This window comes from Eleutherodactylus coqui, chromosome 13 (assembly GCF_035609145.1).
Source record: "Eleutherodactylus coqui strain aEleCoq1 chromosome 13, aEleCoq1.hap1, whole genome shotgun sequence".
Lineage (NCBI taxonomy): Eukaryota > Metazoa > Chordata > Amphibia > Anura > Eleutherodactylidae > Eleutherodactylus > Eleutherodactylus coqui.
The window spans coordinates 71,098,344-71,170,432 of NC_089849.1; the positions used below are offsets into that span (position 1 = coordinate 71,098,344).

The 72,089-nt window shown below is 44.7% G+C and overlaps 2 protein-coding genes across 3 annotated transcripts in view; both read right to left on the reverse strand.

The window, feature by feature from the left end:
* Nucleotides 1–2,017, reverse strand: part of FADS6 (fatty acid desaturase 6) — a 16,600-nt gene extending 14,583 nt beyond the window's left edge. Inside the window, exon 1 of the mRNA XM_066586674.1 lies at nucleotides 1,930–2,017. The gene's annotated coding sequence lies outside the window, so the exon portion shown is untranslated. The remainder of the gene's footprint in view (nucleotides 1–1,929) is intronic.
* Nucleotides 2,018–15,013: 12,996 nt separating this feature from the next.
* On the reverse strand, nucleotides 15,014–58,254 carry USH1G (USH1 protein network component sans). 2 transcript variants are annotated; one of them, XM_066586543.1, is made up of 4 exons: nucleotides 58,047–58,254; nucleotides 35,985–36,368; nucleotides 19,446–20,285; nucleotides 15,014–16,186 (listed from the first exon to the last, which is right to left on the reverse strand). In XM_066586543.1, exons 1-4 carry the CDS (start codon nucleotides 58,208–58,210, stop codon nucleotides 16,183–16,185), a joined length of 1,392 nt encoding a protein of 463 aa, XP_066442640.1. In that variant the 5' UTR covers nucleotides 58,211–58,254; the 3' UTR covers nucleotides 15,014–16,182. The 2 variants fall into 2 exon arrangements, with proteins under 2 accessions (XP_066442640.1, XP_066442642.1); XM_066586545.1 differs by lacking the exon at nucleotides 15,014–16,186 and having other exon boundaries at nucleotides 19,442–20,285.
* Nucleotides 58,255–72,089: the final 13,835 nt, after the last annotated feature.

Sequence of the window (72,089 nt, forward strand, 5' to 3'; positions counted from 1 at the left end):
CGGCCAGAGAAGACGGTGGAGAGATAAGCTGGGGTCACCGACTGGGTGGGAATCCCACATGTGGGGTTAGACTTGCCCTTGTGCAGACGGCCTAAGGGCTCCCACACACTTGCACCAAAAACGCAAGTTGCGTTGCGTTTTTAACATTAGAAAGTCCCATTGACAATCCCGTTAACAAAAAACGCAATCGCAAGTGTGTGCGAGCCCTAAGGAGAAGAATCACACATGCTGTAGACTTTGAATTGTTCACTTTGTGGGGGTTGTTATAAAACAGAAGAGCTTCGAAACAGCACTGGAGCGTTTCTCATTTTCTTCTCCGATACATTGAATACATAGGCATACCTGATTGGTAAGATTATGGTACCCTTTGAGTATCACCGAATTTAAGTGATTACTTTAGCATTGCCCTCAAGACTTTCAGGCACAACTCACATCAGAGGCGTAACTTGAAGCTCCTGGGCCCCAATGCAAAACCTGGAATGCGGCCCCCAACTATAATGCTTTATTCATAGTACTGGGCTTCCTATATGGAGAAGTGAGGCCTTATGGGCCCCATAAGGCTCCTGGGCCCGGGTGCAACCGCATCCCCTACACCCTCTATAGTTACGCCCCTGACTCACATACAGCTGCCTAAATGATGCCATTAAGCCAGCGACACGTGTATTATGGCGCCATTCATGCAGCTGTAATATGGACAGATATCCTGACTACAGGTATCCTAATCTGAACACCGAGTATCAGAGGAATCTATAATGCTCAGAGTTCAGGTCAGGATACCCGCAGTCAGGCCAGGGCTCTCGCCTGTCTTGTGGATGCACACATGCAACCGTGATACACTTGTGTCTCATTAGCCTTAGAACAGCATACCCCAAATTCTCAGACCCTAAGCCCATGGCCAGACCTAGACTAGTATAATTAAAAAAAATGATCAGACCCTAGACGGGCCTACTGCACTGGTGGAGTCAGCCTGCATGTATCTGCTGATGATGAAGACCTGGCTAGTGGCAGACTGTGCACCTTTTCCCCATATTGGGGTAGACTGGCACCACTGAGCAAGGGTGGGACTACCCTTGAATCTCCTCCTTGGACTTCGCTGAGGCTCTGAAGTCATTCCCGTCCACCCTGCGTTTGCTTGCTGTCTCTGACATTGGACAGGTGGGAGCATGGGGCACAGGCTGGGCTGGAGGAGCCTCTTAAAGAACCTTGGCAACTATGGACTGCGTATTGGCAGGCTGTGTACAATGTACGTAATGCACAGCACCCTTCTCCATTCCATTCGCTGCTCTCTGCCGGGTTCCTGCTGATGGCTGAGTTTTCTGCTTGCACTTCACGATCACACAGGATGGGCAGCGCCATAGTTGAATAGCAGTAGCAGTGAAGAGATGGCGCCCCTTTTGGTCTGGGGGTCCTGGTCTTTTACTCAACTCCCCAACCCAACGCTGGCCTTGGCTGACAGCTATATACATGCTAACTTCACAGGGCATAGGCAGTTAGGGAGTATATAGCTGTCACAAAGGCTTTAAAGAGGTCAAGGATGCTGAGTTAGATGAAAGCAAGGGGTCCATATACCATTCTTGCACTGGGACCCCCTATTGTCTGTGTCATCACCTGCGTCATGTCTAAGTATATCCAATTAGATATATAAAAAAAGATTACACCAGACAAATGTTGAAATTTCACAGCAAACAGAGTAACTGAATTGGTTGTCAGTCCTCGAAGCTCAATATAAGAGCAATAAGGGTCAATATAGTTGGGAATGTAGATAATTCTTAAAAATTAGCTATATTTTCTAGGATAAGGAGCAACATTTTTTAGAGTTTTGTCTAGAAGTAACTGTCATTGGGGGATGAGTACACAACATACTTCATAATTACAAATCAGGCACATAGAAGTAAAAGAAATGGTCTCAAAAGAAAAGAATATTCTCACCTCCATGGGCTGTCTGGACTCCCAATCCTTCTCGGGCTGATTGTCAGCAGTGTGCAGGTTTCTGTATGTCTCTCACCTGACAAGTAGAACGAGACCGTATAGCAGGGAGGAAGCATTATACTCTAATTACAATTATAAAGACAGTGAGTCACCGTCGGTGATAATTAGGAAATACTTTATTCCAAATTATATTTCAGATGAGGTCAAATAAACAAATGTGACACAGAAGGCTAAGATACATATATAGGACATATTACCGGGTCTGTATATTGATTTATGTAATATGGAGGATATGCCTAAAAACCAGACCAGAGCATGGAAGTGACAACTTTGACCTGCTTCCTTCTGTAGGTGTAACGTATGATCTATAGATGACTGCCGATTCAGGAATGCATTATAATGGGAAGGTGATTACTTAATGGTATCTAGTCTGTTACGCAATACATTATAATGCACAACTGTAGAATAAAGTGCCCAAGTGACAGATACGGTATATACTAGCATACTACCATATACTGAGATGTACATAAAAGACCACTGTATTAATAAAAATAGCACCGTACATACAAATAATGACATTAGACATGTCTATATGGCCAGGCAGATAATGTGGTGATCATGGGAATGGTCTGGATGCTACACCTTTCACTACATTACAAGAGTGAATCGATATAGTATCTATCACTATGTGTTTACTGTATATAGTGCCTATATATTCAGCAGCCGCATGCAGGGACTATACATACCCACAACTGTATCCTCAGTGGGGCTCCCAATCTAACTTTCTATGTCAAATACATTGACGCGCCAATTTCCTAGATATGAAATAATCATTTATAATAGGAGTTCTAGTTTCCAACACAAGCCCGAGGCTTTAATTGCCAAATACCTGCTGTCCCTTTTTGATGGATAAATCCCATTTTCAATTCTCTTTTTTAAAACTATTTTTATAACAGTTTTTTCAATTTAAACATCATTTCGGAAACCTCTTTTTCTTAACCTTGAGTTCACATTAAAGGGGTTGTCCGACGAAATTAAGTTATTCTGTATCCACAAGATGGGGGGTAACTATCTGATTGGTGAGAGTCTAACCACTTGAACCCCCAATGTTTTGAGAATGGGGGTCCCTAAATCTATGCATCTGCAGGCAAGCATGCACACCAGTGCTTCATTCATTTCAATAGGACTACAGAAGATAGCTGAGTGCAAGTCCCATTGACATGAATGGAGCTTCGGTATGCATGTGTGATCATTGCTCCATTTTGCTACCTTTGGGATCCAGTGATCGTGGGGGTCCCAGCAGTCAGACCCCACCGATAAGTTATCTCCTATACTGTGGGATAACTCCTTTAACATTCATAGTAAGCAAGTAAATTGTCTTTGTACTAGGTCCCATCACTTGGACTGTAAAACGAAAAAAACTTCTGGCTTAAATAGAAGAGAAAACAATTAAGATTCCTGCAAATTCTGCTTGACACCACAAATTCCAAGTGTCTGGAGGTCGCCATGCTGTCTGCGAGACTCATTGCAGCACAAATGAAGACCAGAACTCTGGCCAGGTTCTAATCGCCCAATAAATGGAGACAGAGGCGTAACTTGAAGCTCCCTGGCCCCAATGCAAAACCTGTAACAGGGCCCCCAACTAGAATGCTTTATTCATAGTACTGGGCTCCCTATATGGAGAGAAGATGCCTTATGGGCCCCTAAGGCTCCTGGGCCTGGGTGCAACCGCATCCCCTACATCCTATAGTTACGCCCCTGAATGGAGATAACACTGACCTGGAAAGCACCCCTCTCTCCAGGGGTTCCACAGCAGCTGCAGGTTTTAACCCTTTTTTCGAAATCTTCACATGCCTTGTACGGTAAATGCTGTAGAATTTCCCCTGTAATTCCGATATCAGACATTCTGCAGCATTTCCACCATGTGTGAAGACATCCTCAAAGGGGTTTTGTCATTAGAAAAAAAAAAATCAATACTTACCTATTCCTCCCCCGTTAGTCTTCTTACTACATCTTCCCCTCCCCAATCTTCTCCTGACTCCTCCAGTGCCCCGGGTCACATCACCTCCAGCTGTCCGGATCCTCTCCTTCCTGTTTTGGAGCGTCCATTAGCTGCAGTTCACTTCCTGCAGGTCAGTATATGCTACAAGTGATATAGCATTCACTGCCTAGCAAGGAATGCTGAACAATTGTCAGCCTGCTTTATCACGCATGCGCGATATCTCGCCACCAGTGTTTCATTTAGTATATGAAAAACAAGCGGCGAGATATCACGCATGCTTAGTCGCGCTAAAGTAGGCTGCCGAGGATTTGGCATTCCCTGTTAGACAGTGAACGCTACGTCACTAGTGACCGGGTACATTGACCTGCAGAAAGCAGAATACTGGCAATGCATGCTTCGTCACAGGAAGACCAGGGTCCAGCCAGCTGGAGGTGACGTGATCGGGGGGACTGGAGGATCCAGGGGAAGATTGGGAAGGAAAGGATGCGATAAAAATGCTGCCTGGTGAGGAATACGGAAACATAGAATTTTTTTTTTATGACAGAACCCCTTTAAGGTGCTGCGAATTGGCCCTTTTCCTAAGTGATGATTTGTGGTTAAATTGGTGTTTGGATGGGAGTAATATATCTCCATCCCTCGTCACTGCTGTTTTCAAAAGTGAAAGTCCAATTTTGATTTTATTATTGACCTCTGTTACCCATGTATTATAACTTTTTAATACAACTTACAAAAAAAACAACAATCTGGCTTTTCCCATATCTTTACATAAGCACCGTACCACATGAGCATTATGGCCTTACTAGAGGGATATGACATAGCAGGAAGTTTCTAATGTAAACAAAAAAGAGGCTCACGTTATTCGACGTGACCTGGAAATGCCCCACTACGTGATAACTGAACATCCGGTGGATCGCGTCATCACGTATTGACGTGAACCGATGCAACTCGGAGGAGTTTTACTAAGTCCGGACCGTACAACTTCACTATGTCCCATAGACTCACTTGGAATCTCGCTTTAGATCTCGTGTATCACACGATCGCTAGCATGGTCTGATGGGATATGCACGATCCGGAACAGTTCTATACTGGGGAACATTTTCTTATTTCTCTCATACTATGTCTCCCTTCGATAAATCCCGCCTCCCATCGTCACGTCATCACCACAAGCCATGTCATCACTACAGGCCAGTAGCTCACCTGGCGGTTAGCGATTAGCAAGTGACAGGTAATTACTTTTCCAATTACTTTTCTTATAGTATATATATATATATATATATATATATATATATATATATATATATATATATTGTTGTCTGTCAATGTGTCTGTACTTGAAAAAGGCCTACCTGTGTAAAGGCCGAAACGCGTTGTACTGCACTTATTAAACTGTGAAATATTCCTGTTGCCTACAACTATCTACACGCCAACTGCGACTGGGGGTGCCTTATCAGAGGCACCTCCGTGAAGTAAGTGATATGCTTCAATACTACCTTCTTTGAAATAATAATACCGTCTGAGCGCTGAAATGCTCTCTTTTTTGCTTACATGCTTTCTCTCCGCCATACATTGTGACTGGAGCTTTTTCAAGCTGCTCTCCCACACCACGTGGGATTTCTAACTGATAGGCGGACTATTTCTTCCTCAACACTGAATAATATATGTGGAAACCCCCTCATGGATTCATCTGGACACAACTGAGTATTTACAACAATTTGTACCAGATTATTTGACTCTTTAGTCTTCCCCTTGGAGCGCTGCCTCACTGTACATAAGGGAGTTTCTAATAAAATGATAATGAGGAATTCATTAAGAATAGCTCTGTGCAACAAAAATTCCTAAACAGGGACATAGATTACAGAAATTGAAGTGAATCTAACTTTTTACATAACTTTTCAGAATAAGCTGTCATGCATGTGTACAAGAGAAAAACCACTATTTATGACCATTATACAGTACGACTTGCATCCTGCACTTTTTCCCCTCTGCAGGCTGTATCTGTGATTTTCAGTACTTTCACGACTGGTGAGAAGTCTTAGCTGTTGTGCTGTGTTCTGTACACTAGCACAGAGCAAACTGCAGATTCTGGTCCCTAACTTTCTGTAACACACAAAGAGACGTAATCTCATCATCTAGGAGTGTACTGAAGGACTGAGCAGTGGAGATGTGAATATACAGCAGCAGATAACTCACCATTAGCTTCAGAAAGATGACTTTGTGCGAATGTCTCTTCCTCCTCATACTCCCTCCCCTCTCCCTGACTTCAGTAAGCAGGAAGGCATATCCCCATACTCCACCTCCCGTTGTGCCTAGTAATGCACTTGACAGAAGGCAGGGATTAGGGTGGTCTTCTTCAGAGGTGGTCTTTTGGAGAGGTTTCAGTGCATAACTTTATATTGCCAGAGTCTTTGTTTTTCGAATGCAGAGCTCGAAATCCTCTTAATAGGCATTTAATTAAAGGAGAATGGCTGGCATTAGTGAGAGCTTACTGCATACTGATATACATTAAACTCAGGCATAGGCACAGTATGCAGTACCTCCCAATATTCCTCTATTAACTAAATTATCTTCTAACCCCCTTCCAACACTTGTTATGTATGAACAGTAGATATCGGCAAGGTAGAGGGCGTATAGAGCAGGATCAGGTGCTGAATATTACAGATAACTCTATGCTACGACTGCCGAGATTGATGAGAATTCCCTTTACAGCCATTTAACACCTTAGATGTTGCAGGACTGACACACTTATAGATGCTCTCTAGAGATGAGCGAGCGTTAGAGATGAGCGAGTATACTCGCTAAAGGCAATTGCTCGAGCGAGCATTGCCCTTAGCGAGTACCTGCCCGCTCGAGACGGAAGGTTCGGGTGCCGGCAGCGGGCAGGGAGCTGCAGGGGAGAGCGGGGCGGAACGGAGGGGAGATCTCTATCTCCCTCTCTCCCCCCCCCCCCCCCCGCTCCCTCCTGCTGACTGCCGCTACTCACCGCTCCCCCGCCGCAATTGCCTTTAGCGAGTATACTCGCTCATCTCTAGCGAGCGTACTCGCTAAGGCAAACTACTCAAGCGAGTGCCTTATGCGAGTACCTGCCCGCTTGTCTGTAAAGATTCGGGTGCCGGCAGGGGAGAGTGGTGAGTTGCGGCGGTGAGCAGGGAGGAGCGGGGGGAGAGAGTGAGAGATCTCCCCCCCGTTCCTCCCCGCTCTCCCCCGCCGCTCCCCGCCCCCACCGGCACCCGAATCTTTAGAGGTACTCGCATAAGGCACTACTCGCTCGAGTAGATTGTCTTAGTAAGTACGCTCGCTCATCTCTAATGCTCTCACAATACAAGTGGGTTGTCAATGGGTTTTCATGGCAAATGGCTATTAAAGGCCCCTTGGCCAGCTATTTAAGTACTTTGAATAGGCTCTGCAAAGACTTAATAGGATAATACTGACAGGTACGATACACTGCAATACAGAAATACCCCAGTATTGTTTATTATACAAGCAATTGCATGATAATGTCCTCTAGTGGGACTAAAAAAAAAGAACTTAAAGTTTAATACAATATTCCAAAATACGTTTAAAATCCCAAAGATCACAAGCATAAAACACCCTTTTACTATTTATTATGTAAAAACATTAAAAAAAAATTATGCCACATTCATAAAAGTAAAAAAAAGGATTAAAAAAGTATTAAAATATCACATTACTTATCCTACATGGTGAACGACATAACAAAAATGTCATCATTGTTTATTTTGGATCGTCTCGCCTTCCAAAAAAAAGGAATAAAACGTGATGAAAAAGTTGTATGTACCCCAAAATGGTACCAATAGAAACTACAGATAGTCCTGCATAAAAAACAAACTCCTGCCCAGCTCTCAGAAACATCAAAAAAGGTTAATAATCTCAGAATATGGCGAAACAAATTTTTTTTTTCAAGATTAATTTACAAAAGTAGTAAAACATAAAAACCGATATCATTTGGTAGTTACCCGCAGTATAACGTTAACACGTCATTTTTACTGCGCAGTGAATGCCGTTAAAATAAACCCCCCAAAAAATCGTAAAAAAATAGTTCAGTTGTTTTTTCCATTGTTCTTCACATCATTTGTTTTTTTATTTTTCAATACATTAAAAGGTTCATCGTGGTAAAGACAGGCGCACATATGGCTGTGTTGTTGACATTTTTTTTTAAAGAAAGCTATGGATTTTGGAAGGCGAGGATGAAGAAAAAAAAAGTTGCTGCCAAAACTGCCTGTGGTAGGAAGGGGTTAAATCCATGTTAATGTGATTTGAAGCTCTGAATCATAAAACCAATACAGATATAATTAAAAAAAATGAATCAGCACAGTAATATGCACATAAAACGGCACGATGATGGAAGGCGTACCTGCGCTTTAAGAACATCATTAATGTGAGTTACCGCATCTATTAGGCATATTATGAAATCATCAAATTTTACAGTATGGTGAAACGATAATTTTTCGATTAACTGACTATTTATCCAGTCATACAGAGTCATACAATCACCATCATGTATGTGCCATGACGGATTAAGGCCGATTATGCTTCATTAACAATATTGTTGCTGCTAATTTTATTACCTCCTTATAAACTTTGACCTGAATACCTTGGGGATGTAGAAAGGGCCAACATCATGGATGGCTCTCCTTAAAGGAAACCAAATCTGTTCTTATTACTGCCGGCATGCCAGGCATATTCATTGTAGATTCATACTGACGGATTGGATGCACAAAAGTTAGGCATGCAGAGAATCAGGGGCGTAACTAAAGGCTCAGGGGCCCTGATGCAAAAGGTGAGCTGGGCCCCCCCCTTTATCTGTACCCGTACCCATACCTAAACCAGAGGCATAACTTGAAGCTTCTGGGCCCCAATGCAAAACCTGTAACAGGGCCCCCAACTATAATGCTTTATTCATAGTATTGGGCTCCCCATATGGAGAAGAGGGGCCTTATGGGCCCCCTAAGGCTCCTGGGCCCGGGTGCAACCGCATCCCCTGCATCCCCTATAGTTACGCCCCTGCAGAGAATAGAACCCATTGATATTACAGTAATGGGTTAATTTACATGCATGTATTTTTCCTGCATATTTTGGTTGACCGCAGCATGCTCTATTTTCCTGCGCATTTGTGCACCAAAGGTCCTCATAAAAGTTAGTTAGGGGGCGCAAATGCCAGCGCAATACGCTAGGAGATGCGTGATACGCTACGAATTCTGCTGGAAAAAAAATACATTTGGGACTCATTACACGAATTAGCCATATTAATCGTTGTTTGCCAGACATAAATGAACATGCCTCGTGGGTGCAAAAAATATGCCGATGCTGCACAAAATAATATGCTCATGCGCGTGCAAATATGCACATCCTTGTGTGAAGAGGGCCCTAACTCATACATTTCTGGGGTCAAATTTTGGAAATTCCCAAACGAGGGCATGTAGGAGACAGAAACCTATGTCTCTATTAATAAGTAGCTAGTAATTCTCGGTATTTCTGGCTTTCAGTTCCCCGCAGCTGCTCTCTGTATCATTGCACAGCAATACCTGAAAAATCAGGCTTGGGTGCATTCAGTCCCAACATCCACCCACGTCATCACTGCCATATGATGCTGAGGGCTATGTTGCTGTATACAGGGTTGTACACCCACGTTAGCTGTCCATGTACTGTACCTGCTTAAGATAGGAAGGAAACAAGGCGGCCACCAGTGAGCGGCTGAGTAACCTAATGGTGGCTTCGCAGCGTCAATCAATATGTCATAATGTGACTGTTCTGAGTAGGAGAAACCAAGTAATCTGGTGGATATGATACCTTTTAATGGCTAACAAAAATACATGATGTAATAGCGAGCTTTCAAATCTACTTAGGGTTCTTTCTCAAGCATAATAGGATAGATCTGAAGAAGTGTATATGTGTGTGTGTATATATATATATGTATATATATATATATAGGTACACTCACATATAAAAAGGCACAGAGGTTGTGTGATTAACATTTCAAACAGTTTCATAGTAGAGTTCACCATATGAGAAATCTGTGGTACAGATAACACGTAGGCAATTTAGAGACCATAAAGCTTTCACATCCTTATCAGTGGACTAATTTAGGCCGCCTGCAGACGGGCGGAAATTCCGCAGTGGGATTTCCCGCAAAATTTCCGCCCCTGGAAACTGCCATAGGATTGCGTTAACAAACACAATCCTAGGCAGATGGGCATGCTCTATTTCTGTGCGGGCGCGGGCTCCACTCTGCGCATGCACATGAAAGAGCTGGGGCCGCGGGAGCAGGTGAGTGACCCGCTACTCTCGGCAGACGCTCGGGTCGGGTCCCGATGTGAGAATTCTCGCAGCCGGATCCGACCTGGACGTCTGCAGGCGGCCTATGTACTTAGTCCTCTGCTCATCCTGTTGTGATATTGTTTTTAATGCAAATTAATCGCACCATGCCTGTGTCTTTTTATACATGTGATGTGGTCCTGAAGTACACAGAATGGCCTGCAGAGGGATGTGGACAGACATTCAGGCTGTAGAGTGACATAAAAGTATCAGTTCCTGCCACACTCAGAGAGAAGTTGTCTGGGAGCCAGAGTGAGAGGCGGTTATAGAAGCCGCACCAGGAACGAGGAGCCTGAGGTCCGGCATGGACCAGTCTGGGCCCGTCACAAGTCTGACAGAGGAGGACACCCTCTATACACCCCAGGTGGGGAATAGTGACGGAGACCCTATGGGTTGTGAACCATGAGTTATTGTATTTATCACAAGTGTTGTGTGTGATGTAGAATAAAGCTGGTGAAAGCCAGAACTTAAAGAAACTCCAAGTCTCTTGGGCCTTTCTGCATGTGTGCCAACCATCCTGACAAAAAGATGGCGATCCTGACAAGCGAGTAACCTCCAGGTTGGCACCGTGTATATATATATATATATATATATATATATATATATATACACACACACACAAGTAGATTTGAAAGCTTGCGGTAACATCATCTCTTTTGTTAGCCATTAAAAGGTATCAGATCTACTGAGAACAATCTCATTTTGCTCTACTGGCCAACACCGTACCAAACCTTTTTTGTTTTTGAGTATATCATGTGACAGGCAGGTGCTAGGATGGTAGTCCTTTGTTCCAGATCTCAGCTTCCTGGACTGCTATGGGTATGTATAGTGGATTATAGGGTTAGAGTGTATCTGTCACCTCTCCTGACATGTCGGTTTCAGTAAATACCTGTATGCCCCATAAAATAACAATTTTGGAGAATCTTTTCTTCCAGCTCCGCATTGTGACACACCACTCTTAGTCCTCCTGGGAATGGGAACATACAAATAGCCGAGTGGCATAATACGAAGTTTGAACAAAAGATGCTCCATTGCTACTTTATAGCATATACTTAATGAGATCTTAGCGGCAGTTACAGTAGGTTTTAATCATTTCTGAGGGAAATTCTAAGTTTAATGGCATTCTCTAAGAGCAAATGAATGTTTACATGGATGTAGAGTCTCATTGTGGTCAAGTGAATGCACAGAAGCTTTACTAGTCTACATAAGGGACCTTTAACGCGGAACGGAATTAGTCCGCACGGACATTTCTGCGTCATAATCTTATCCCTATGGGGCTTGGATTCTGCACTTGTTAACATCCGCGCTTCTTTAATTCAAAACTGCAAGATTTAGTTCTGTAGTGGAACAGTTTTCTGCTGCGGAATTAAGGACGTCTTGTGAAATTGTTCTTGCGGATTGATAACACGCAGGAGATGTAATTCCTCATCTAACGTCCGTGGAAAAGAACGCAAGGAATTCTGCAAGACGTTCCGCAGAACTTAAAGGGGTTGTCCCGCGCCGAAACGGGTTTTTTTTTTTTTTTTTAACCCCCCCCCCGTTCGGCGCGAGACAACCCCGATGCAGGGGTTAAAAAAACAACCCGCACAGCGCTTACCTGAATCCCGGCGGTCCGGCGTCTTCATACTTACCTGCTGAAGATGGCCGCCGGGATCCTCTGTCTCCGTGGACCGCAGGGCTTCTGTGCGGTCCATTGCCGATTCCAGCCTCCTGATTGGCTGGAATCGGCACGTGACGGGGCGGAGCTACACGGAGCCGGCATTCTACACGAGCGGCCCCATAGAAGACTGCAGAAGACCCGGACTGCGCAAGCGCGGCTAATTTGGCCATCGGAGGCCGAAAATTAGTCGGCACCATGGAGACGAGGACGCCAGCAACGGAGCAGGTAAGTATAAAACTTTTGATAACTTCTGTATGGCTCATAATTAATGCACAATGTACATTACAAAGTGCATTATTATGGCCATACAGAAGTGTATAGACCCACTTGCTGCCGCGGGACAACCCCTTTAAAAACGCACTAGTTGACAAAATCGGTATCTGTGCTGCATCCTGCAGCCTATTCCATCCCGTGTGAAAGCCCCTTCATGGTCCAGACCTATGTGATGGCCTGCAGCGATCTATAAAGTACTTGATATTAATACAATGTCTGTCGGTGATGGGCAAGCTTAATTAGAAATGTATTTCTTTTCAGTAAACTATGGTTTCTACCCTTTCATTTTGTGGAATAGACAAAAAACAGAAATGGCAAACTGCGCATTAAAATCTTTAGGCCTCATACACATGGGTGATTTAGTCACGTTGCTACAAATCGCATGTATGTGAAGCCCATGCTTTCCTATGGATTAATTCACGTGTGATTTTCGTGCGGTGCGATGCAACTTTGACAGTAGGAAATCCTACTGTCATGCCGTAACCTAAGCCCTAACTGCAGGGAAAAAAGTATACATCCCCTTAGAATCACTGTCATCTCCGGCGCCTCTTCTCCCCATCACTATTCTCTATCATCTCTTCTGGCTGGGGATTGAAAAATCCCTGCCTCCTGAAGCGCTGCCTCTGATTGGCTGATGATTAGCCAATCACAGCCAGCGCTTGATGAACTAAGTACAACTATTCATCAAGCGCTGGCTCTGATTGGCTAAGCATCAGTCAGTCACAGGCAGCACTTCCAGGAGGCGCGGATTTTTCAATCCCCGGCCAGAAGAGATAAAAAACATTGTTGGGGACCAGAAAGAAGATGCAGCAAAGCCCAGACAGTGCTTCTAGGGTGATGTATACTTTTTTTTTCAGTAGCTAGGGCTTTTTTTCGGGGTAGGGCTTATATTTCAGTCCCACCACATGTGAATTTGATACTGTGCTACAAAATCGAAGTATCACCATGAGAAACCGATGCAATATCGCTGCGATTTTAGCGTGTGAATTCGGCCTAAGTACAGTAAAACCTCTACTAGCATTGATATCTACTAAGGCCTCCCTCACACAGGTGTTTTCAGAAACGCTGCGTTTACTGCAGATTCCGCCCGGTTTCAGCAGCGCTGGCATGCATTATGCCAGCGTTTTGGCTGCGTTTTTTTTTAGCCCAGCCAAGGCTGCTGATTAAAGAAAAAAATCAATACTCACCTAGCTGGTGAAGCCGCTGTCCCTGGCTCTGTTGTCGGGACCTTGTGAAGCCGGCCGATTGCTCTGATTGGCTAAGCACCGTTGAGTGACAGCCGGCTGAGACAATCAGAGCCAGTACTGGATGTGTCTAATCACAGCCATTCAATTAATGAATGGCTGTGATTGGACACATCCAGCGCTGGCTGTGATTGGCTGAGTGGGCTGTCACTAAGCCGCGCTCAGCCAATCAGAGCAATCTCTCGTTGGAGGCAGGGATTTTGAATCCCCGTCACCAGAGAAAAAGTTCCCCTGCTGGCTGACAAGTCCTGGGAGCGCCGCTGGGGACAGCGACATCACCTGCAAGGTGAGTATTGATTTTTTTTTGGACTCAGGCAGTGTAGCTAGGACGTTTAGCGCTGCCAAAAGCGCAGTACCCAGTTGTGCCGTGTTTTCGGGGCAACGCTGAGCCGAAAACGGCCAAAAATAGAACACGCAACGCTGTCAAAGCGCTGCGATAAAGACACTGCATTTTCAGCCCTGTGTGAGCAGCCCCATTGAAATAAATGGGTGCATTGTGCAGCATTTAGCGCTGCGCTGAAAAAGCAGCGCAGAACGCTGTACAAAAACGCCTGTGTGAGGGAGGCCTAAGGCTGATTTCGAGTAAGGCCATTTTTTTTGCCAATTTTTTTTGTCTAGTAACATTGCTTGCCTCTAATAACACCGGCGTGTGCCGGCCCACCTGACCTTGCTGCTGAGCCCACGTGATCTTCTGCTCGGCGCCTCCTCCTTCTACTCCTGCTGCTGCTAATGCAACCCACCCTTCTCCATCATCGGCCACGGGTAATACACTAGGATAGTACTGTACAATTGCACTCCAATGTAAGAGCACAGAGAACACAGTGATAATGCTGAGGACAGATGATGTACTGTAGTACAGCAGATGTCACCTGCAGTCCTATGTAACATCACAGAGAACACAGTGATAATGCTGAGGACAGATGATGTACTGTAGTACAGCAGATGTCACCTGCAGTCCTATGTAACATCACAGAGATCACAGTGATAATGCTGAGGACAGATGATGTACTGTAGTACAGCAGATGTCACCTGCAGTCCTATGTAACATCACAGAGATCACAGTGATAACGCCGAGGACAGATAATGATGTCACCTGCAGTCCTATGTAACATCACAGAGATCACAGTGATAACGCCGAGGACAGATAATGATGTCACCTGCAGTCCTATGTAACAGCACAGAGAACACAGTGATAACGCTGAGGACAGATGATGTACTGTAGTACAGCTGATGTCACCTGCAGTCCTATGTAACAGCATAGAGAACACAGTGATAATGCTGAAGGCAGATGATGTAGTAGATGTGACCTGCAGTTCTATGTAACACCACAGAAAACACAGTGATAACGCTGAGGACAGATAATGATGTCACCTGCAGTCCTATGTAACACCACAGAGAACACAGTGATATCGCTGGGGACAGATAGGACTGCAGGTGACATCATTATGCAACAGCACAGAGAACACAGTGATAACACTGAGGACAGATGATGTAGTAGATGTGACCTGCAGTCCTATGTAACACCACAGATAACACACAGTAGCGTGTTCAATAACATGTTACATGTTCATTTATTCTTTACAGCAGTCTTTTATATTCATTTATTATTGTTTTTGGTATTAAAGACCATATTTATTCTCCATTAAATGTGGTTTGGTGCGTTTTTTGGAATTTCTAGAACAAAATAATTGGATTCACATTGATTCCTATGGAAATAATTACCTCGAGTAGCAACGGTTTCAGGTAAAGCCGACTGCTTTCGGACGGATTACCGACGTTAGTAGAGGTTTTGCTGTATAGTGGTTTTTGTTTATTTTTGATGCCCAGACGTTTTGTGCTGAGAATTCCATAAACATCTGCATGACAATTCAGTCGGCACAGGACTCTGCAGCTGAGGAGCACACCACCAGTGCCACCTAGTGTCTGCTAATGCTTATTACTATGCAATCACTCCGTGTATAAAGTATACATATGAGGGAGTATGGATTATCCTAGGAAAGGCTTTATTCACATCCGTGACGGCGCATTTTGTTTTCTTGAATGTGATAGGAACAGAAAATGGAACGCCAAGTGAGGACGGCTCCATGACATCACAGGCACAAGGGGACCCCACAGACCCCTTTGAGGGGGATCCGTCGGCCTCCTGTCATGCCATTCAGCATTTTACCGGACAAAGTAGTGCAGCATACTGTTTTGTCAGGGATTCTGTACTGGATCTGCGCCGAATTTAGGCAGAAGTGTACAAAGACTTTTAAGGCCCTTTTACGTAAAAGGGCCAACAATCAGGCTATGATTGGCTAGTGCGAACAGGGAAATGCATAACCTGTCTAACGATCATTCCTCCCCATAGCTGCAATTAAAGGAGCCTTCGCTGCAGTCTATACTCCGACCAGCACAGTTCTGCTCTAGTTATTGAATAGCATGTGGTGCTTGCACAGGGTAGGTACGCCAGAGTACTGAATGAGGCTCAAATCTATTTGATAAGTCAATGAATAGAACATCCGGAGGCCAAAACACAATGACAAACAGCACAGATATGTCCCATAGGAAAAAAAATATATGTATAACATATAAGGTTGTGCAGAATTTTCCTTGGTACAGAGGTAATTTTCTTGGCACCTGCATGAACCATGAGGCTATGGAGAGTAACGAGTCTCCTTGTGTGGCACATATTTGGCGAGGGGCAGTCTCTAGGCTAATGAATAATATATCTGGCACTGTAGTTGCTCGCTCAGTTGATGCCACTATCTGTAATAGAAGGAAAAAACAATGCAATTACTTATACTTTGTACATGACAGGTTATATGGACATCTGGTAGAGCAATCAGAAAGATATTGGTACAGCATTTCTGTGAAGCTATTAGTTGTTTTCAGAGCTCACTGTGTAATGCTACATTTCACCTGAGGAGGTGCTGCAGGTAAATTGAACATCTAGGTTGTCTTATAGATTACTGTTAATCACTGATGTTATCAGCAGAGGGACATCCTGTGATCAGTTTATTATTGGGGAACTTTTTTGAAAAAATAAATTGTCCGAAAAAAGGACTACCCCAATAAGAAAATGGGATTTTTTTTCCATGTATGTGACTTTTGTACAACCCCAATTCCAAAAAATTTGTGATCCTATGTAAAATGTAAGTAAAAAAGGAATGCCATGATTTGGAAATCTCACATAGGCTGCCTGAACATGACCGGTTCGGATTCGCGATCCTGCACCGGAATTCGGCCCTTTGCTCGGCCGGTGACCCTGCGTACCTGTCATTTCTTGTTGTGTGCAAGCGGTTTTCTGTAGTGCAGATTGTCCAGGCGTCTCACCGTCGGACATGCGCAGTACAGATTTTCCCACGCTGTCACTAGGCGATGACACGGGTCCCGCAACCTTTCTGCAATGTCAATTGCGGAAGGGCCGCGGTTGGATGGCTTCCATTGACTTAAAAAAAAGCAGTCTGTGTGAAGCCCATATGAAAATGGAGCATGCTGCGATTTTTCCTCCACGAGTGGAAAATCGCAGTCACTGTCCGCTCATGTGAGCGGATGCTCTATTCGTTAGAATTGGTGTGGAATGCCGCAGATTGTTCGCTCGGGAGATGATCACGCATTCAAACCTGGTCATGTGCATCCGGCCATAACCATATTTTATTCACAATTGAATGTAGAACACATATCAGAAGGTGACAGGGAGACACTTTTCCATGGCATTTAAAAAATTAACTCATTTAGAAATTAATGGCAGCAACACAATTTGGGACGGCGGTTACCGAAAGGGTGGAAAATTAAGCAGTACTAATGTAAAACAGCTGAATGGTCAGGTTTCTACTAAGTCACATGACTATGTATAAAAAGAGCATGTTAGAGAGGCAGAGTCTCTCAGAAGCAAAGATGGTCAGAGGTCACCAATCTGGGAAATACTGCATCTAAAAATTGTGGAACAATTCCAGAAAAATGTTCCTCAACATAAAATTGTAAAGACTTTGAATATCCCACCATCTACAGTACATAATATCATCAGAAGATTCAGAGCATCTGGAGAAACTCATGTGAAACATCGCATGCCGTGTCCTGCGGAGTCAAGAGGAGAGGGACCATCCAGCTTGTTAACAGCGCACAGATCAAAGCCTGCATCTCTGATAGTATGGGGTTGTACTAGAGCCTATGGCATGGGCAGCTTACACATCATGAAAGGCACTACCAATGCTGAGCAGTATATAGGAGTTCTAGAACACCATCTGCTCCCACCAGACAACGTCTCTTTCAGGGAAGACCTTGTATATGTCAGCAAGACAATGCTAAACCACATACTGCATCCATCACAACGGCATGGCTCCACAGAAGAAGAGTCCGGGGGCTGAACCGGCCGCCTGCAATACAGACCTTTCACCAGTAGAAAACATTTGGCGCATTATATAATGAAAACTTCGGCAAAGACGACTCGGGACTGCTGAGCCGCTAGAATCCTATCAGACAAGAATGGGACAACATTCATCTCCCAAAACTCCAGCAATTAGCTTCCTCACTTCCCAAGCTGTTGTAAAAAGACGAGGGGATGCTACACAATGGTAGACGCGCCGGCCCAACTTTTTTGAGATGTGTTGCTGCCATTTTCTAAAGGAGTTAATTTTTTGAAATAAAATGGAAAAATATCTCCCTGTCACCTTGTGATATGTGCTCTGGGTTCTGTTGTGAATAAAACATGGCTAGGTGAGATTTCTAAATCACGGTGTTCTTTTTTTTTTTTTACATTTTACACGGTGTCCAAACTTTTTGGAAATTGGGCTTGTATTTTTTAATTAGTTTTTTTTTAATACTGTTATATTGAAAAGTGTGATTGCCTACATCCTGCAATACATCCCGTTGTACAATGGTCAAACATATACCAAAAGTATTACATCTGGTTATTAAAGATGTTTTCCAAGATTTTGAAAAATGGACCCAGGATAGGCAATGGTATGGAGCAGAGGAACAGTTAGAAGGTGGGTAATGTTTATTTTGTTATTTTATATCATTACTAGCGATGAGCGAGCACGCTCGGATAAGCCAGTTAGTCGAGTGAGGCTCGCTCTTCTTGAGTAACTGCATTCTTGTCCGAGCGTGCTCGGGGGGGCAGCGGGGGATAGCGCGGGGGGGTAGCAGGGGAGAGAGTGAGAGAGATCTCTCTCTCCCCCCCCCGCTACCCCCGCCGCTCCCCGCTCACCCCCTGCCACCCCCCGAACACGCTCGGACAAGAATGCAAATACTCCGAGCGTGCTCGCTCATCTCTAATTTTTACCTATTCTGGGGCAATTTTTTAAAAGATTTGGAAAACCCCATTAGGCTGCATTCACAGGCCGTGGAAATAGTGGAGTTTTTCGACAATGAAAAATACACACCAAAATAAGGGTCAAAACTGCGTCAAAATCCGACTCAGCAGCAGAATTCACCCTTCAATTGAAAGGATGAATTCTGCTGCGGATCTGCATCAAATTCCAGCGGATAATCTGCATCATTTTCTGCAGAGGGTAATCATTTCCGCTATGTGTGAACGGATCCTTACAGTTTAACTCTGCATATAAGAAGATCGTGCACCACAGACATCCTGTGAATTGATCCTATTATAACAAAATGAATCAGAAGCTACGTGATACATTAGAAACTGTATGTCAATTACTTAAACCATAGCAGTATATCAGGCGATTATCAGGCCCAAGTGTTCCTCGGAACAAAGAAACGCTTGTTCATTGGCTGATAGGCTTGCTTATATAAGCATAAAAATGCTTGTCGCTCGGCTGCACATCTCCCCATTTAGCAGGGCAATGTACAGCCGGCAATAGCCATTGTTCCTCCCCATAAGCTGGTTTTCGGCCAATGTAAAAAAAAAAAAATTAAATTAAATTATCGGCACTTATGTCAATCTGCCAACATTTCATCGGCAAAGACCATTAGCTTTAAATATTCTTCATATCGACAAACTGTTGACCCCAACTCTACCGAGGCCACTCTACAAGTGGAACATGTAGTAATAGTCACTTACAGTTCAGTATCTCCCATGGGCATGGGTTTCTCCAGTGCCTGTTTTCTCCTCTGAATGCCATCTAGGATTTTTTTGCGTGGTCCAAGTGGGATTCGTATACTTTTGAGGTCATGGTCTGAGCATAATGTGAGAGCTGCCAGGTCAATCTTCTCCGCCTGAAGCAGGGTGACCAGCTCAGACATCTGTAATGACGCCAAGAAAGTCTCCAACGGAGTGGTGTCAGGTTCCTCATCATCATCAAGTCCTAACTCCTCATCTTCCCATGGTAGCTCCTGCTCATTCCTTGCCTCCAAACTACCAGCACTGCCGATGCTGTCATCTAGACTCGAAGAGCGTTTTAGTCGACTGCGTAGCTTCACCCCCCCACCTTCCAAATTGAGGGCATTGTCCTCCTGCCTTCCCATACCAAAGAGCCCACTGGAAAGATAGTTTCTCCTGAATACCATGGTACCAAGGCCCGGTCGGGTGAACAAAGAATCATGACCAGAATCTGTGCTGACCTCAGAATGGGCGGACTCCACATTTAGTCCAGGGTCACTTACAGCTCTAGACAATGAATCTACTTCATGTGAAAACATATCTCGAAGGTGTTGGCGACCTCTGTCCCGGGAGCTTGCATATGTTCCCTGCTTCACAAACATGACGTCATTCCCTAGCTGAAGTCCGGAGAGAGAGCGGACACTTTTCCTACCGTCTTCATATATCTTAAAAGTCCCATCATTCTGCTTCCTTCTCTCCAGCTTCTTTTGCATCTTCGTTTTACCCTTTGTGGTGCCTGCAGCATGTGAATATGGCATGGTAGCAAGCATTGTGGCACTTGGCAAACGTTGGCTCACTGAGCTGAGGAAAGGAGAAAACAGTAAAAAAAAGTTACCATAAAGTGGTTCTTGATCTCTCACTTAAACTTTTAGAAGGCGGTTTCTGTTATGTTTTGCAATATTGCACCTATGTATTATCATCCAAAATAATGATTTCACAAGTTATGTAGAAACAGACATTGGTTCCTTAGACCATCCAGTGGAAATGATCGTTTGGGCCCACCCTCCATTACCCACGGGACCATCATTAATATTTGCTATTGGATTATTTGTGAATAAACTCATTAGATTTAGGCCCTAGTAGGACACAAATGAAGATGTCAGATGATGAATCTTTGGGGCCCATTATTGAATTAGAGCCACACACCATCAAGTATTTCACTCACTCTCTCTAGCTCTCATATGGCTGCTGCAGCTGTAATCAGAGTCTCTGACCCTTGACCCCTTCTCCCAGTGTCTGCATTTCTGCATATCCTGTATGCATCTCAGTTGCCGGGAGAAGGGGTTCGGGCTCAGAGACTCTGATTACAGCAGCATTAGGAGGACAGGAGCTAGAGAATGAAAGAAACACTTGATAGTGTGGGGTTGCTGCCCAGCCTGAGATTCAGGGTGTAGAGGGCACAAAGAGGGCACTATTGCCACTGGGGCCACTACAGAGTCACTATTACTACTGGAGCCACTACAGGAGTCACTATAACTATTGGGACTACTACAGGAGTCATTATTACTACTGGGACCCCTACAAGATTCACTATTACTACTGGGGTCACTACAGGAGTTACTATTACTATTGGGACCACTATAGGAGTCACTAGTACTACTGGGGCCACTACAGGAGTTACTATTACTATTGAGACCACTACAGGAGTCACTATTACTACTGGGACCACTACAGGAGTCATTATTACTATTGGGGCCACTACATAGTCACTATTACTATTAGGGCCACTACAGGAGTTACTATTACTATTGGGGCCACTACAGGAGTTACTATTACCATTGGGACCACTACAGGACTCACTATTACTACTGGGGCCACTACAGGAGTCACTATTACTATTGAGACCACTACAGGAGTCACTATTACTACTGGGACCACTACAGGAGTCACTATTACTATTGGGGCCACTACAGGAGTTACTATTACTATTGGGACCACTACAGAGTCACTATTACTATTGGGGCCACTACAAGAGTTACTATTACTATTGGGGCCACTACAGGAGTTACTATTACCATTGGGACCACTACAGGACTCACTATTACTACTGGGGCCACTACAGGAGTCACTATTACTACTGGGACCACTACAGGAGTCACTATTAGGCCTTAGTCAGACGGGCGTTTTTAGCCGCGATTTGCGCATGCGCATGCGTCCGGCGTTTTAATAAAACCATTGCTTTGCAATGGTATCGGACACATGAGCGCTTTTTATGCGCTCGTCCGATAAATTATAGAACAGAAATCGCAGATCGCACCTATCTGCGATCTGCGATTCCTGTTCTCTTCTCTATATGCGCTCAATGGGGCCGGCGGCAGCAGCGCCGACCCCATTGAGAACATATAGAAGACAAATCATTCTTCTCTGCCACAGCTGTAACAGCTGTGGCAGAGAAGAACGATGTTTGCCCATTGAATTCAATGGAGCGGCAATACAGCCGCTCCATTGAAAGCAATGGCCTGCCGGCGTGCGCGGGGTGAATTGTCGGGAAGGGGTTAAATATATAAGCCCTTCCCTGCAATTCATCCTAAAATGTGTTAAAATAAAAAAAAATTGTATACTCACCTTTCCGCTGCAGCCGGAGTCCAGCCGTGGCCGCTGTCAGTTCTCCTGAACTGCTTCTCGGCACTATTCAGCCGGCGGGGCTTTAAAATCCCTGCCTGCTGAATGGTCTGCCTCTGATTGGTCACAGCCCTGACCAATCAGAGGCTGGTTTCACTCACACACCCATTCATGAATTCATGAATGGGTGAGTGACTGCTGCCTCTCAGCGCTGAGCCAATCAGGGGCAGGTCTGACTCACATCCATTCATGAATTCATGAATGGGTGTGAGTGAGGCATGCCTCTGATTGGCTCAGCGCTGAGCCAATCAGGGGGCAGGTCTGACTCACACCCCCTTCACACCCACTGCAGGACGGCCGCGCGGAGCTCCGGCTGCCGGGAGAAGGTGAGTATACAATTTTTTTTTATTTTAACACATTTTAGGATGAATTGCAGGGAAGGGCTTATATATTTAAGCCCTTACCGACAATTCATCCCGGGCTCGCCCGCAGCGCATTGCTTTAAATGGAGGCAGCTCTATTGCCGTCTCCATTGAATGCAATGCGCTGGACAGCTCCGGCCTGTTTCTAATGAAACGCGGCTAGGAGCAGATTTTCGGGCGACTTGCGCGCACCGGTCACGCGATTTGCGGATGCGCATCCGTCATGCGATCCGCAAATCGCGCGAAAAAACGCCCATCTGACTAAGGCCTTACTACTGGGGCCACTACAGGAGCCACTATTACTACTGGGACCACTACAGGAGTCACTATTATTATTGGGGGCACTACAGGAGTTACTATTACTATTGAGATCACTACAGGAGTCACTATTACTATTGAGACCACTACAGGAGTCACTATTACTACTGGGGCCACTACAGGAGCCACTATTACTACTGGGACCACTACAGGAGTCACTATTACTATTGGGGGCACTACAGGAGTTACTATTACTATTGGGACCACTACTATTGGGACCACTACAGAGTCACTATTACTATTGGGGCCACTACAGGAGTTACTATTACTATTGGGACCACTACAGGACTCACTATTACTACTGGGGCCACTACAGGATTCACTATTACTATTGGGACCACTACAGGAGTCACTATTACTACTGGGGCCACTACAGGAGTCACTATTACTACTGGGGCCACTACAGGAGTCACTGTTACTATTGAGGGCACTACAGGAGTTACTATTGCTATTGGAACCACTACAGAGTCACTATTACTATTGGGGCCACTACAGGAGTTACTATTACTATTGGGACCACTACAGGACTCACTATTACTACTGGGGCCACTACAGGGGCCACTATTACTACTGGGGCCACTACAGGAGTTACTATTACTATTGGGACCACTACAGGACTCACTATTACTACTGGGACCACTACAGGAGTCACTATTACTATTGTGGCCACTACAGGAGTTACTATTACTATTGGGACCACTACAGGACTCACTATTACTACTGGGACCACTACAGGAGTCACTATTACTATTGTGGCCACTACAGGAGTTACTATTACTATTGGGACCACTACTGGGGCAGCATGAACCTGATGACAGAAGCCCTTATACCATTAATGTATATTAATGGGGATCCTGCGCACAATTCAACATAAAATAATACAACCTGTAATATGTAAATCCTATACAGTTGTAATCAGGGAGCAAAACTGCCTATAAATTTGTCTTGACAAGATTTCACACTTGACAACAGGTCGGTAAAGACAGAGAACCTGGTTCCAAATCAGAGAAATGGTGTCCGAAAAAAGTGCAGAAAACATCAAATACAGACATACTCTATGAAAGAGAAAGGTTGCAGCAACCGACCCCCCAGTCCTGGGGCAAAATTTTGTCCTAGGATTGCAGAGGGGGTTTTATACTATTTGGTGCCCTCTTACAGCCGTCGATCCAACAGTTTTGGAGCCCCACATTGGTGATCCAAGATAGTCACCCAACGTCTCAGACTACCTGATGCGTACTGTGCATTGGTATATCAGCCACTGCCTGCTGCTTTCCAACTTGTCAGGGCAGCTAATATTAACAGCACTGATCAATGCAAGCAATATTTTGCAGTAGTTTAAGAGGTGGCATGGCCATCTTAGATCATGCAACGAGGCCCCAAAAACCAGCATATTGACAGCTGTATGGAGCCAAAGGAGGGCACCAAGTAATATAACTCCCTCTTCCAGTCCCGTGACAGAATTTTGTCCTGGGAATGAAGGATGACCTGGAAGGTGCATAAAGCTGTAAGAGGTATAGTTAATAATGCAATTAAAAGCAGTGTTTCAAAATAGACTTTAATGACAGCATTAAGGATAACAAGTGGTGTGACATTAGTCCAACATTTGGGATTCCAAATGACTCAAAGAATGAGCTGCTCCTCCAGTCAATCAACCCTATCAAGCACCATACCCCCTAGTGGACAGGTGGTAGCTCATTCATTCAGTTATCTCTGTAGCAACCATTTTATTTAAAGGGGTTGTCGGAGTTCTTTTTTTTTTTTTTTGGCAAATTTCTGCTCCCCACGTGTAAAAACAACAAAAGTTTGCAAACTTACCTCTCCCAGCTACTCGATGGATCTGGTCTCTGCACGGGGTTACAGTCAGCCTGCTTATGGGACATCACAGGCTGCAACAGCCGATCACAGACCTCAGCACTTGAGCATTGAGATCTGTGATTGGCTCCATTAGCCTGTGATGCCCCGAACAAAAATTGACTGCGACCTGTAAACATAGTAGCATAGGTGAGACTGAGCTGAAGCTGGGGGAGGTAAGTATGCAATCTCTTATTATTGTTAGGCAAGAGGAACGGGGTTTAAAAAAAATAACTCGGACAACATCTTTAATAACGAATGGGAATAGTCCTTGCTGCCATATCACCATCGATCTCATATCTGATTGACCGAATGGCCCTTTCAACTTCTTTGAAGCCCAGTACTAGCTGTTGTGTCCATATTACTGTATTGCTGCAAGGAGCAAGACTTAGTTCAAATTACGCTTTAAAGAGAGTAAGACACTATAAAAGGTTTAACAATAAGAATTTATTAAAACCAAATGATAATTGAGCATAATGGTGAATAATTGTCCTACGTTTGTAAACTATCGGATCTATATACAAAGGAGAATATATACAAAACATAAAGGTTGCAGATGTTACATAACAAAGTATAAAGATAGCAAGTTACATTATTACCTAAACGATTACAGATCACATATTACCATCACCAAAGGTTCCCTCACTTCTAGGGGTTCAGCAGATGACATACTCATCTACTACTCAAAGCTTCTCATCCTTCCATCAAAAATTCCAAGAGCTTCTCCTCCTAGATTCCAACAGCTACTATTCCTCCATTCCAAAAGCTTCCTACCCCTTCGTCCCTCTCCTGTCCTTTATATTAGTATAACTTGCTGAGTCATAGGCCATATTCTCCAAGCTTTGCAAACCAAGATGTTATCAGTCTGAGACCCCCCACCATCTGAAGGAGCCAGTTTCATTGATCAAAGGTTCAGAATCAACAACTCAATTCCCTAGACAATGATGATGGTATCACAGGATTAACAAGACTCAACAGATTCCTGGCCATACAATGTATATGGACAGAGCTCAAACAAACCTATACAAATGGAATTGTAGTAAAAGCAGGTAGCATTGTTCTGTATAAGTAAGACCAATATACATATGTTAGACCTCTATCTTATACAAAGAACTAACAAGTCACATACACATTTCACAGTTACATCAAAGCTTCCTACACCAAACAGGTTTGAAGTCCACATGAATGTTCATAGCTATTCGTATGTAAGATACAAAATGGAGAATAAAGGAAAATACAAAATGGAGGATGAAGGACAAAATGGAGGGCTACAAATAGCCAATTATATTTGTACCACAATCCACCCTTTGGCTATTTGTAGCCATCATACAACTATTTCATAATATGATCAAGATACATAAAATTAGCATACAATTTAGAGCTGGAATATATACTTTGACATATCATGGTTTGATCTTCAAGTTCTATTAATCAACTTCTGCTTACATAAACAACCAAATAACTAATGTCACATTTATTACACTGTTCCCTATATTTTCATTTGCTATCAACAAAAAACCAATCTTGTCAAATCTGGGCTCGAGAAAATAACGAAAAACAAAAAACTCAAAAACCGTTAGATGTTGAATACAAATGTAAAATTGTTTTTTCTTCTCTTGATCTTCTTTAGATCCTAAACCTATAGGATCTCCGATGCAGGGAAGCAGGGGGATTATTATGCCCTCACTGCTTTTCCTGGTTAGGCAAAGAACAGACCCTAAGTAGGAATCTGTCCCCGCCCATTATATTGGTATCAAACAATCTTCTCCATATCCAGAAGTATCCACAGCTGACTATAGAGCCCCTTTATTCCAATGGTGCAGATGCCCTCTGTACAGCATTTTGTTGCCCAAGGTCTTCAGGGAGGAGCTGTTATGGTTAGCCCTCCTTTGACGTCATCAGCTGGTGGTTATTATGTAGAAGACTGAGGATCACCCCAGTTTAGCAGCATTTGGGCACTGTTATAAACACTTGTTTCAGCATGTCAGTTTTTCAGGCTCAGTTGGATAGTCGCAGCGTATGGACAGATGCAGCATGCTCTTAGAGAAGCTGAAATTTCAAATCACACTTAGAAAGTCCCAATGTCCTGGTGGAAATAACTCAGTTCATAAATTCTCAGTCCCAAATAAACTTGATCCAGAATAATTCAGTCCATGGCAAATCAAACAAAACAAAATCACAATCCGGGGTCTTGTGTGCTTTTCTTCACCCCTCGATAAAAACAGATAAAACAAAAATCTGTAGGTTAAATTTATCAATAAAACAAACTCTGCCCAGAGTGACCAGAGTAATTTTCTGTTGTAGCAAATGAAGATTTCTAATCTATCTATCTTCAGTAAAGCACAAATATCTTCTATATACAGTAGACATATAACTCAAGAATTATTAGACATTTAAACAAATGGCATAATTTCAAATATTGCAAATCAAATCAATCAAGTAACAATACAATAACCTTAGATTTATCATTATCATCATCAGTGCAGTTACTTATTTTTCTCGTTATCAAATACTGCAAACTACGTTAAGCAAATTTTATAACACGATATTCCCAGATTTGTCATGATCCTCTTCATCAGTAGTTACGTATTTACCACATCCCCTTCCTAGATTTGTCACAACACTTTTTCACAAGTACATTATTATGCAATATATTCACATAATTGTAATAGTTTCCCACAAAACAAAACCCAAATAGATATTGTATTAGTCCAACTCATCTAAATGAATGTGTACATAGTAATATCACACACACAGTCATCAACTATGTGTATCTCACACTCACTTTCCCTGCCTTCACCAATCCATCCATTCAATATGCAGTAAAGTTTCTGATCTACACAAATAACCATATATTTCATAAACCCCACATTTATATTGCGTTCTGCATGGTCTCAGATGTTACCAGGATCCACAAACGTTTAACATATACAAACAATTAACATGTAGACAGACCACAGACAAACATTAGACATTGAACAAGGGTTTTCCTGTAGCTAATGTGCACAATAAAGACAATCTGTTTTTCCAACACATATGAGTTCTCCTGAACTCCATATGCAGTGGAGCTGCCAAAAATAAACAAAAAACCTTCTCTGAATGTAGGCCTTTTTTGTTGTTTTTTATAAAAACAAAAACTAGCACTATCAATTGTAAGGCGATATCAGATGTCAATGAATGACCAAGGTTATCCCTAGAAACAAACAAATAGGTTGTTAGCATCCCATCCCCCAAACAAACAGTCTTGAGGTCTACCCTGTAAAACAAAACATATTAGAAAAAGGAAAAAACATTTATTTTTCAAAGCCAAAGATCTCAGCCAGCACATCCTTGCCGAAATATTTCTCATCGCCTGTTATCTTGAAGAAAGGGAAAAATAAAAGCACAGTGAGACAAAAAGCAGATTAAACAAAAGATTATAATCATTATAATCCCACATTGGAGCATTTGGGGTTCTATCAGGTACGTTTTTCCCCAATTCTCCCCTGGGGTCATATAATCCCCTTTTCTTATACAGTTTCCACATCTCATCTGTATGGATCCCATCTATTTTCTCCCATGGGACCCCAGCGTTCAATAAAGCTATGAACATATCTCTCCTGTTTACTCCACTTTGATTCACCTTAGTTCTTCTAGTGCAATTTGGATTTTGATCTTGCTGTGATCCGTCCTCATTAAGGACCGGACCAAAGTCTCCCAAATCTCCCAACTGCCTTACCGCTTCCAGAACCTCAGCCACCGGATGACCAGTCTGATTTATCAATACAGGCACGATTACTTCTTTATATGCTGGGGGAGCGGTTTTGATCATCTTATTCCTAACACATGTAGTCAACACTCTTCTCATCAGATCATTTTGCTCATTCATCACAATTGCATGTTTCATCATTTCCTCCTTAATCCTCTGCATACAATCAGACAAAGAATACCAGGGCTTCTCTGTATGCGGACAATCAGAATCAGTAGGATATTTATATCTTATAGCCGTCGCCACCACATCTAGTAGAGTGGATCGGCCCCGCTGGACTTGTAAAGTCCTGAATGCTTCAGCTACCACTGGGTCAGTTGACAAATTAACAAATTTGGGTGCATCTTTACCATCTACACTTACACCATCTGCTCCGCCATCAAACAATCTCACTATCCAGGTTATTAATGGTTCATCTGGTTTCTGTGCAAATCTTTCATGAATGTCACTTAATTTCTGCTGTGAAAACTCTTCCACTACATCTCTCCTCACTGGTCCTTTTGGAGTACTCACTGTTCTGCACTTCATGACGGGATTTGCTTTTATAGGAGGTGGATCAATTTTTCTACACTCATTAAAATGTCCAACTTCCTCAGCAGATTCCGAGAAATGCTCAGATTCATCTGAGGAAGAGTCCCAGATATCTCCATCCCACTTATTAGGGTCCCAATCAACTCCTGCTTTGGCCACTACAGTATGAACCTTTTTCTTATTCACTCTCCCTCTGCGTTTGCGGTATTTGTATTGTGCGACCCTGACAACTGCCTTTTCTGCTACTGTACTGTACTGATCTGCTTTATCCATAAGCAAGCTGTTCTGACATTGGGCCATCACCAGAGAACTACGCACATCACACATCTCCTTTTCCAGTTGCTGCACTTCCTGCAACGCACTCTGATATTTATCGTGCATCTTCCGATATGCACTCAGCAATATCCATCCTCTCCGACACACAGAAGCAAATTCTTTGCCTTTTTCTACTTTTACTTTTTGCAAACATCTCACAACATCCACGGGCTCTCCGCCCTCCAGCACATCATCCCACGGCTCACATAATCCACTGCACTGCGACCACTCAGCGGCCAATATATTATAGGGGGCTTTATTCCACCCTGGGATAACTGATAATTCATCTTTGTTCTTAGCTACTGACATTTTTGTACTGTTGCGGATTTTCTTAAACACCGACATTTTCACACTATGCCAGATTATCACAAGAAATTCTTCAACTATCAGTTTATCAAAATTTTCCTTTAAAACAAACTAGTGTATTACTCTCTGCGTAATCCTGTTCACAGCGCCATTTATGTATTGCTGCAAGGAGCAAGACTTAGTTCAAATTACGCTTTAAAGAGAGTAAGACACTATAAAAGGTTTAACAATAAGAATTTATTAAAACCAAATGATAATTGAGCATAATGGTGAATAATTGTCCTACGTTTGTAAACTATCGGATCTATATACAAAGGAGAATATATACAAAACATAAAGGTTGCAGATGTTACATAACAAAGTATAAAGATAGCAAGTTACATTATTACCTAAACGATTACAGATCACATATTACCATCACCAAAGGTTCCCTCACTTCTAGGGGTTCAGCAGATGACATACTCATCTACTACTCAAAGCTTCTCATCCTTCCATCAAAAATTCCAAGAGCTTCTCCTCCTAGATTCCAACAGCTACTATTCCTCCATTCCAAAAGCTTCCTACCCCTTCGTCCCTCTCCTGTCCTTTATATTAGTATAACTTGCTGAGTCATAGGCCATATTCTCCAAGCTTTGCAAACCAAGATGTTATCAGTCTGAGACCCCCCACCATCTGAAGGAGCCAGTTTCATTGATCAAAGGTTCAGAATCAACAACTCAATTCCCTAGACAATGATGATGGTATCACAGGATTAACAAGACTCAACAGATTCCTGGCCATACAATGTATATGGACAGAGCTCAAACAAACCTATACAAATGGAATTGTAGTAAAAGCAGGTAGCATTGTTCTGTATAAGTAAGACCAATATACATATGTTAGACCTCTATCTTATACAAAGAACTAACAAGTCACATACACATTTCACAGTTACATCAAAGCTTCCTACACCAAACAGGTTTGAAGTCCACATGAATGTTCATAGCTATTCGTATGTAAGATACAAAATGGAGAATAAAGGAAAATACAAAATGGAGGATGAAGGACAAAATGGAGGGCTACAAATAGCCAATTATATTTGTACCACAATTACCCCTATGGGGCATACTTGGGCTGTATGCAGAAAACAATAGTTTTGGAGTAAAATAGTCACTTATTAAGAGCTCAGCTAAAACTTGTAAATTACTGGTCGGTCCTGCGCTGGCACTGGTATGGGGGATGAAAGTTACAACTTCCCTATGGAGTGAGGTCTACCTGCTACGTTAGCCAATTAAGGGAGATCCTATAGTTTAATATACAGCATGTTAAGAAAATGAATTGGATAGGTCATCGATATCAGATCAATAGGGATTAGAGATGAGCGAGTATACTCGGTAAAGGCAATTGCTCAAGCGAGCATTGCCTTTATCGAGTACCTGCCCGCTTGAGATGAAACGTTCGGGTGCCGGATCTCTCTCTCCCTCTCCGCCCCCCCCCCCCCCCGCTCCCTCCTGCTGCCTGCCGCTACTCACCGCTCCCCCACCGCCGCCACCCGAACGTTTCATCTCGAGCGGGCAGGTACTCGATAAAGGCAATGCTCACTCGAGCAATTGCCTTTACGGAGTATACTCGCTCACCTCTAGTAGGGATCTGACACCAGGGACCTCCTACCAATTAGCTGCTTTTCCAGCAGATGTGCACCAAAATGACAGTAGCACAACTCTGTATACCGTAGAGCGGCGGGGCAATGGTGCTGCACGCTCTGTCCCATTTACTTTAATCATATTCCATATTAGCTTTGTATACTGTATAGGAATGAATACCTCAACATTAACGAATGGTATAGGTTACTTCTAATTTACTTATATCACATATTAAAAATTACTACTAGTACTATATTAAGGTGTTTTCCCACAACCTAAAATTGCCTCAAGCACTCTGTCCTGAAGAAAGTTTAAGCCGTGGGAAAATCCCTTTAAACTCCATACCAGTATCTCCCTGCTTGTGCCGGTCTCTCTGGCTTGTAATGATACCAATTATCTTCCAGAAATGATAGTAGATAACAATGTAATTGAGTTCATTTGTTTTGCATATTCAGGTGTGTCTTTATCTTATCATCCGGCTACTATTGAGGAACTACTATGTAATTGCTAAGAAACAGATCTTAAATGTGATTAAATGAGCTGTGGCCGGTCTCACATGTGCCTATGCTACTGTGTTTGAGAGCTCCGTCACACGGCCGTGTTTGTGAGCGCAAAATCTGCACGTGGTAAACACAAAGAATAGAACCCATTGATTGCAATGGAATTGTTTTCAGCGCATTTTGCATGCGCATCAGGAACAATATCTTTTCTCCTTAGGGAGAGCACCTAGAAGGTGATTAAGGAGGCTTATAAGGCCATTCATGCTCTTCTGGGTAATATGCAAATTAGGCTTTCACATGAGCGCACATCGGCCTGCTATTTCACAGCCGGCCGATATGCGCTGTGATTTGATGCATTGGATTCCAATGCATCAGATCACATGGGCGTATTTGCAAGACGTAAAAACGCCCGGCTGGCCAATATAGCGCCAGTAGTTTTTATGTTGAGCCCAAAACATAGTTCTGGAACTATGTTTGGGCCGGAATACGCCCAGCCGCTGCACGGGCTCCTATGGGAGGCCATGGCAGCAGCCGTAGGTGGGAGAGAGTTTAGCAGAGTGGCTTCTAAACTACCTGCCTCTGTTCTCATCCCCTTCCCTGCGCAGGCTTACCTCTCCTTCCCACTCGGTCTCTGCAATGGGAGTGGGCGGGGGCAGAGCTAATTGCCGATCCGCCTCCTCCCATTGATGGCTATGGGCAAGGGGTGGGATGTGGGTGGAGCTAAGCAGCCACCTTGCCCTGCCCCTTGTTCATAGCCATCAATGGGAGGAGGCGGGGCTGACTGGCATTTAGCCCCGCCCCCTCCCATTGCACAGATAGAGCTAAGAGAAAGACAGGTAAGCCTGTGAACAGGGAGGGAGTGGAAATGGGCGATGGCCTGGTGAGGTTGGCGCATTTGCGCCGGCCTCAGCAAGCCATATAAACAGGCGCACAAATGTTTGATTTGTGCGCCAGTTCACCAGTTTTTTCACCCCCAATGTAGCATATATCGGCCGTCCGTTTTCACGGCCAGCCGATATGCGCTCGTGTGAAAGAAGCCTAAGGGAGATATAACAAAACCTCTACAGCGCAACCTATTGGAAGGCAGCATTCCTGCAACTCAATGTTAGACTCTTTGTACAAACCCTGTAACAATGACTGGAAATTCATAGTTACAAGGCTTGTATAAAGAGTCTAACATTGACCTGCAGGAATGCTGCCTTCCAATAGGTGGCGCTGCAGAGGTATCGTTCCAACTACCTTATTTGCATGTGCATTTCACGTGTGCGCAAAAAATAGGACCAGCTCTATTTTCCTGCGTTTTGCGCAACAATGGCCCCAGCGAAGCCTATGGAAGGTGCTCAAATAAATAAGGTGAAACACTGCACAAAACGCAGGAAAAGAAGACAGCTGAACTTCATTAAGCTTTAATAGCTAATGATTTCCACGGAAAGAGAGTGTCATGCGCTTCTGTGAACTAGCCCTGCGCGTGCGATTATTACAGCAATATGTACTGACACGCTCACCACAGGCTGATTACGTGGCTCTTCAGACATAGTTCATGCGCAAATATGCTGTGGTAAGCGTTTTTGCGCAAACGCTCGTCTGGAAGAGCCGATACGGGCGCAGTTTTTGCACACATAATACACATTACCATTATTCTATAGATTTTTAATTTTGTCGCTTGAGGCATGTTGTACCTTGCCGCATATTATGCATGCATACATGCCAAGATAGTGTATGGGCATTGGCGGCGCGCAGCAAATACATATGTCATTGCATACTTGCTGCGCACGGCCAGCAGGCAAACACGGTTGTGTGTGAGCCCGGCCTGAGTGGCTGCCCACGTAGTAATAAACAGCAAACAGCTGGATAGTTTAGATCATTGTAACAATTGTGTGATTTAGGCCAGTTTCACACGAACGTATTGTAACAGGTCTGTAATATGGACACATTACACATGACATTGCAACAATGTATCATCAGTATTCAATTGTTTGATATAGTTACCCAATAAAAAAAACAATACCAATCAAGAGGCAAAAACAGCTAAAAGTATCACATGCTGCGTTGCTAAAACACAGCCGTGAGAAACACAGCCATTTAGATTGATTGACTTTACTACATTAGCTCTGTATTAACCGTCCGCAAAACACGGATCAAATACGTCTGAAAGCGGTCGAAAGCAAAAGCAGGCCACAAGGTTGCGCACATTCCTCTTTTTCTTGTAAGGAAACATTTGCTTTGAGACAATGGACCTGACATTTCTTTCATAATTAGAGCCCATTCACTTGGCTGAGTTTTCACGTCTTGTGCTACCTGTGTATACAGCTCCATTATAGCCTATGGGGCTATTCACATGGCCATCATATAGTGGCTGTGTCGGGTATAGCAACTCTGTTCCATTCACTTGAATGGAAATCAGCTGCTCTCAGGCCACGTGAACCTGATATCATAACTGAGAGGAGGCTGCAGCGCTCACACGAATTCTGCAATGTCTTCAAACAGCTGATCAGTGGGGGTCCCAAGTGGTGGACCGCCAACAATCTGATATTAATGGTCTATCCTGAAGATAGGTGATCAATATCTCAGCGCTGGAATATGTATGACGCAGGGGTGAAAATACCACCTGTACAGTCGGTTGAGCGGCTCAGAGGTGCAGAGGAAAGAGGGAACAAGCGGGTATGCATTTTAATTGAAAACAAAAAAATTGCAACATTGTGTCGCTTTTTACAATGAGCACCTTCCTTCTCAGACTAATGAAAGCGCTCATCATGCAACTAGTGCTTCCATCAATCTCAGAGACGAGGGAAGCACTCATTGGTATAAGAGGACTGAGGAGCAGTAAGCATGGCTGGTGTCTCAACTCAGGGCTGTCGCATTGGGTCATGTGTGATGCGCAAAGCCAAGAGAAGCAGGGAGCAGTGAGTATATGGAGGCAGCTGATCTGGGGTTTGAATATTTTTTTCTATCATCTGAGGTTTGTAGTTATCTAGGTGTCTGATTAAAGGGAACCTGTCACATTGTACATACAATCCTATCTGTGGCCGGTATGTTACAGAGCAGGAGGAGCTGAGTAGATTGATATATAATTTCTATGGGAAACTATTCAGTAGAACTTGTATTTTAATTATTTAGATCTCTGCTTGGGAGTCCAGTGGGCGGTCCTATTTACTGACTGACAACTATTTATAAGACCGCCTACCAGACTCCTAAGCATAGAAACAGCAGGCATTTAAATAGGTTGATTCATTTCAATAGGGACTGTATATGCTATTCAGAGTCTGCGGAAATCTTGGTCAAGACATTATGGACAACTTAATGATTGTTTTTCAGTCCCCCACCACACCAGGTATAATTTTTTTAGTAAAAATAGTTAACGAAATATAGGATTTTCAATCATCGAACTCAGTCTGTTTTATGGATACACTTACAAGATCCACAAACACATCCCTATGTTTGGTATCTGGTCCTGTTAGGACTTACATGATGCTTTATCTAAGAATGTCACTATTAATTTTATTATTGGCATATTGCTATAATATACTATAACATTATAATTGGTTGGGTCCAACCAATGAGACACCAACTAATCTGCAGAAGCAGGTCCACCCTTTTGCCAGCAAAGCAGTGCTCTGGCCACCCTCTGTGCAGAGAAATGAAGTCATAGCTCAATGGGGATCAATCAGGGGATTAGTGGAGGTCTTGACATTCAAACTCTCACTAATATCACATTCTAGCATTCCCTATGGTAGAAAACCCCTTTAAATCCCAGCTCTTTACATTGCATCACTAGCAGTTCTGTAGAGCGTTCTGCGCTGCCTACAGACACTGATCGACAGTTTTCCTGTATGAGTTAGACCCCATTTACACTGATAGATGATCGCTGAAAAGTCGCTCAAACAATAATTTGAGTGACAGTTTTGGGCGATCATCTTTGCATAGTCTATAGTAGCTAAGTAGCTACTTAAGAGCTATGCAGGCGGAGCGGGACACCGCTGCTATCTCTCGGCGAACAATACAGCTGTTTTGCATAAGCAAACAGCTGTATTGTTCTCTGCAATTACAGCTCGCTTCCCGCTGTGAACTACCCAGCGAGACACGAGCTGAAAGAATCTTATCAGCACTGCTAGAAGAAAACAAGAATTGAGCGAGGAACGACTCGTGCACGAAAACTGCACGACGTCCGTGCATTTAGACGCAATGGTTATCGCTCAAAAGATGGCTTTGAGCGAATTTTGAGCGAGAATCGTTGGGTCTAAATGGGCCTTTCTATAGTTACATTTTATGATTAGACATTTTATGACATTTAGATATTTTGCATGCAGTGTTCTATACTGTGGTACCTGGAGAAGCTGGAGAAGCTCATGGTATCAGAATGGTCAGACATCTCCTTGCGGTAACGCCGCTGCATACGCTCATGGTGCCGGCGCTGCAGTTTTGCACAGTCACGAATGCGTTTCTCTGCTTCTCGGAAAGCGCGGTCCTTCAGTTTAGACACCAGCTTAGGATTTAAACTATTTTGCTTGGCTGCAATGGAATCCAGATAGCGTACACACTCCATGTGCCCCTTGGTGGCTGCCATATCCAGAGGGGTGTGATAGTCATTATCCAGACACCAGATATTGGCTCCAAAGGATACCAGAAAGGACAGGCAATTCAGATGGCCATTGGCAGCAGACAGATGCAGTGGGGTGTTTCCCCAAATGTCACATTTATCTGGATCTCCCCTAAAGAAGATAAAAGAGGGACAATAAGTGAAATAGTAGGTGGGCGGTTAATGCAGTCAGTTAATTGAGCTCCCTTTAAACCAGTGTTGCATCTGTGGGTGAATACATTGTCTAGCTCTTATACTTATAGAGCCAAGTGCTCATACATTTCTATTACTGAGCTCATAGTAGTAGCACCACTAGTCTCTCCATTTATCCTAGAAATGTCTTCTATCACATGACTCGACAGGTTTTTATCCCCTGAAAGTAAATAATAACATGCAGCCTGGGGAAGTCTTCAGTCCGGGACAGTATTACGTACAATGTCACCAATGGATGCGCCGTTATCAGTGAACACAATGGGTTGTGTATAGGGTTGCTGGTCGTGATCGGCCAAAGGGTAAAATTGAGGTCATTTTTGCAGAATCGGAAGAAGTCAGCCCGACCCAATTTTTGTCGAAAATGACTGAAAATCGGGTAGCACTGTTGACTTGTAGTGCTGGAATTCTAGGTTCAAATCTCATCAAGGACAACATCTGCATAGACTTTGATAAACTTCATACAGATGTTGGCCTTGCTCAGATATGAGCCTAGAACCCCAGCAGTGCTAACAGTTGAGCCACCACACTTCTTCTTTTCTCTCCAGAGCAGAAGAATAAACATAAAGAGAACATAAAAACTCCATACAGATGTTGCCCTTGGTCAGATTAGAATCCAGATCTCCAGCACTGCAAGACAGCTTAGCTAACAACTAAGCTCCCACGCGTCTTCCATCTTTCTTCCCTGCAGGAAGAGAAGAAGGAAAGCCACAAAGAGAACATACAAGGTCTACACAGATGTTGCTCTTTGTCAGATGTAAACCTAGGACCTCAGCACTGCAAGGCAACAGTGCTAATGACTGAGCCACCATACTTTGTTCTTCCTTCTCCTCCTTCCTCTTTCTCCTCCTTCACCACAGGAGAATTAGGAGTAGAATAAAGTGAAGGATGAGGAGAATAACACGAATAAGAAGAATTTTTGGAGTTCTAGATTCACGTCTGACTATGGACAACATCTGCATGCAGTTTATGTGTTCTCTTGGAGTTTCTTTTCCTCCTCTGGAGAAGGATGATAGCTCAGTTGTTAGTACAGTGGCAGTTCTAGTTCAAATCTGACCAAGGGCAACATCTCTATGGAGTTTTTCAAAGTCCATGTAGCTGTTGTCCTTGATGACATTCAGACTTAAAATCCCAGCACTGCAAGGCAATAGTGTGAATCAATGAGCCACAATCAATCAGTCTGATCACTCCCGACCCAATTATTCCAATAATCGCTTATGACTAGTATATTAATCTGATGGTGTTTGACAAACGGGAAATGTTTGCAAATGACGGATGCAATAAATTGGATGGATAAACAGTCCATGTCTGAGTCTGAACCTACGGCGTACAATAATAGTCAAATTTACTACAAACCTTGAAGCCCGTGATTGGCTGAGCAGTCACATGCACAATGTATGGCACATGTCTGTTCGCCACTGGAATATGTATTTTTTTCTTAATTTCACACTATTTGAGGGCTCCTTCCCACGGACGGATTTCCGCCGCGTAATACTATTGAACCTAATAGCTCAATGCTCACGGTGCGGAATTCCATCGCGGAATTCTGCACCATAAAATCTCCCGTCCTCACCCGCGGCATGCTCTATTTGCTGCAGGTGTACGCGCGGACGGCTTCCAATGCAGTCAATGGAAGCAGCCCGTCACACTATCTTCCGCTGTAGCACAGCGGAAGATAGCGTGAAACCGCTTCCCCGCCTACCGCCAGCCGCGTCATAGGATGCGGCCGGCGTGTCAAGCGCTCAATTGCGGGACGTAGGACGCCGGATCCGCAGGTAAGTATTGGTTGTCACTGGGGGGGGCGTGACGTCACTACCGTGTGAAGCCGGCTTAAGCTAAGAAAACTTGAGAAACCATCTTAAATAGCTCTTTACAACCTTGGAAAACTGAGTCACAACCACAGAGCAACATATAAGTAAATAAATATGTTGCAGAGAATGTTTTAAAACTTGTCAGAAGGAGTTTGATACATTTGTTACTTTGTCTTAGATTTTAGTATTTTGTGCATTCAGACTACTAGCTTCTTCTGGGTAGAGGTTTCTTTCTTAGGTTGCTCTCAGTGGTATCAGGATTCAATCCTAAAGATACTTCTGTCCCAACGCAGCGGCTCCACTCTCTGAGCTATCTGAGCTGCAGGACAACTCCTCTCGCAGTATCAGTATCACGATACATGATCACTGCTGAATCTACTAGATGTGTCCACCCTTAAAGGGGTTTTCCAGGACTTTAAAATTTCCCAGCCATTCATTGAACACTCAGCCAATCACAGGCTCCAATGGCCATGAAAGAAAGACCACCGAAACCTGTGATTGGCTGATCACTCATATGTACAATAAACGTCACATGACCATTAGTCTGCTTCTTCCAGGTTCCGAGCGACCGACACTGGGGGTCCAGCACTGGATGAGACCCTCTAAAGTAGGCGAGAATGCATTCTTTCATTATTTTGCACAATTAGGGCGCCCACCCACTGGTGATTTTTTTTTCTTTGCGTTTTGCGTTTTTCCTGCAGAGCAATTAGAATTGAATGAACTCCTGTCCACTGGCGTTTTGCGTTGCGTTGCGTTTTTTAACATAGGAACTGTCAGTTGCATATGTGTCCTTATTTTTCTCCTAATGCACCCATGAAAGTCAATGGAAATTAATGGAAAAGCCGCGAAAACGGGACAAAAAACGCCGCGAAAACGAGGCGTTTTTCACGCACGAAAATCGCAAACGCCAGTGGGTGGGCGCCCTTACACTGGCGAGAAAATGGCGCAATTTTCGTACAATGCGAGAGCGAGTGAAAACGCTGAGTTTTTGCAATGATTTTCAATGGTTTCCGTCACATTTGCAATGTTTTCACTTATGCGATGTTGCGAGAGAAAAAAATTGCGGCATGTCCTATCTCTCTGCGGTTTTCATTTTTTTAAATCTTCCATATTTCCCTATGGAGCCTCCATTTTATCGTATAGCAAAGCACAAACTTGCGGTTTTTGTGCGATGGAATGCGTTTTTAACATCGCACAAGAAGATTGCAAGTGGTAGCGATGTTTCTGTGAGAGAAAGCAGCATTGACACAAAATTCGCGGGGAAAAAGTTGCGATTTTGCCTCGATTTTCTCACACAGCAAAATTGCGTGAAAAAAACGCACAAGAAAAATGTGTGCAGCAGCCCTTGGGGAACACCCCTTTATTGTTCTAAAAGTTAGGATTAGGGGTTTTCTGAGATTTCTTTTTTAATTGGATCCAGGGTAGGTAACAGTCTAAAATAATGAAATACCGTCAGCAGTATTGGCTCTTTAGCTGCACCTCTGGTCCAGTGCCGACACTTCGTTCCCTCTCAGGTCTAGACCCCAAGGTTTCTGCAGGGGCCACATGCTGCTCATTCAAATAATCACTGCAGCCAATTGCTGGCCTCACTGGTCAAGTGAACAGAACTGATGGAGATAGCCAATGTAGGCAGTTGGCTAAGTAGTGCTGGTCTGTGAGAGAATGGAAGCTCCCCACGCCCTGGCGATGACGCGGCTAGCGAAGTGTGATGAATTGCATGGCAAAAAAGATTCATAGCTATGGCTGCGACAGCAGGATGACCATCAGGATTTCCAAGGACTTGTGGACAGGTCACGCTGACGATTTTGGGTTATCCGGAACCAGTCAAAATCAGTACCACAAACAACTTACGTAAGTGAGGCTGGACTCGTTAAATAGTGATCAGTGTGCACTGATTAAGGACTTGTTAGTTAGCCTACAGCAGGTTTGTGGGGTATTAAGTAATCTAGTTAGGTAGTGTCCGTGAGTGACTGTGTGAGGTACATGCTCCGCCCCTGATTACATGACACTGACATCATCACAGGTCCTCCATTCCTGTGCAGATTACGGGCGGACTGCATCCCCTACAAACACATCCCCTACACACCGAGCTCTGCCTCTGATTACGTGACAGTGAACTCATCACAGGTTCTTCACTTTATTAAAGACCTGCAAAGCCAGACAACAGTTGTGTGCTTACAGCACCTATGATGATGTCACCATCATGTGATCAGTCACATGTGTGGGAGGAGTCTGGTGGTCACATGATCATTGTGTGCTGGACTCTGCTGTGCTACTTGTTGTATCAGATGAAAAATGTATGTAGCAGAGCTGTATATTTCACATGTAGCAGAGCTGTGTGTGTGACTTGAATGTACCAGAGCTGCGTGTGTGTGACGTGCATGTACCAGAGCTGCATGTGTGTGACGTGCATGTACCAGAGCTGCGTGTGTGTGACGTGCATGTACCAGAGCTTTGTGCATGTGACGTGCACGTACCAGAGCTGTGTGTGTGTGATGTGCATGTACCAGAGCTGTGTGTGTGACGTGCATGTACCAGACATGTGTGGTGCATTGTGCCACCAGAAACACTAGTGTTATAATTTCCTAATAATTACTAGTTAATGATATATATGTGACGTTTATGCTGCAAGCGTGGAGCAAGCCACCTGACGTGCAGAGAGGAAATGTTGTGTAGTTGGGGTTAGACCTTCAAGAAATTGTACCGCGCATGCGATCAGCAAATGACATCCGCTGGTATTTAATTACCTGCGGATGCCCAATGATTGCCTATGGGCTGATTGAACTGATCACACGTGAGGGTGACACGCACGGATTCCACAATTCAATTATGCCCGTAGACATGAGGCCTTAGTCCAATAATATCTCATTTAGCTGGTGTGTATGGTGTGCACAAAGGTACAGAACACCTGTATACAAAAATTATCATATGTGCATAAGCAGGCAGGGGCAGGGTAGACAAAAATTAGGGGCAGAATTATTTGCCTGGTGACGTGGTAACATAGATACGTATTATTGCCACACACAATGCCCATGTCACAGAAAATATGGTTTCCACTTGATTTGTACATTTTTACAATTTTTTGTAATTAATATTAATATGTAACAGGTTCCCATCGTTATGACCTTAGGAGACCAATAACTGCTTTCTGCATGCGATTATTGGTATCATTTTGGGTACTATATTCAGCATTTATGGGATGGCTGGTAAAGGGTTTGCAGAGCACTGACACCAACAGAAGAGGGGACGTGTCATGATGTATACCAGGAGATGCTGCCAACGTAAAGTCAGTGGGGTTCGACTACTGTAACTCTTGCCAACTGGCAGTGGCATTAGGAAAGTGCTGTGCCACTTTGTTGCACCTTATGGTGTAGACAATGCAATGCAGCATATTTGTCATGTTTCTACTATGCTTAACAGGCCATTTTCCCCAGCGTGTCTATAACTCCACATGCATTCGTAACCTGCAGTATAACCATTTCATTCATATGCATAATTCATGGTGCTGGGTTAGTGAGATGGAGAATGTAACTGAGCTCATGAGAGGCAGCTAAGTGACTCACGCACACGCATGACACAACTGCCTGTACGGTGACCTCTGCACACACGTGACTCGCCATACCTACAATACCCCAGAATGAGAGCCATAAGGATACATACCGTCTACGTCTAAACCCAGAATGTCATGTATTGATGAAGGAAGCATCCAAGGCACAATAATATCACTGTACATGTAGCATTACAGAAGAATGAGGTGTCCGTACATACAACTGCCATCTACTGGGGTAGTTTCTAAAAAGATCCGTATGGTACATGACAAATAAGTAAACTACTCATGTGCAAACAATAAATGTGACCGCAATAATGCTTGTACGCTGTATAAGACATCCAGGGAGTTCGAAGTAAAAAGCAGATTCCGCGCTCACAAGGTCCGGGATACGAAAAGTAAAGTACCAAGGATTGCTATATAGATATACCATACTTTATTGCAACGCGTTTCGGCTGACGCCTTTTTCAAGCAATACAATTACATATTTAACACAGCACTATATATAGCATATAGTATACTCACTCGCTAGATGTCATTCTCATTAGTATGTACGCCATGGGAGGAGTTAGTTAATTGACACAGAGAGGTGGACCATGTGATACATTGGAACGCTACGTGCATTTCAATATTGGACAAGGTGGAACGCATTCTCTGCGTTCCATTCTTACTATTACAGAGAACCAGCGTAGTTACCACCCATTCATAAAAACATATAGATGCATTGATCATGGGTATAATCAACATGTCAAGATCTACTTGCTCACTATAAAAGGACATACTACAACTAGGTGCTCACTGTTATAACAGAGAACCACATTTAAAAGATACGTAAAGGAGAAGAAGAAGAAGGAGAAGGAGGAGAAGAAGGAGAGGGAGAGAGAGAAGAAGGGGAAGGGGAAGGGGAGGAAGAGGAAGAAGATGAAGACAAAATTCTGTCCCTGGACCAGAGGGTGGAGGAGGGATCTTATCCTTACTTGATCTTCTCTTCCTGGACCCTCCGTTCTGCTGGTTCGGTGCCTCGTGTTTGGGTGGACTGTATGGCCACCGCCATTGTCTAATATAAAATGTGAACTGCTGTGTGATTGGCCAATCAGAGAGCTGCTATAGTGCATTAGTAGTCCTAACAGTAAAAGTAGCTCTGATAGTCTAAAGATGGGGGCGGTCATTTTGGCCACCTAAAAGCAGAACGAGAACCAGAGGAACGAAGGGCCAGGAAGAGAAGATAAAGTAAAGGTAAGAAACACCCTTTGGTCCTGGGGTATAATTTTGTCAAAAAATCTGCTGCTTTAAACAGTCATGAACTTTCTAAGGAGTCACTGCCAAAATAACCAGAATGATAGCGCAACAACTCATCCAGAAAGTACAGCACATCCCAGATGAGGGCCGCCTCCGGATTCCACAGCAAAGACCACCCATAATATGCTATTGAAAACTGCTTTTTCCTCTACACGGGCGGAAATCAAATGCGATTTTCTGCTCGCGGAGAGAAAATCACAGCATGTTCTATTTTTGCATGGATTCACTAGAAAACCGGCATACAGGGCATAATACGTATGCCCCATTGTTTGTAACGCCACACTAGGAAAGACTCCTCTGTGCACAGGAGATGAACCAGTGTGGTGAGACCAAATTAGGCATCCAGTCCTCTATGGGTCAATCTAATACTATGCCCAGGACAGGAGGCATTGCATGAGGATTCTCTCCTCTTTCATGTTCTTTCAATCCCTGTGCCATGCTCAGTCCCCTCAGATCTCGCCCTAGACATAAAATGTATCAAGTTTGCCAAGAATATTGCAATACCAATTTAAAAAAAAGAATGTGCCTCAGCCATTTGGGATAAAGATCTATGGACAGATTAGTTAGAAGCTGCAATATTTAGGCTGGGTTCTCACAGGGCCGATTCTCGGCGGAAATCTCGCGGTTTGGCCGCAGCGAAAAATTGCGAGATTTCCGCCGGGAAAACCGCTGCTGCAAAACCTGTGGCGGCTTTGGAGCACCGGCCGCTTGCTCTTCCACTGCGGCCGGTGCTCCCATAGAGAGCGCGGCTGCAGCGGGGGAAAAAAATGGACATGCTGCGGTCGGCAAATCCGCGCCGCAGCGGCGGCTTCTGCCAGCTTAGCCGCAGCAGATTTGCCATCCCGTGTGGACGAGATTTCTGAGAAATCTCGTCCACATGGCTGGCTAATCCCGGGATTAGCGGCCGCATGCGGATTTGCCACAGCGAAATTCTGTACAGAATTTCCACGGCAAATCCGCCCCCTGTAAACCCAGGCTTAGACACATTTTGACAGGTAGAAGGCCAACTGCCCACGGACGGATTATCGCTGCGGAATTAGCGGTCAGAAACACGCTGTGAATTCTGCAGCAATGTCCATCCATAGACATGCAATCTTAAACAATTCTCCCCTACCCTACCTATCAACTGTGATTTTCCGCTCACGGGAGAGACTCGCAGCATGTTCTATTTTGTGCGGAAAATTGCGATACATCCACTGTGAGCACTGCAGAAGTATCACGTAAATCCGCATGACAGCTCATCGCTGGCGCATCATGCACTGCACTGCACATGCGCGCTGGCTCGCTGGCCGAGATGCTCACGGCGGATCCGAACAGGTGAGTATAGGGTCTCTGGGGGGCGCTGGGTCTGATTCCGCTTCGATATTTTGCAATCACAATCCGACCCGGGCGTGGGCATGAGGTCTAAAGCAAATACAATATTCTATTGTTAGAACGTCTCACCAATGCTGGTCAGGGAAAGCCTTAGGGGTGTGCAGGGCCTATCTCCCTCCACCACCACCTGCCCTGATGTTCTCCTTGCCTGCTTAGAGCATATGTGATAGATAGCACAGAGTGGGCAGAGCTGATAGCATTGTATGCAACCAGCAGCCCCTGGCAGAACAAAGCAGATGTATTTAGAGAACAGACCACCCGCTGTTCTCTGAATACATGCAAATTAAGCTAGTTAGCTACTGACAGACTAATTAGCCCATTAGAAGCTAATGCAAAATGACTGCTGAAAACTGTCAGTTTCTGACGAATTTTGCGAGATCCTCTTGGCGTGTAAATGGGGCTTTAGGCCCTGTCTACATCTTATCTTAGGTTTCCATCAGACATATGTATCAGGAGTATTGCTTAACATACACTACCGGTCAAAAGTTTTAGAACACCTTAATTTTTCCAGTTTTTATAGAAATTTACCCAGTTTAATATCTAAAATGTACTTTGAGAGGAAAGCATAGAAGAAATGAACAAGTTAAGATGAATATCAATAATGGATTAACTTTGTTTCACCAAATTAAATCTAGATTTTTGACTCTTCAGAGTCGCGCCCTTTAGCTGATAGAACAGCTTTACACAATCCGGCATTCTTTCTAAATTGCATTCAGATGTTCAGAGATTTGCAGAAGTTCCCTTAATTGTGCTGCACTTGTAGGCTGCTTTACTTTCACCCTTCTGTCCAGTTCATCCCAAACAAGCTCAATTGGATTTAAGTCTGGAAACTGTATAGGCTAATCCATTCTTTGAAGCATACCAGCTTCTTTTTGTCTTCTAAAGTAGTTCTGATATAACCTAGAAGTATGTTTTGGATCATTGTCTTGCTGTAGTATGAACCCCTGACCAACTAGGTGTACACCAGAGGGTATTGCATGGCGATCAAAATGCGGAGGTAGCCCTTTTTGTCCAGTGTGCCAGTCACACTCTGCAAGTTGCCCACTCTGGATCCAGGAAAGAGCCCCAGACCATCACACTTTCTCTATGTTTGACAGTTGGTGTCACACACTCCAGAACCATCCTTTCACCTACTCAACAGCGTACAAAAACCCTGCGTGATGCACCAAAGATGTCAAATTTTAATTCATCAGTCCATAAGACCTTCTTCCACTCTTCAGCAGACCACTGGAGGCAGAGGCGTAACTTGAAGCTCCTGGGCCCCGATGCAAAACCTGTAACAGGGCCCCCAACTACAATGCTTTATTCATAGTACTGGGCTCCCTATATGGAGAAGAGAGGCCTTATGGGCCCCCTAAGGGTCCTGGGCCCGGGTGCAACCGCATCCCCTGCATCCTCTATAGTTACGCCTCTAACTGGAGGTGCTACTTAGCCCAGGCAAGTCTTTTTTTATTTTGCAATCTTAGCAGCGGCCTTCTTACTGATCCTCTACGTGTCAGACCTGCAGATAGAAGTCATATCTTCACGGTTGAAATGGAAACTTGATTATTTTTTCCTGCATTAAGCCGTGCTTGAAGATTTTCTGCTGTGAGGAGCCAACAATGCAAAAATAACTAGAAAAATCAAAGTGTTCTAAAACTTTTGACCAGTAGTGTATACCTCCTAGGGCAGGCTTTGACATATGCCACTTCATAGGCATACTGTGCGGGATGCCAATATATAGAAAAGCATAGTTGACTATGCTTTACTATGTAAATCCCCTCCCAACAAGCCACACCCTATTTTCAGTAAGTTGGTGTGGAGAAAAAACATAGCAAAATTTCAGCATAGGTAGGCCTGGCACAAAATGTTGCAACTTTTTCACAGAAGAAACTGGCATAAAAGTCCTTATAAGTGTCCCCCTAAGTGTTATGTGTCTCTTCAGGACCACTCTGTTAAAACTGTTTTCTTTAGGATATGCCACCAATTTCAGAACAATGGAGGTCCAGCTCATGGCACCCCCATCGATCAGCTGTATGAGTGGGCTTCAGTACTTGGGCAAACATTGCAAACTCCTCATTGTATACCAGGCTGTATGCACAGGTCTGCACCTTATGCAGCAGCTCTACATTGTATTGCAGCTCAATCCCATTCACTTTGAATGGAAATGAGTTGTCAAAGCCCATGTGTCCGATGAATGTGACATCACAGTGCTATGACCCCTTCAAACAGCTGATCATTGGGGGGGAGGGGTCAGGAGTTTGGCCCCCCACTGCTCTGATATTGATGTCCTATCCTAAGGAGCCTCTGAGTTCATATGCAGACATGCTCCATTAGACTCTACATTAAAGGGAACCAGTCACGGCCCCTCAGCACCATAAACCAAGTGCAGCCCCTTCATTCTGCTAATTGGTGCAGTCAACATGCAACTCTCTAGTGTAGTGGGCATTATTAATTTGATTTTTTTTTTAAGTTAATTGTAGATGGACGCAAAACTTATACATCCCTATGATAAGCCAAATAAAAAGCTTTTATGCAAGACACCAGGTCATAGAGTAAGTACAATATCATGGCATCTGAAGCTCATCATTGGGATCCACATGACAAGCTGTTCACGACACTTCTTCCCAATTTATCTTCAGTTCTAATTTTTGCAACAAAGACAATAATATGAATCTCCTCCAAGACCTCCTACCCCTCCTTCCACAATAACACTATGCCAAATCAAATGAGGGCATTCATTGTGCAAAGGGCACAAACAGGAGCTCATTAGGGACATTAACGTTGTGCCAGGAGCATGCAGAATATGTCACAGCATCAGGATATTTTCACACGGGGATCTTGCTGTACGATTTTTGGACCCCCAAAGTTGGACCAAATTCCAATGGAAATAAGCCGCAGTACTTTAAATGGTTATAGTCACAGGGGTGATATTTTTTTTTAATCGAACGAACAGTCCATGCAAAAAATAAATAAATCAAAGCATATTCAAATTTTGTTTTGATTTTCCAATGAAAATCACCCATTGAAGTCTATGACTGTGATGCGTATTTAACGACTGTAACCATGGTGGCCATAAAAAAGAAAATAAAGAGAACTTGGAAATGCCAAGCCTGGACATTCATGTGCTTTTTTTTAAATTAGCGTAAAAATCGGATACAAAACGGGTGAAAATTCTGCAGAAAAATCGCATAAACACAAAAAAATTGCACAAACCTTGTCACTGAAATACACGAAAGGTAGTGGTCTATCTAGATATCATACAGGGATTGAGAAAGAAATACTGGCAACCTTTCGGTTTCAGGGCTCGGTCACACGGGCGTTTTAACGTGCGTTTTTTCGCGTGTAAAAAAAAAATCGCATTAGATAGAACGAATGCTTTTCAATGGCGGCGGTCACATGTGCGAAAAAAACGCCTGCGGTGAAAATTATAGGACACCGGTTCCCAAAACGCATGTAACTGCGGCAAGCTGTTGTTTTGTGTATGTGTATGTTTTGTGTATGTTTCAACTTGCGCTCAATGGGGCTGGCAGCAGCAGCGCTGACCCCATTGAGAAGGCATAGTGAAGATCACGCGCGATGTTCTCCCAATACAGCCGGCTCCATTGAGAGCAATGGGCTGCCGGCAAGCCCTGCATTGATTTTCGGGGAAGGGCTTAAAATATTAGCCCTTCCCTGAAAATCAATCCAAAAATGTGTAAAAAATAAAAAAAAATCTATACTCGCCTCTCTGCAGCTGTCGGGTCTCAGCCACGTCCGGCTGGCTCTTCTCCTGCACTGCCATAAGGAGCTTTCAGCAGGCGATTTAAAATCCCTGCCTGATTAAAGGGCTGCCTCTGATTTGCTGAGCACTGTGACCAATCAGAGGCAGCTCTCAGCTATTGAATCACAGCTGAGAGCTGCATCTGATTGGTCCCTGCACTCAGCCAATCAGAGGCAGCACTCACCCATTATATTTAAAACCCTTCCCTGAAAATCAATGCAGGGCTTGCCGGCAGCCCATTGAATTCAACAGCAGAACATCACAATCCTCTGCCACAGAAGATTTTTTCACATCCAGGCAGCGCTCTTTTTAAGCGGATAAACGCTGCTAGGTGCGATTTTTTTCCACCATGACATCCGCTTCGGTCACGCAAATTTTTGAACGCATCAGTTATGCGCACAAAAATTCGTGCGGCAAAACGCCCGTGTGACCGAGCGCTCATTCAGGGCTCCTTCACATGGGCATATTTGAGTACCAATATTTAAGTGCGCAATACACAGAGAATAGAATCCATTGATATCAGTGGGTTCATACACATTTTCTGTTTTTGTGTGCTCATTTCTCTTGCGTGCAAAAAAATAGGACCTGCACTATTTTGTGCACCAAAGATCCCCATGGAAGTCTATGGCAAGTGCGTAATGCGAGCAGAGATGCACAATACACTGTGCAATTCCAGAAATGTCCCACAGACTAATTCCGTCTCGTGTGAAAGTTCCCTTAGGCGAGGCATTTGACATGGCATCTCCAGCGTCATATATGGAGATGAAATGGTTATGGTAATTGCTATATGGGAATTGTCTAATTAGCCTAAATGTTCTCTGGTATGGGTGGTGACGCATCTAATGAATAAGACTGAGGCTAATAACACTAAGGTCAACCGTACAGCGCCATTAATACCAGGGCGCTGTACAACCCTTGTATGAAAATATGTAAAGAGACAAAACAATAAACATACTAAGGCCTCGGTCAGATGACCGTTTTTGCAGCGATTTGCGGATGCGCATGCGATCTGCGCATATATATAACCATTGCTTCGCAATGGCATTGGTCACATGTCCGCTTTTTATGCGGATGTCCGATAAATTATAGGACACGACGAATCACAGATCGCGCCTATCTGCGTTCTGCGATTCCTTGTGTTCTATATATGCGTTCAACGGGGCCGGCGGCAGCAGCGCCGACCCCATTGAGAACATATACTATAAAGATCATTCTCCTCTGCCACAGCTGTAATAGCTGTGGCAGAGAAGAACGATGTTCGCCCATTGAATTCAATGGAGCCAGCAATACAGCCGGCTCGATTGAAAGCAATGGGCTGCCGGCGAGTGCGGCATGAATTTTCGGGAAGGGCTTAAAAATATAAGCCCTTGCCTGAAAACCATCCAAAAATGTGTAAAAAAAAAAATATATATATATATATATATATATATATATATATATACTCACCTTGTCCGTGCAGCCGGAGTTCAGCCGTGGCTGGCCGGCAGTTCTCCTGAACTGCTCTGTGTAGTATTCAGCAGGCGGGGATTTAAAATCCCCACCTGCTGAATGGGCTGCCTCTGATTGGTCACAGCCCTCACCAATCAGAGGCAGCTCTCACTCACCCATTCATGAATGGGTGAGTGAGTCCTGCCTCTGATTGGCTCAGTGCAAGGACCAATCAGGGGCAGCTCTCAGCTATTGAATGACAGCTGAGAGCTGCTCCTGATTGGTCCCTGTGCTGAGCCAATCAAAGGCAGCACTCACTCACACATTCATGAATTCATGAGAGCTGCCTCTGATTGGTGAGGGCTGTGACCAATCAGAGGCAGCCTATTCAGCAAGCGGGGATTTTAAATCCCCGCCTGCTGAATACTACACAGAGCAGTTCAAGAGAACTACCGGCCGGCCGCGGCTGAACTCCGGCTGCAGGGACAAGGTGAGTATATATATTTTTTTTATTTTTACACATTTTTGGATGGTTTTCAGGGAAGGGCTTATATGTTTAAGCCCTTCCCGAAAATTCATCCTGCGCTCGCCGGCAGCCCATTGCTTTCAATGGAGTCGGCTGTATTGCCGGCTCCATTGAATTTCAATGGGCGGACAGCGCTCCTTTGATCGGGCCCGTTTCGCCGAAAACGCTGCTAGCTGCAGATTTTTCGGCGAATCGTCGGCCCCGGTCATGTGATTTGCGGATGCGCATCCGTCATGCGATCCGCAAAACGCGGCAAAAAACGGTCGTCTGACCGAGGCCTTAATGACTAACAAGTTGATAGAGAGGGAAAGCGGGACCTGCCACAAGGACTTACAGACTCCAAGGGAGGTGGACGCAGACAGTAGGTGAGGGTAGCAAGTAGTAGAGTATGTACAGGGGAAACACACTAGGGAAGAACACAGAGGGTGATCTTGTGAGGACTGCAGATTACATGTGGGGAGGTAATGGGATATCAGGTCAGAGATGTATGGCGAGGACAGCTAGTGGACAGTCTTGTATGACATTGACAATATCTTGACTTGGATTCTCTGGACGATGGCTAGCCAATATACCAATTTATGAAGCCGTAGAGCCACCGTGCTATCCATAACCCACAAAACCCTACCAAATGATGTCTTTTTTAGATATCTTCTCTACTATACAGATGCCATATACAACATCCATTCTACCACTCTGATCACCTCCTCACATACATGACTTCTCTTGTGCTTCCCCTCTCTTTTGGAATTCCCCCTTATTCCATCTGACATTCTCCAACCTTCCAAATATTCGCCTATAACTTATCGTTTTCACCAAGCGTACAACTTGAGAAACACATTACTGACCAATACTGGATCCCAATCTCCATCAACACTGCAGGAAAATAAACAAAAAGCGGTGGGGACTACCGGAGCGTTGGTGCTGGAGCAGTGTGGAATTTGCCAGGTGATCAATGGTCATTTTAGCTTAATTTCTTGAAACCTCTATACAGGGTTGTCTCAGCATAGTTATTGGTTGTTAGTATATGCTACCAATGTCTGATCAGCATTGATCCGTATCTGTCACTAAAACTAATGATGCCTTTCGTCTGCCATCAGCTCTGCTCAGTTTTTTTCCCAGGTAACCACAGTACTGTGTAAAACTTTTAGGCAAGTGTGGAGAAAATGCTGCAAAGTAGGAATGTTCCCAAAAATGGAATGCAAAGTGAGTGAACAACAGAAAAATCTAAATCAAATCAATACATGGTGTGACCGGCCTTTGCCTTCAATTTAGCATCAGTTCTTCTAGGTGCACTTGCACACAGTTTCTGAAGATTGCTCCAAACGTCTTGGAGAACCAACCATAGATCTTCTGTGGATGTTGGCTAGCTCAAATCCATCTTTCTTCATGTAATCCCAGACTAACTCGATGCTAATGAGATCCAGGCTCTGTGAGGCCATATCAGCACTTCCAGTACTCCTTGTTCTTCTATAGGTTGAAGATAGTTCTTAATGACATTGGCTATAACTTTGGGGTTGTTTTCTTGCTGTAGAATAAATTTGGAGTCAATCAGACGCCTTCAACTTTTGGAGAAAAATGTTTACTTTGCAACAATTTCTCTGCACCTGCCTAAAACTTTTACACAGTACCGTACATGGTCGGCTATTGACTATAAAGGACCATCTACACAGCCTTCAATAAAAGCTGAACAGAGCTGACAAGAGATGAGGTTCCACTGCAACTTACCTGTAGGGTCTGCAGCCCTGCCAATCGGACATTAGTGGCATATCCTAGCAATATTCCAGCAATGTCTATGAGGCGATGGTCATTAACAATGTTAGAACTCTAAAATTGCATCTTCATACAGAAAACCGCCTGGAACCCTGGACAGCTCCATAGGCTTCCATTACTGAAGCGGAGACCAAAGCTACAAGCTTAGATCTCCGTTTCAGCAGGTTTCCATCTGTTTCTGACAATTTGGCTGGAAAGTACAGTATAGTCAACTATGCTATGGCCAAAATGCTGGAAATGAACGGGAACCTGTTAAAATGACAGCGAATGGAGACATCCAGGGTTCTGTCTGAATACCGTCTTCATCATGTTGCATAGAATGTCTGGATGAGAAAGCTACATTCTCTTCTCTTCTGGGAATATCTATAATAGTGTTAATGAGGTCAGGCATTGATATTGGGCAATAAGGCCTGGCGCTCAGTCTCTGCTCTCATTAATTACATTGCTACTTGATGAGCTTCATGTATGTGCTGGCCAGTCAAGTTTTCCCAGTACAAACTTTGCACACCTTTCCTGTGGACATGGTGTACTTTTAATAATTTGGGCTTTTAACGGGCATTGTATAGTGTTGCCCATATGCATTACAATGTTCTTGGAAGATCCAGCCAAATTAGGTTTGGATATGAGCATTTCTCGGAACAGGAAAGAAGAATCAGACAGGTTGAACTCTAATTTGTCTGACACATTATTCCTAGGGATGTAAGGGGGGATTCACACGGTTCCCTTGTGATGTCTGAGGATTCCATGCCAGGCAGAGGCGTAACGTGAAGCTCCTGGGCCCCAATGCAAAACCTGTAACAGGGCCCCCAACTATAATGCTTTATTCATAGTACTGGACTCCCTATATGGAGAAGAGAGGCCTTATGGGCCCCCTAAGGCTCCTGGGCCCGGGTGCAACCGCATCCCCTGCACCCTCTATAGTTACGCCCCTGATCCCAGGTGCCAAAGACAGCAAAATTCACTGTCATTAGTGAGGTGACGCCACTTTGGTTTCCGTTTCACAAGGGTCCCATTTGTTTCCACTATATTTGGAGTATAGAGCAGTGTAGTCGACTGCAGTATTCTATACTTTAAATATAATCCAAATGAGCGGAATCCTTGTCAGAAACAAAAGGGGTTTCCGTTTCACTAATGACAGTCAATGGTTCTATTTGGGCGTTCTGTCACAAAGCTGTTTTTGGCACCCGTGACGGAACCCCCAGATGGAATTCCACAGTGTAGTGAAACACGTGGGAACGAAGCCTGAGATGTCTGGTAGTAACATAAGTTGTTATGTAGGCTCTGCAGAAACATCTCCTCTGCATTACCAAACATATGTAACCATCCGAATATACTGTCAATGAAATGTTTATAAACTCAGATCATTTTATCCAAAACATTGTGAGGAGTATCCACCATCCTACAGAGTCATCAGCCTGCAGTGTCATCAGCCTGCAGTGTCATCAGCCTGCAGTGCCATCATCCTACAGAGTCATCAGCCTGCAGTGTCATCAGCCTGCAGTGCCATCAGCCTGCAGTGCCATCATCCTACAGAGTCATCAGCCTGCAGTGCCATCATCCTACAGAGTCATCAGCCTGCAGCATTCTGAATTAGTGACCAGCCTATTCAGTGTCTTAACGACCCAATGTAATTGAGCACGAGCCATAGCGCTTTGACATTGATTTTTGAGGGGATACATTGTATTTGTTCATGGCACAACTCTTGGGTACATTAATGAGTTGTATAACTTTTATTATTTGTTTTGGGGAAGATAGAAAAATCCTCTAGAAATTCCACCATTGTTTTTCCGGTTTTGTTTTTTGGAGTTCACCATTCGGTAAAAATAAATGATAATTTTCTTGCCCGGATTAGTACGAAAGAAACTTTATAGATTTTTATTTTTTTATTATTAATATTATTATTACTTTTGCACAATAGAAACGGGTTTTTAAAGAAAAACACTTGAATCTGCAGGCAGGGTCTAAGGCCGGCTGCACACGGCCGTGACGGGCTCCGCCGCAAAATTCCGCGGCGGAGCCAGTCACGGCACCCCCCAGAGACCGCAAACTTACCTGCGGATCCGGCGTCCTCGCTCCCGCATGACGCTTCGGCGTGACGCGCTGGCCACGTCACATGACACGCCCACCGCATCACATGACGCGGCCGGCTGTGTCATATGATGCGCCAGCCGCATCATATGACGCGGCTGCGGTGAGCGGGGAAGCGGTTTCACGCTATCTTCGGCTGTGCTACAGTGGAAGATAGCGTGGACGGACGGCTTCCATTGACTGCAATGGAAGCCGTCCGCGCGTACACCCGTGGCAAATAGAACATGCCGCGGGTGAGGTCGGGTGATTTCACGGTGCGGAATTCCGCGGTGGAATTCCACACCGTGAGCCCTGAGCTATTAAGTTCAATAGAACCTAATAGGTGCGGGCAACGCAGCGGATTTCTGCCGCGAATTGCGCGGCAGAAATCCGTCCGTGGGAAGGAGCCCTAATAGACTGAGTTATATGGCAGACATGGAGACTTTGTCAGGCCTCCAGCTACCATGGGAACACTCATTGGTACCATGTGTTCCCATTGCATGTGCCAATGGGTGACAAGAGGAGCCCCTTCCCCCTGTCATCTGCTATATGCTGCAGTTGCTATTGATTGTGGCATGTAAGGAGTTAAATTGCCAGGATCTGAGGTTTCTCCTGCTGGCGGTTAGAGCAGAAGCCTGGTTGTCAGCAGTCGGCCAAGCCACCACCTTAAAAAGTATGTATACGTTTAAAGCCCATTAGTCAGATCAGTAAAAAGATGTATTGGCCATCACTTAGGCTACTCTCACACAACCGTTACGCGGTAATCACGGTATAACGCTCCAATTGATTTCAATGGAGCCTCGAAAACATGGCGCTGGATTTTCGAGCGCTGTATGCTCTATTTTCTGCGTTTAGCGCACTTCATCAACCTGCCCCTGAAAACGAAACTGTGACGCTTTGCCGAGACCATGTGTGAGAGTGGCCTAAGGGGTTACGCGGAAGTATCTTGTTGCAATGCGGAACTCATCACCCAGGACGGTCATTTTCATGAACGTAGAATCTAGTGCAGCGGTGATAGATAAGGCGGGCGCAAAAGGCTGCAGTAATGGTTACATATCCATAAGTGTCTCATACATTTGGGTCCAGGTGGAGGTAGAATGGAGAAATGGCTGGGATTATGGAAACAACCAAGCTTGCTGTGTTCCACTGTTTCCAAAATGCCCATTGAAATACATAGGAGTTATAAAAACAGTATAGCACAGCGTAATAAGCTGTTTCCTTAGAGGGGTTCTCCAGGACTTTTAGAGCCCATTTACCCTCAAAGATGATCGCTCAAAAGATGGCTTTTGAGTGATCGTTTTGCATAAACTACTAATTGGTACTAATGCCTATTAGTAGCTTATTAATGCATGTGAGCCGCCCGGAGCTATAGTCAGAGAACAGTGGGTGGTCTGTTCTCTGAATACATTCCCTTTGCTCTGCTGCAGGGTGACAGCTGAGACACTGTTATCAGCGCTCCTCACAGAGAACACAGCTTGAAGTCCCTGCTATCAGCTCTTCTGCTGAACAATGGATTTTATGCTGAACATAAAATCATTGTTCGGCAGAAAAGTGAAAGATGGGCACAATTACATGCAACGATTATCACTCAAAAGATGGCTTTTGAGCGAATTTTGAGCGATAATCGTTGTGTGTAAAAGGGCCCTTTACTATTGATGATCTGTCCTCAGGATAGATCATCAATTGCTGAGCAACAGGAGTCCATCACTCATGACTCCAGCCGATCCCTGGGCCCGCTGTCAGTGCTGGAAGCAGATAATGCTGTTGGCATTACAGTGGACAGGTCTGGTATTGCAGTGTGGACAGTACAAAAAAAGGAAGTGAAGCAACATGAAACAAGGGTAGGGATGGGTAGGTTTACCTCTTAAAAGCAGAGAATGCTCTGTATAGCAGGTGCAGCCAACCCTAAATGACTGTCACAACCTTAAGGTTGGATGTGTGCTCAACAAATACCAAAAAGGCTAAAAAGTTTAACGCACAACCGAGGAATATATGAGTACACAACAGTGTATTCGCTGAACCTCTTTTGTTTATTGTATGACTGGAATATATATACGTTTCGAGGCAGCCAAGCCTCTTCCTCAGTATCTGCTGGGGGTATATGTCAATGGCAGAGAGTAGTGCTGTAACGTCATGCCCGCAGAGGAGCTTAAGGACTGCTACTGCAGGCACAACTCCCATTGACTTCAATGTTGACAGTGCTATCTGCGTCCAGTACTGTCTGTCCGCACTGACAGCGGGTCTGGGAATCAGATGATCGGCGGGCATCCCGAGCGGTGGAACCCTACCGATGACCATTCTTGAGGATAGGTCATTAATAGTAAAAGTCCCTTAATCAGTCACCTCTCCATTTAATTGCCACCTCACTATGCAGCATAAGGTTGGTGGATCCTTGCTCTGAGAGGTGGGTGCTACATCTACTAGACGTTTATGGCATATCCTGTGCAGAGATTAACCCTTCTCATACACTGTGGGGGATGCACAGGCTGCAGTAATGGCTTTCGGGTGCCCCATAGCGGACAGAGGGAAGATAAGTGCTGCCTGATCTTTCCTGCACGTAGTACAGTATTAACTGTGTGTGACAAAGTTAGGGCAAGTCCTATCTTTTTCCACCTGTACCGTTAACAGCAAGAATACCGCGAATGAGAACAAAACCGTTGAAATGAATGATTTTGTTTTGTCCCGTTATGCAGCCGTGATTATCACAGCCCCATAATGGGACTAAGTCACGCCAATGTGAAGAAGCCCTTAGTCCAGTTTCACATGGCCGAGAAAATCGCAAGATGCACAAATATGGACCCCGTTCTTTTGAATGGGGTCATACACATGAGCGATTTCCTTTCCTGCATGGCACAGCGGTGCTATGGTGGAAACAAATGGAGGCCAGTTGTACCTGCAGCGTGATCTCACATCACAGCTCCATTGCTTTCATCACATCACTGGGGCTTTCACCTGGATGGCGAGGGCGATATCAGGCCGTGATTCAGCGAAGTTAACCTGACCGCTAATTAAAACGAAACCAGTGAAATCAATGCTTTTGTTTCGTCCCGTTATACGGCCATGGCAGCATAACGGGACTAAATCGCGCCCATATGTTTAAGCCCTCAATCCGCCGCCTCATTGCGATTTGATGTGGAATCGCCAGCAGAGCTGCGTCATTTTCATTCTGCATCAAAATCGGCGAATTTTGGTGCAGAATTCGCTGCGGAATGCAGAAAAGTTCCAGCTATGTGACCGTTCCCTTAGGGTGCCTTCACGCTTGCGATAACACTGCGCGATGCGAGAGCAAGTGAAAAAGCAGAATTACGAAACCAAAGATTTTCAATGCCATTTGCGATGTTTTCACTGATGCGACGTGGCGTTAAAAAAAATATCGCATGTCTATTTTTTTGCATTTTGCGATTTCTTTCGAGCCCACGTTTCCCTATGGAGCCTTCTTTTTATCGCGATCGCCAGTGTGAAGGAGCCCTAAGGGTGCATTCACATGATTCGTGACTCTGATGCGTTTTGCAGTAAGAACACGCTGCATCGCTGCACATGCCATTTTTACATGCATTTTTCAGTTGCATGAAAATCATGTTGTTCAAACAATAAAAAAAATTGAAAATCGCACGAAATTTGAATTTACACGAGTGCGTATTTTTTTTTTATTTTTTAGGACATGCAGCAATTTTTCAATCTCGCACATGAAAAAGCACACATGTAAATGAACCCATCGTGGGTTATTTTCCCGTGCGAGTTCTGTGCATATCCCAGTAAGATGGAACTCACGCGTGAAAACCGCTAGTGTGAATGCGCCCCTACAAGACATGATCCAATGATCTACTAGCTACTAGCGGAAGCCAAATAATTACTAACTTAACAAACACGGCTGTAACTTTCTGCCTATTTCCTCCATCAGTGCTGGGTCACATCAGAGGATGAATGGCAGCAGCAGGGCTCCGCAAACTGTTCAGTAACTACAGCTGTTAGCATGCTGGGAGTTGTAGTTCCCCAGGTAGCAGCGCATACAGGTAGGAGTTGATCAGGTATCTCACCCTCGGCTGACAATGAGCCGCAGCGCCCCCAGGTGGCCGTGATACGCCGCCCATAGAGTCGGGGTCATCCCATCCTCATCGGGCGAGTTGAGATCTCTCCGGGTCGCCTCCTTCAGCACGTCCAGGAAGCCGTCCCGGGCGGCGCGGTGGTAGAGCCCGTCCATCCTTCATGTCCCGGGCGCTGCCCGATGTGCCCGCAGCCCGTCCGCTATGGCCCCCTCCCCGGAGCCGCTCCGCCCCCACTGCCACCTTGTCACTGGTGTCACAGCCTGGGCACACCCATCGGTGCCCCCTCTATGCCTGCATGTAGAATGGACGGGGAGCTCCACAGCATTCAGGACAAGGGGGCTTTATTATTAACCCCTTAAGGACATACTCATTTTTTTTTCACTTTTGTTTTTTGCCTCCCCATTTAAAAAAATGTAAAAGAAAAAAAACGAAAAAAAGGAAAAAAAAATATATATTATTTTTTTTTTTCCTCTGGAGGTAGCTGTCGGAGCGCTTGTTTTTGCGGCACAAGTTATATTTTTCAATGGTACCATTCAATGCAGCATATAATGCACTGAAAGACTTAAAAAAATGTCTTTACGGTTTTTTTACACGGACGCAATACGCAGTGAATAGACCCATTGATTTCAATAGGTTCGTTCACAAGCAGAATTTTGCGCGTGCATTTCATTCGCACAGAAAGAGCGGCACGAACAAGGCAAATATTAAACTAACTTCATTGCCCATTGGAATCAATGGGAGCGTGCCTGCCTGTTTTTTTTTTTTTGCGCACACAAAGACTCAATGCCCATCGCATATCTACACAGCGCAAATGTACATATAAATGCGCTTACGCCCGTGTGAAGCCTGCCTTAGTGGGTTGAAACAATAAGGGCTCCCACCCACTTGTGTTTTTTTAATGCTGCGATATCGCTGCGCTTTTTTTAACGCAATTGTCAATGGGACTTTCTAATGTTAAAAACGTATCGCGCAAATATCACAGAAGCGCCAACGTGCGATGTGTTTGTAACATTAGAAAGTCCCATTGACAATTGCGTTAAAAAAACACAGCGATATTGCAGCGTTAAAAAAGCGCAAGTGTGTGGGAGCTCTGAAAATATATATTTTCCCATCAATTGAGTTGTGCGAAAGCTTTTTTTTCTGCAAGACAACTTATTGTTTTTATTAGTAACATTTTGGAATACTGATTGTTTTTGATAAAATTTTTTCTTGGAGACAGGATGATTAAAAAAAGTCCTGATGGCATAAATAGTGCGTCTATTTTACGGATGCGGAGATAAAACACGGTACATTTGTTTTTCTTTTTTTTTTTTAGATTATATATATATATTTAAAAAACGTTATTTCACTTATTTTTTTCTTGTTTCTTCCCCATAGGGGACTTGAACTTGAAGTTTATTCATCAGTTATAGGCTTCTTTCCCACGAGCGTATGCTAGCCTACGATGGGAGAGATAAAACTGGTGAATGGGTGCACAAATCAAACGTTTTGTGCGCCCGTTCACATGGCATGGGCCCCGGCACATATATGTTAAGGCTACCATGCCGTCGCCCCTTTCCCTTCCCTCCCTCTTGAAGGTTCACCTTCCCACTCGTTCTTTGCAATGGAAGGGGGCAGGACGGGGGGGAGCTAAGCACTGCCCGTCCCGCCTCCTCCCATTGCTGGCTGTGGACAACAGTTGGGGAGGGGGCGGAGCCGAACTCCACAGCCAGTAATGGGAGAAGGCAGGACAGGGCGGTGCTTAGCTTCTCCCAATCCCGCCCCCTCCAATTGCAAAGAATAAGCGGGGAGGAGAGCAGAGGGAGGGAGTTTAGCAGTCATGCTGCTAAGCTCCCTCCCACCTCCCTTCTCCGGCCACTGTCATTGCCTCCCATAGGAGCCCATGCAGCGGCCGATGTATTCCGGCCCAAAAGACAGTTCCAGGACTATCTTTTGGGCCCGACGTAAAAACGCCCGGCGCTATATGTGATCTGATGCATTAGAATGCAATGCATTAGATCACAGCGTATATTAGCTGGCTGTAAAAACGGCGGCCGATATACGCTCGAGGGAAAGAAGCCTTACAATGTCTTGCAGTAGCTCAGGATTGCAATATATTTCTGTAGGCTTTTTATTCCCAAGTCGCCAGGCTGGCATAGGAAACAGAGGGAGCTCCTCCCTCTGTTGGCTCATTTAAATGCCACTGTTAGAATCGACGGTGGCATCTAAAGGGTGAAAGGCTGGGATCAGAGTGATCTGTAATTGCGGGCTGGTGTGGCTGTCAAAGAGAGCCAATAACCTCTGTATAAGGAGCAAGCTTAACTCCTGAGCCCACTCCATACACACCTCATGCATATCCGCCATACATGTACAGCAGATGTTGCCAAGGGGCTGAAGGATCAACTAATCATTTGGGATCCTAAGCTGTGGTTCACATCTTGCACATGCCACAATGAACATTGATTGTGGGATATAACGGGCTAGTGGTGGGGATTGGTGAGTACACCGACCCCCACTGTTGCAGTAGAAGCCTGGTTACCAATCACAGCTACAGGTTTCCCCCGTAAATAAGACCTACCTCAAAAATTAGCCCTAGCCGGATTTTCGTAGAGACTTGAAATATAAGCCTTACCCCGAATTAAGCACTAGTTAGATTTCATTAAAAAAGTTAATCGGAATACATTACCCAGCAGGCTTGGTCGGTCGAGTTCCTTCCCGCTGCTCTCTAGAGCCCCGACGTGGTTCCCACAGTCCTCAGCCCCTCAGCCAATCAATGCAGCGCTCGAAGAACCAATCACAGCCATTTTGTCGTGGAGGCGGGATTTATGAATCCTGTAACCAGGAAGTGATCCTGTGTGGGCTGCTGAGGACTGCGGGAACCGCATCGGGGATCTGGAAAGCAGAGGGAAAGACCTGGACCAAGTCTGCTGGGTAAGAAAAATAAGACATCCTGACAATAAGCCCTAGCACTTCTGTTGAATGGCTGAATGGTTTAAGTATGGGTACAGGTGCAGATGAGTGCAGGCTGTATGATTTACCCATGGACACAGGTGCAAATGACTGCCGGTTGTATGATTTAGGTATGGGTACATGTACAGATGACTGCAGTCTGTATGGTTTAGATATAGGTTTAGGTACACATGACTGCAGGCTGTATGGTTTAGTCATGGGTACAAATGCAGATGACTGCAGGCTGTATGATTTACCGATGGATACAGGTGCAGATGATTGCAGACTGCATGGTTTATGTTTGGGTACAGGTTAAGATGACTGCAGGCTGTAAGGTTTAGGTATGGGTACAGGTACAGAAGAGCAGCGTCCGAGGAGCGTGTCCATAGCCAAGGAGATAGCGGGGTAGATTTAGGCCTTGTCACAGGGCTCTACCATCTCCTCCCCTGGGGGTAGCATGGGACCCGTCCAAGTTACTGCTGGGGGAATTTCACAGGTTAACCCAAGCAGTGGTTTACCTTAAGGCGCTCTTGTCACTCGTGATGCCACCGTTCTGTCCTCTGCGGTGAATCCAGATGGTTAAATAAGGAGTCCACACACAGGGATAACTTTGTAGAGCAGAACCGGGAATGGTCGGTTAAGCTCGTTTACTTGCAAACTGTTTACAGTCCAACTTGATACATGCCAGCAGGAAAAATAGTGCAGACCACAAAAGTGGTGTGACAAGGAGGATTCACAGGATAACAGATGAGTCCACAGTCCAAGTTATCTGTGGGGTTCTGTCCCCGGCCACTCTCCTTCTCTCTCTCGCCAGCTCTCTACCAGTCAACACTCACAATTGGAAGATGGGCACTCAACACTGCATGGTGGCTCTTCTCACTCTCTCAGCCTTCTAGGTCACCACCGAGAAGGCCTGGATGAATTGGGCCCAGGACACACACAAGGCAATCGCTCAGCCTCTTCCATCCTGGTGCTCCACACGAGAAGGCACAGTCTCTCCTACTCAGGTCAAAAGCAATGACCAAAGACCTAAAGAAACTAAGAAGCTAAGACCCAAGAACCTAAGACCTTTGCATACTCCTTGCAATCACATATATATGACATGGTTACATGACACACAAGATATATTTTCCAGACATAACAAAGACAGTAACTCATTCAGTGCTGCAGAGGTGCAATACACATCAAATTCATGCAACATAGAAGACACTGACAACGCATAGGAACCAGACAAATGCATTTATACTTATGGAAGGGCCCTGTTAACTCTGGGCCACTACACAGGCTGTATGGTTTAGGTATTGGTACAGGATCAGATGACTGCAGGCTGTATAGTTTAGGTATAGGTGCGGGTGCAGATGACTGCAGGCTGTATAGTTTATATATGTGTACAGGTGCAGATAATTGCAGGTTGTATGGTTTATATATGGGTACAGGATCAGATGACAATAGGCTGTATGGTTTAGGAAAGGGTACAAGTGCAGATGACTGCAGGCTGTATAGTTAAGGCATGAGTACAGGATCAAATAACTGCAGGCTGTATGTTTTGGGTATGGGTATAAGTACAGGTGACCGTGTAGTGGCCCAGACTTATAGGCCACTTCAGAATGTCTTTCATGTTTGTCTTGTGCCTTTGTATTGTATGCAACTTCTGTGTGTATGAAGTGTGAGTGTTGCACCTCTGTAGGAATGAAAGGGTTAAAGGGGTTGTCCCGCGCCGAAACGGGTTTTTTTTTTTTTCAATAGCCCCCCCGTTCGGCGCGAGACAAACCCGATGCATGTGTTGAAAAAAAACCAGATAGTACTTACCCGAATCCCCGCGCTCCGGTGACTTCTTACTTACCTTGCGAAGATGGCCGCCGGGATCTTCACCCTCGGTGGACCGCAGGTCTTCTGTGCGGTCCATTGCCGATTCCAGCCTCCTGATTGGCTGGAATCGGCACACGTGACGGGGCGGAGCTACGAGGAGCAGCTCTCCAGCACGAGCAGCCCCATTCAACACGGAGAAGACCGGACTGCGCAAGCGCGTCTAATCGGGCGATTAGACGCTGAAAATTAGACGGCACCATGGAGACGAGGACGCTAGCAACGGAACAGGTAAGTGAATAACTTCTGTATGGCTCATAATTAATGCACGATGTACATTACAAAGTGCATTAATATGGCCATACAGAAGTGTATACCCCAACTTTGTTTCGCGGGACAACCCCTTTAATGTCTGCAAGTGAGCTGTCTATGCCTAGCAATGTATCCATTTGTGTTGTGAGTCTGTGGTCACCTGGCCATGCTATGTATTAGTGTTTGTTCAGTGAGAGAACATTCGGAGAGTGAGTCTAGTCAGTCTGAGTTGGAGAAAAAGTGAGTCACACTCATTATAAAAGACTTTATAACAATGACTGGAAACTGAAACTATACACAGACAGCTGTTTCAGGGCTTTTGCCCCTCATTAGTGTGCAGTAGGTTTCTGGCTTGGCTAGTGAGAAGTCTATGATGTGGGTTTAGAAGGGTATCATCTCTCCTTAAGGAGAGCACCTAGAAGGTGTGTGAGACAACTAGGAGTTGAGTAAGGAGACTTATAAGGCCATTCATGCTTCTCTGGGAAATAAATGCAAATAAGAAAGATGAAACAATACCTCTGCAGCGCCACCTATTGGAAGGCAGCATTCCTGCAAATCAATGTCAGACTCTTTATACAGGTCTCTATAACAATGACTGAATTGAAAAAGAATCTGATATTGATTTGCAGGAATGTTGCCATTCAATAGGTGGAGCTAAAGAGGTATTGTTCCATCTTCTTTATTTGCATATTTCCCAGAGGAGCGTGCATGGCCTTATAAGTCTCCTCACTCACCTCCTAGGTGTCTCCTCACACACCTTCTAGGTGCTCTGCTTAAGGAGAGATGAAACCCTTCTTGACCTTGGTTGTCGCATGCGTGACCTCCTAAGAGACCCAGTAATGCTGCATAAGGCATTGGTATCGCTCCAAGAAAAATCGCAGCGATAATGCATTGGTTGTCCGCGATTTTGTGACGCTGCAAAGTCATGCGACTTTATAGCACCACCTGTGAAGATTTGTGGGGGGGATGGAGGGCTTGAAAAATAAGACCTACCCTGAAAATAAGTCCTAGCTGCTGTAAAAGAACAAAAAAAACACATCACCTATGAGGCACTGTCATCTCCAGCGTATCTTCTTCCCTGAAGTTCCCCGCAACTTGCTTGAAGTCTTCTGCCAACCCTTCCTGGATTGGAGGATCAAAATCCCTGCCTTTGGGAATGGCTGGCTGTGATTGGCTCACGAGCTCCCTGGCTCAGCCAATCATTCCCAGAGCTTGATGAACCAATCACAGCCATTCATTCATTGAATGGCTGTGATTGGTTCAACGAGCACTGGCTCTGATTGGCTGAGCCACAGAGCCAGCCCTTCCTGAAGGCGGGATTTTGATCCTCCAATCCAGGAAGGGTTGGCAGAAAACTTCAAGCAAGTACTGGGGATCTTCAGGGGAGACCCACGCCAGAGATAACAGTGCCTCTTAGGTGATGTATTATTATTATTTTTTCTGCAGCTAGGACTTGAGCTCCATTTAGACAAAATGAGTGTTTTGCAACATAAACAATGGACGATGAGCAGATCGCTGGTCGCTCTGTGAAAATAGCAGCCGTTCAGTTCTGAACAGCTGCTATGTTAAGTCAATGGAGAGGGGTGGGGGAGAGCAAGGAGAGAAATCTCCTCTAGCCGCCCCGCTGTGATCCAGCGATACTCGGGTAGCTGTGATGACCTCTATCCTTGGGTAGCTGTGAAAAAGGCTGATTTACAGCCAAAACATGTCTGGCACTTTGGAGATTGTCATGTCTCTGTTTTAAAAGTAACGTTAATAAAGAAGATTACCCCGTGTGAAGTCGACTTTTGCTGAAACTTTTTGGAAAACCCTCAGGATAGGTCATCGATAGTTGATCAGCTTGGTTCGATCGTTCAGGACCCTGGCTGATCAGCCAATTGGACACCCACTGTCAGTCATGGGATACGAAGCAGTAGCCGCAACCCCTGTGTAGTTGTAACTGCAGGCAAAGCTCTCTTTAAAATACTCAATGACAGCTGCAATTACAAGCGCTGGCCACTATACATAGGTCGGAGCTGCAGCTTCTGCTCAATACCCCTCTGTGAAGCGGTGCTGAGAACGGCTGCCTGATCAGTTGATTGGCCCGGGTTCCCCGCGGCAGACCTCAGCCGATCACCTATTGATAACCTATCCTGAGGACGTGTTTGCCATGATGTGGACATGCTTGAGAAGGAAGGGGTGACACCCCTCGGCGTGTTTGGACCATGTAGGACTATGTTACAGCAGAATTCTGCAGGTCCTTCTATATTATAGAAAAGGAAGTGAGAAATAAATAATGACGGATCAACTGAGGAATGTGAATTGTGTTGCACTGGGGATATTCTAAGAGGTCTTTAAGGAAATGTGTCATAAGAAAGTGACCTATTGTTTAAATCAAGTTTTTATTTGTTGTTATTGAAACAGTGCCAGTCGGTCAAGTACTTCTTTATACGGTCTACACCAAAGATAGTTATCTCCGGAGAAATAGTTCCAAAATCTCGTATGCCATTGTAAGCATTGATGTCTTATTGTTGTTCTATATTTAAAGGAAATGTGTCATCAGAAAATGAGCAATTATATAAATCAAGGTTTTAATGTTAAACGTATTGTTTAAAGGGCCACTCCAGTGAAATCACAGCCCGCGCTTCCAGGAGGCGGGGATTTTTGAATCCAGAAGAAAAGAAGAAGATGATCAGAGCTGGGGACCCGGGGAGAAGATGAGGCCGGGCTGACAGTGCGGGACAGGTGATGTATGTGTGTGTTTTTTTTTCTTCAGCTACGACTGATTTTCGCGGAAGGGCTTATATTTTAAGCCTCCCCCGAAAATCCTCGCATGTGGTGCTACAAAGTATTACCGCGTTAAGTCGCAGCGATATCGCACGGACCAGCGTTGCGATATCGCTGCGATTTTCTCGCGGCGATGCCATGTCGCCTGTGTGAACGAGGCCTATATGCTACATTACATAGTACTGTTGAAAAATACAACTTGTCCTGCAAAAAGCAAGCCCTTATACAGCTACATTCATGGATAAATAGAAGAGTTATGATGTTTTCAAAGGGGGGAGGAAAAAACAAAAATGGAAAAAAAAGGATTGTGTCCTTAAGGGGTTAAAAAACCAACATAAATACGTAACACCAAAACATATTAAAATGTCTATAATAGATCACTACAGGAACGGGAGGAGTATGCATAAAAAAGGAGCTTGGCAGTCCCTGCCTAAAAGCAAGCTGATTGTCCAGACAAGGAGGGCCCCACGACATGTACCTAGGGGCCCCAGCCTATTCCTAGATAGAATATAGGGAAAGATATATAAAGCAAATGGGAAAGCTAACATAAGTAGGAAAAGGCACAGGAACAGGACAGATAGGAGGCCAGCCGTACCAAACAGCACAAACAACACAGAATCAGATGTTCACACCAATGGACAGAAAGGAGTCAAGCATCGGACAACCGTAAGAACGGATTGAGGACTAAGGCATCTGACAATACCCATCTGGCAGGGTAGACACATAGGTGTCAGACATCATCGATCTGACGGAGTAGAGACATCCGATGTCTGAAACCCCATCTGACAGAAGGGTAAGGGAGCAGGGGCCCCGCAGACCAAGCGGACAAGGAGCATCAGGTATTTGGACCATCTTGAGGGAGAGTAGGGGAACAGCCAGACATCCGCATCCGACAAAGCATACGGATGGAGGCTCACATAACTGATAGGGTTCCAGCCAGCATGCATGCCCACCCCAACATCCATATGGGCAGACAAGGGACTAAATCAGCAGAAATCACCCAACAAACAGAGGATGCACACAGGAAAGGAAAATGACCCACACCCATATGAGGGTGCGGCAGAAATTAATACATGCCAGTAATGACTAATTAGCCAGCCAGGGGACACACCTCCCTGTCTACCAATCAGTCCATTTACCATAGACTATATTAGAGCTGGGGAGAGGAAAGGCCCATTATGTATTTCCCAAAAGGTGACACGAAAGGAGTCATAGAATGGCAGAGTTGGAAGGAAATTCCATGGTCATTGGGTCCAACTGCAGCGATAGGTTACCCCAAAGGATTCCTAACGGATGACACCAAGGCAGTCTTCTGCTGCAAAATCATGTTAATGATTGTTTCTTCTGTACATCATTGAGAACCCTTTTTAACATCCAAGCCCTCATTCAAAGTCCGGTATCTTGAGAAGTGTCTAACAGCTGCTGAACAGGGGATGGAGCTGTTGTGTTCCTTTCGCAGCCCTTGTTCTCTGCAGGAGGTGAGGGGAGGCTGCGGGCGCAGAGAAAGTGCCTACCATGGCTTATACTCGCTGCCAAACATTATCTCAAGAGAACGGTCTGAATTACAGGATGTTAGGGGTCTTTTTACATGGGCTGCATTCTCATCCTATTCAATGAGCGCCAATCGACACACATTTCATTTTCATTCATTTTCATTCACATGGGTCAACAATCAGCTTTTTGGGAAGAACAATCATGATTATGATCCTTCATCCCCATAGGTCGGCTGTAGATCTCCCTGTTCACACGCGTCAGATCTGACACTGAATTTAGCATAGATTCTGAGCTAAAATCCACATCAAATCTGAATACCGGCTGCAGCCCAGTTCACATGCAGCAGAAAAGGAATGTGCAGATTTTTGACTGTACTGCTGCTTTAATAAGTACACATCTCCTAACCGTCCCTGATCCGGCCGGACAGTCCTGGTTCTCCATCGCCGTCCCATCATCCCAGGTGGTCTCCTGATTGTCTCAGCCGGCTACTTCTTCTAGCTGCACCCACTTCTGCCTGCCTCCTGCATGATCCTTTCATTACATTCGGCACTGCTGGTGCGTATCGCCAGTGCTGGCAGTCACGCTGGGTTCCCGGCTCTGCTGTTCACCGCCTTCTAAGGTCAGATTCACATTAACGTATATGCATGCAATATGCAGAGAATAGACCACGTTGATTTCAATGGATTCGTTCACATGAGCGTTTTTGCGTGCGCTTTTGCGCAGGGAAAGAACACATATTGAACTCCTTAAACTATGTTGCGTGTTTTTTTTGCATACACAAATTTGCACAATATGCGTGCGCAAATAGTAAAGTACAAAATGCACTTGCTCATGCAAATACGCAACAGCCATTCAGCAATAATGCAGCACAAGATCGCTCCTAAATACACATACACTCGTGTGAATCCAGCGTACGTGACAATGATGTCATTGCATAGCCAGCATCATTGTGAACGTCAGTCGGAATAGGCCACGAGGTGGATGGAAAGCCCCGTGGGACCATGGAGGAGGTGAGTACGTTTATTAAGAATATATGACTATATATTCCTACAGGGCGACATTATGGCTATATAATAATACAGAGGGGCACTAGGGCTATATATTACTACAGGGGACAGTATGGCAGCCATATATTACCACAGAGGAGCAGTATGCTTATTTATTACTCAGAGGGTAGTATGACTATGTATTACTACAGGGGGACAGTATGACTATTTATTACTACAGGGTGACGGTATGGCTATTAGCACAGATGACATCATGGCTATTTATTACTACAGGGTGGCATTATGGCTATTACTACAGGGGGACAGTACAACTTTATACTACTATGGGGGCATAGTATGGCTATTTATTACTACAGGGAACAATATCGCTGCTACTACAGGGGAACAGTATGGCTATTTATTACCACAGGGGAACAGTATGGTTATTTATTACTACAATGTGACAGTATTGCTCCTTACTTACTACAGCGGATACTGCATCTTATAATTCATTACTCAGGGTTGTTGTAAGTTGCACCGTTAAGGCCCATTTACACAGGACGAGTGTCGGGCAAATGATGCCTGACAGTAGTCCCTGTGTCTCCGCGCTCCCGTGCTCCTGCAGGGAGCTAGCACAGCTGGCTGGGTCACGGAGCGGCCAGCAGGGGGGCGAGGAAGTGCAGGAGATTTGTCTCCTCTCACTCCCCCGCCCCTTTACATTGAGATACACAGCGGCCGTTTGCTATTGAACAGCGGCTGTTTAAACTGAACGATGAGCTTCATCGCTCATCTTTCATGCTGCATAAACGTTCAGTAGCGAACGGCCGCTGTGTTATCTCAATGTAGAGGGGCGGGGGAGCGAGAGGAGACAAATCTCCTGCACTTCCCCGCCCCCCCTGCTGGCCGCTCTCTGTGCTAGCGCCCGTGCAGGAGCGTGGGGATACAGGGATGAGTGTCAGGCATCATTTGCCCGACACTCGTCCTGTGTAAAAGGGCCTTTATACAGTATTTAGGGGAACCATGTGTGGCATTTAGTGATGAGCAATTAGTGAATAAGTGGTTTGTGTCGGAATACAGCTGATTTCACCAAAATCATTGTGAATCTGGATGTCCGATTCTGACTCCCATTAAAGTCAATGGGAGTAAAAATTGGGTTCACTGATTTGCCCTCCAGAAGATCCCCAATGCAGTCAAAATCTCCCAAATTTCATGGGAATTAAATTACACATCTGAGAAACACAGTGCGCCTCCTAAAAATTGGTCAAAATAGTGTATAGTGGTGTGGGGGTCAATTGTAGCACAGGGTGTCACTGAAAACAAAAGAAGGCTCACATACGGCCACCTAGATCAAAAATTGCACCTAGGAAGACAGCTTGTATTAAAAGCAATGTCATACATTTTCTAAGGTCAAATTCTATGAGGTGAACACAACACTCAAGCACGGACCTGCTCCAAGGAACAACTGTAGAGCTACCAAAAATGTTGCTGCACAAGACGGCAGCTGTGCTGCTTGTTTCAAAAGCAATATCAGAAATTTTACAAGGACAAATTGTACCATGTGAACAGAACAGCCAAGCACGGACCTTCTCCAAGGAAAAGCTCTAGAGCTGCAGCTGTTTCTTGTGCTTTAGAAAAGTTTTGTTTGGGAGAATGAGGAGGAATCATGACAGAAGCAGAACAGGAGCAGCAGCGCTTCCACCACCGCTACCACCAGCAGCAGCAGTACCTTGAGGACAGAGTGTGCTCTTTGTGGAAACATGAGAGCTGTAGCTCCGTATTTCCATATTGACATATTTTGCATTTGGGGAGGAAGTAGGAGGATGAAACATGGCAGGGTAGAAAAGGAGAGCAGCGGCAGTTCCACCACCACCACTGCCAGCTACAGCAAAAATTGTCAGTGTGCTAACTAATCAGTGGAATCTGCCATGAAGATGCAGAAGTCAGGTGACATCCATACCTGCTTCATTTATATAACCATCAGGTGATCCACATTGTCTGTGGACAGGCGGATGCGTCTGTCAGTTATCGCACCTCCAACTGTGCTGAACTTCCCTGTGCTGTTGCTCAGGTTGTGATAGGCTGAAAAAACTATGCCACATCTCTGTTAGACTTTCTTGCTACCAGTGATGGGGCTGCTGCGGCGTTAGCTACCTGCTTGTCTACCGTGAGCCGCAGAGCTGTGATCCATTGCAGTTGCATCCCCGCAGCCATGGGGAAATGCTCAGCACAAGCTGCATAACAGCCTATCCTGATATTGCTGAATTTTGAGGTCCTTCTCCACTGCCGGAATTCGATTTGCCATTTTGGCCTTGTAGCAGGGACCAAGGAGCGTGGCCACCCAGTAATGATCTGATGTATTGATCAGTGCGTCATCACAACTGGTTGCTTCCTCAAAGCAGGCTAAAAGGGCACACAAGTCTTTGATCTGGAGCCTCTCCACAGGCGTCAAGTGAAAGCACCTGCTTATGGCACACACCATCTGGTACTCCTTGATCGCTTTCTGCTGCTGGTTTAGCCTCCGCAACATATACATTAGAGATGAGCGAGCACCCAAGTGCTCGGGTCCACATTATTCGAGTGGAGCTTTTCGTAAAATTTGAGAGCTCTACTCGAGTAACGAACCCCATTGACTACAATGGGAGACTCGAGCATTTTTGTATGTGGAACGCCGGGGCCGAGCTTTTTTTTTTCTTGGTTCGTGTGTGTCGCAGATGAGGCGGTTGGGTGGTAATACGAAGTGACGCTACACCTCTGCCAGACAAGAGGCAGCTGGGTGTGAACACTGAAATTGCATGCACAGTTTCCTGACCTTTTCAGTAGTGGATAAAAACCTGGGTAATTGTTTAGGGAGTGCTGCACTGCCGGGCTCATCATATTGGCCAGGCAAGGTACATGTGTGAGATTGCCAAGGCAAAGGCACTGTGGGTTAGCATGGAGCATCAAGGTGAGGAAGACATCTCTGTCCACTAGCCTAAGGGCTTTTACGCACTAGCGTTTTTTTTAACGCTGCGATATCGCTGTGGTTTTTTCAATGGGACTGTCTAATGTTAAATTCGCATCGCACAAAAGTCGGAAAAAGACAAACTTGCGATTTTTGTGCAATGCAATTTTAACATCAGAAAGTCTAATTGATAAAAACGCAGCGATATCGCAGCATTAAAAAAACGTTAGTGGGTAAAATCCCTTAAAGGGCTCATGCCCATGAGCGTCACGGAATTCTGCCGCGGATTTCCGCTGCTGGAATACCATGTTTAAAAACGCGAGTGATCGCGGAATTCCACCGCGGATTTCCACGGTCTCCATTAATACTATATTAATGGAGACCTCCCACTGTGGAAATGTGCGGTGAAATAGAACATGCCGTGATTTTATTCCCGCAGCGGAAATCCGCAGTAGAATTCCACATGTGAGCATTGGCAACAGAAAAGCTATTAGGCTCAATAGAACCTAATAGCTGCGGAATTGCGCTGCGGATTTCTGCCTTAAGGTCAGCATTTGCATGTTCAGACTCTGTGCTCATGGATAGTTGGAGTGGTATTTTTTACGTTCCCATAGCTGAAGGATGGAGGACTGGCTGCTAACCTTAGACATGCTGGAATATGGGGTAGATGTCAATGTTGGTGAGGATGGTGGTGATGGTGGCGGCTCAACTTCTGCTCTCTGTTTCTCACTCCTGGCTCTGAAGCCTGCAGCCCGACTGTCAATTCTGTCGGAGAGGCCTGAAGTGGGCGTACTACTACCT

Coding starts and splice junctions, on each gene's coding strand:
- USH1G (XM_066586543.1), bottom strand. CDS start 58,210: ATGGACGGGCTCTACCACCGCGCCGCCCGGGACGGCTTCCTGGACGTG. Junction 36,369..58,046: donor CGGCTCATTGTCAGCCGAGG/GTGAGATACCTG, acceptor TATCTTCTTTAG/GGGAGATCCAGATAAATGTG. Junction 20,286..35,984: donor AGCTTCTCCAGCTTCTCCAG/GTACCACAGTAT, acceptor TCCTTTCCTCAG/CTCAGTGAGCCAACGTTTGC.